Below are 72,089 nucleotides of genomic sequence, written 5' to 3'. Positions count from 1 at the left end.
AGGAGCATAAGAGAAAACACACCAGTATGGCCAGGAAGGTCCACTGACCCCAGTAATCTGTCTCTTGTGGTGAACATATGCAGATACCTAGGAAAGACTAAGTTTCTTTTGGATAAATTATCAGAACCAAGAGGAACGTTGTTTCAATTAAGACTGTAAAGCTTGACCGGAGCTGTTAAAGAAATTATCATTCAAATTTTCCCCCAGACACTAAATACTCTTCTAGTATCTACTGCTTTCATTCCCTGAGCCTTCGTATTTGTGAGAGGGTTGACTGGGTCTGTAGCTGAAGACGATCAAACACCTTATTCTACAGAAGACAATATTATACAGCCCTTGAATGTTCTCCTCTTATTGCTTAGCCAAACTTCTTAAAGGCTTCCTGATCACTTTAAAAACAATCTTGAGCACATTGTCATAGCACTGTTAGAATGAGAAGAGGTAAATAATATTAGACGGGAAAAAAAAGCATAGCAATACGTAATGGAGATATTAGTATTCAGGATCATATAAATGCAGTGGGAAATGAAATTAAGCAGTAAAATGCTTCAGGTTTTATTAATCAATGGCAAATGCTCAGAAAACATTATAAATAATGTGCAAAGATACTGAATGAAAACTAAGATGTGGCAAATCTAGTTGGCAGTGCTCAAAAGCAAAACTTTAAGGACAGAATAATCCTAAAGATCGTTAGAGCAAGGAAAAGGAAAAAAAAGCCTGCATAGTGATTTTTGAAAGATCACAAACGCATATGGGAGAATTAAAGCAGACTACTGAGCCAGAAATGGATAACGCAGAGTTAAAGTTGAAGTACAACAGAGGAGGCTGGAAGAAAAGCAAGACATAAACCAGAACCATGAAATAAAAAATAAATAAATAAAAAAGAATCTGACAACTGACTGAACAGGACAGACAACTGAAAGATACTGTAACACTAAGAGAATGGCACAGAAAGCCACTGATGCAGGACATGAAGCTGAACTCAGTGAAGCAGGACTGGAGAAAGCTGGAGTACTACAGAAAGGAGATAAACGGATCAGAAAAAATGGTTAAAAACCTAGAGGGATTAATGAAATTTTAGGGAAAAGGCTGAAGCAGTCTATAGCCGGCATCACATAGCAATTCAGTACTGAGAGTAAGCCTACAGGAAATGGAAGGGGAAGATAAAATGCATATATGGTTTAAATCAAGCATTAGATTACAGAGTTGAAGTTCTGAAGGTGGCAAGCATCCAAATTAGTAAAATAAACTATTAGTTAGAAACCACTTGACCAACTAGCAGGGAGAAACCCTTCCTGTAAGACCAAAAAGTTAGCTTTAAATGAAAAAGATGATATATAAGCTTGCTCAGGATGTTGACTTCTTTACCAATAGACCTTTCATTAAAATGGCTTATTCCATACAATAAAAATCACACAAACTGCTTAAGCACTAATTCTCATCTTTTATTTTTTATTTTTAAAGATATCAAAATGGCATAACTGAACTATGGATGCAAATACATAGCAACTTGCACAAAATATGTAGTTGCTCATGTAAATAGTTGCACATGAAACTACTTTTATAGATTCACTCAATATGGAAACTATGTTGTGTGCAAGTATGCTTCTTAATTTAATAATTCAATCTTAAATATTAGCTTTCATCTGCTTAACATGACTTGATTAACCACTTAATATGTGATCTATTTTCATAAAAATTTTCATAATGACATTAATAAAATGTTGCAGGAAGTTATACAGAGACAGAGTTTATACTAGAAAATTTACCTCAATTTCACTGAGTCTGAAGAATTAGCCACATTAACATTATGAAAAATATAATAACCAGAAATCAGAATATTAGCTTCTGCTCATAAAATCAGCATAAAAAGCAGATGTGCAGTTTATTATTCATTGATGACAGAATGAAAAATTAATAGCTGGCAAAATATTATTTTATGTTATTTTGACGCGGACAGTCATAGAAAGAATTACCTATGAGTGAACTAAGGAAAATACGATAAGAAGGAACTTGAGTGAAGGTGTTGCAGAATTCAGTTGTTTCTTGATATTTCAATAAGATGGCCTAATTGTATATCAGTGAATAATGAGGACACTTAGTTCACACTGCACCAACATGCATTTTCATTTCAGTCAAGAAAAGAGGTGTGAGAAGCAGTAGCATTTCTCCCAAATGAAAATGAGTGGATATCACTTAAATTTCTAAATAGGTTCCAGGTCCTATTTATTTAGCCACATCATGTTGGTTTAAATATTAAGAGTGGAAGAGCATGATATAATTTAAAAAGAAATACTTATTTTTAGTTTTTCTTTCTTTGAAAATATTACTGATTATGACTCTTATCCTCTTTCCATTATGTGGAATAATTAGTATCCAGAGTATTTGTCATTCTTTTGGCAGAATGAGAAATTTTTACTTGTGTTTTTTTGTGTTTTTGTGTTTTTACTTGTGTTTAACACTTTCCTTGAATAGCATCTTGATATTCATTTATTTGAAGTCTACTGAAGCAACGATGAGCATAATGAGTTCATTTACTTTAAGTGCGAATATCCTACTACAATATGTAATTCTTAAGAATTGTATTATAATTCAGCATAAAATGGTATTCCATTAAGATTGGAAGGAGGAGCTTCAGTTCTTGGAAAATAAAAGTCCTTCTAGTTGAGTTCTCAAGACTTAAAAAAGAATCTGATAAAGGGAAAATAGAAAATATATGAGAAATGGTAAGTGTGTAAACCAAAACAAGGCTTGAATTCTGTTTAAACTGCATGTCTTTTCCTATTCCCAGAGCTTGATGCAGTGGGAATATTTGCTTCAGTGACTCTGAGAGTTCTGCCAGTAGGATTTTAATTCTTTGTAGGACTACAAAAACTGGACATATCTCAAGATGAAAAGTTGGACACATCCTCCAGGTTAAAACACTACTAAGACAACAACCTATTCTCATTTAAAAAGGCATTATAGAAGTGAAAAATGTATCTTTCAATAAGTAGCGTGTAGGCATGAGGAAGTCTTACTTATGCCTAGATGATATCTGATAAACTGGGAGGAATTCAGGCTGAAGAGCAGAGCAGCATGAAGATGAAAGCAAAATGGAGTTCATCTTAGAAAAAAGCTTTAAACTTATGAAAGATTTCCTTCTGCACACACAATTTGATGCTGATAATACATAAATAATGAGCATTATGTGGGAAGATGAAATAAAAAAACAAAGGGGAGAATTTCATTGTAGCTAAGTGCCCCAAATAAAAATTCATTCTAAAAAGTGTATAGAATTGATAAACAAAACGCTAAAAGATAGATTAGAAAAAGGCAACCAGTGGTGAGTCAAGCATAGGACATGACTGAATGACATTCCAGAGCACCCTGAACAGGTCAGGAAGCTCATTAGCGTACATCTTTCATGAACATGAATGTACACCTTTTGGAGTTGTTGTGAACGTCTATTATTTAAGATATACTTAAGATATACTTAAGATATACTTTCAATTATACTTTTTGCAGCCTTTACATCTTTTATGGAATTTCTCTTCTGAGGCTTTCTAACATCTCCTCTTTCTAGGCTTGAAAGGGATGAACATGAATGTTTTGAATTGCTCTGCAGGACTAATAAATATAAGCACGATGCATTAGTTAACTTCTACATCCTGACAATGAATCTACCAGAGCACATTTATTTTTACCTACCAAATGAAAGTATTTAGTTAATAAGACTGAATCACACACAATCAGGAATCAAATCTTATCTGTTAGGATACCCTCTGGGAAGTAGTGTTTCATCACTGTCTTCAGTAATTTTCCTTATCCAGCCATACTAACCTTTGGACTACACAGCTGAACGCTCTGCCTCCAGCCGCTATTCTTTTGTTTAACTCTGAAATTGTCTTTGCTAATGTTGTTGTTTGCTATACTCTACCAAAAATGGAAGGTTCAATAAATCCTCAAATACTAACAAAAAATCAACTAACACCTAGTGAAAATTTCCCTTTCAGCTTCTATGGAGTTTATTTTTTTCCATGGGTTTCTACATTAATTTCTCTTGTATTGCTATTGGCTTTCATTTTGGAAGTGTGCACTCTTTGTAGAAAAGTGTTGATGACATCTACATTTCCCTGTACCCAGTCAGTTGAATAGCTGATATTAAGGTCAAAATTGAACCTCATATTTATGCCTCAAGAACTTAGACCCTTTAGAACAGCCACCCAGAATACTGTACTTTGGTGCTTTGATAACATATATTTGTGATGCAGCACAAACTTGATAAAACACAATTACACAAAAGAGCCATTAAACTGATTAACTCTGATCAGCAGTGTAGATCATAGAGACGTTTCTTTTTTCCTTTTTTCTTTTTTGGAGGATTGAGAGAAAGTTTATTAAGGAAAATTCAGAATGTGATGTCCCTGCATGACTTCACAGTTTGAGTCAGAGTTAGAATTCACGAAATGACTACAGTAATTTTTTGCCTGTACTAAACATTTCATAGTTTGGAGGCTTCTGCTACAAACATTTCCCAAGAGCCTAGTGAGTTTTTCTTAGCAGTGATTAGCAGGTTCAGTTAACATTTTAGGAACTGGATAATGTTTTAGGCTTTTTCTGCCTCTGCCCGTTGCATGGATCCTGAACATTACATCATTTGTTCAAAGAACTAGCCTGTGGAAAAGCAGCAGTAGAAACAATTATGTTTACCTGTGAAATAGTTTCAGTCTATGTAAGTATGAGTAACACACAGAAGAATAATCCTCCCTAAATTAAAATAAATATGATATATTATCCTAAACATTAGAATTCAATAAACTTAAATGTTAGAGTTCATAAGGAGAGATATCTAATCTGTTTTTTTTTTTTTTTTCCTGTGGCTATTGCAAGAGCAAATACCTCTCTACTATTACCTGACATAGAAGCAGAGGAGGAACCAAAGTTGCATCACCTTATCCTGTTTCTTCTGACTGAAAGGATAGTTGTGTACACCCAGGCTACTCTAACATTTCACATCTAATGAAAGTGCTTGTTATAACGAAGGTATAACGATCTATTACTTATTCATTTATGAAAACTTTTGAAAACTCAATGCTATTTTCATTTTAAAATGTTCAAAAATCATAAAGCCATTAGTTTTATTTGAAAATGTACCTGAATAGTTATAGAAAACTGAATGATAGAAAGACTTATAAGATACCTAATAATTCTGATAACATTTCCTGAGTGTTAGTGAAAGAAAGCATTAGAGTATTTTTAAATTTACGTGTATTTCAGGAACGTGGGAAGTAAAAACCAACAAAAATGATATATTCATTACAAAAGATTAAAAAATAACCCTTCATTCTCCTCTTCCTGTAACCTAACGTATTAATTTAACATTAAATTGTTTTTGAAATAAGTGATTTTTCTCCATACACAAGGTCAGATCTGATGCTCTGTAATAACTTATTGAATGGAGCTATTTGTGAAACTGTGCATTTTGGAGCACACATAGGATAGCAAAATCTGACCCCTGGTATCTGTGTTCTGCCTAAAGCTCACAGATGTTTGTTGCCTTCCCTTTTATTTTTCAGCATTAGATTCACTAACTTCACAGGAACCTTTCCTCTATCAAATACTCTGCTGTTATATAGCTGTGGCTATACTTTTTAAAATCTTTTTGTATTCCTTCATGAACGCTCCCTTGGACCCAATTAGTACTCACTCCCTCACTCCCTCTCAAATACACTTTGAGAAGTCTTTATTATTCAAGCTGCCACCCTATTGACTAGCAATGACATGTGCTGCCTTAATCTTTTCCCTGTAAGCCTGCTATTTATTTTATTTCTCTTCCTAGTTCTTCATCTACAGCTTTTCAACACTTTCTTCTTACTGCGGCGCTTTTAAAACACTCTCAGTCTTGAATTGCAGTCATACAAAGGCAATTATACTTTCAGAATTTCTTCAGTAACTGAATATGCACTGCTATTATATTACAGTATTTCAAGGTTTCTAATGTTTTAAAGACATTATAGTTGGAAGAAAATCTTACTAGTACATATAGGGCAGCTATAGTAATGTGACAGATACCACTGAAGAAGTCTGTTTTCCTTTATTTATTTTAACAAATATATTTCCTTATAGTCCGGTCTAAGGAGAAGGCAGCAAAGGTATACTGTGATGAACTCTTTCTGCTTACCTGTATTAAAAACATCAAAGTTGATCTGGATATAATATAGCATTCAGTTTGGGTATATAGAACAGCCTGATGTGCACAGAGTTTAGGCAGCTTCCTGGTTTTGACTAGAGTGCAGTCTTTACTTCTGCGAATACAGAAGGAAGGACAATAGGCTGGTGTTTTTCTCTTGGAATTTGTTTTAAGAAAACACATGGCCTTGCATGTTGTCTGGTCAATTCAAAAGATGAAAATTGTTTTTCAAAGAGTTTGTTTATGAGCCCCTAGAACAAATCCTAACCTTCTTTCTAATGTATTATATGGCAATGACAGCAGCAAAAATAATCCCCTGACCTCTTAAAAAAGTTGACCACTGATCTTTTTGACTTTCAAGTCGATCTTTGTGAAGAACTCAAAGGATTCTCTTGCTGCAGTTCTTTTTACAAAGGCTACAATAGCATAGTCATCATTTTGTTTTACAAAAAGTATGCAAAATAAATAAATCCTACTAACTTAAAAGATGAGAAAAATGAGTCATCATTTCTGTACACTTTTTAAGGAAGAATTTTTACCAAACTAAATGTAATTACTGTCTTGAAGAGCCTCAGGTAAAGTAAGGAGCTGTACCACAGAGAGAGAACAGAGGTAAACATTTACCATAACTACTGCGCGATTCATTTTCCGGATATTTCTTAACACTATTCCCACTGAATTGCTCAGCTTTGTGACACAGCAAATGGTGAGAGATTAGCAATGCTCACAGGTATTTGGGAAAAGAGAATCTCTGTACAAGCAGTCATAATTTATATTTGATTATTTTTGCTGTACTCTGATTCTTCTAATATAAATGACTTTACTACATGCAGAGAAATCACCTTCACTTCTGGAAAATGATACAATCTCTTTATCCACCAACATTTCTTCCAGAAGTGCCGGTTATTTATTGTACGTATTGTCACAAAAAGAATGAGGAAAAATATACCTAACTAAATATATTTCTCCTGTGTTTTAGGACCTTGAACAGTTCTGATCTTACTGTAGAGCTTTAATTAAAAGGCCTACGTCTTCTTAACGTTAACTTAAGATTACTGTATCTTTCTCTGTTAAAAGCCTTACTTAGAACTAGATAGGCTTGTACCACTTTATGGAGAAAATATTTTAGAATAGTATAGAGCAGTTTGGCTCAGATGAACTGTATCTGATAACTAATTTTTTTCCCTTAATATTTGAGAGTTGAAAATATTCGTCTTTCACAGCTTCGTAGAAAAGGTATACTGAGGGCAACTTGCAGCCTGAAAAAATCACAATGTGTAACTGTATGGATTTTACTATGGGGCTATATAATGGATCTAATTACAGATGCTAAGTTATCTCATATACATGCACATAGCATTCATCAGAAGTGAAAACTGAGGTATTGAACATCAAATAGGACTTAAAATCAGATTGAAATCTTGGAACTTCCTAAAAGCCAAAGATATACGCAAAACATAGTAGATTGGGCTGACTTTAAATATATGGCTAAAGTTTATATTGCAGATTGGTACAGGATAACCTATTAAAGCATCAGACTCCCATCTCAAGGCAGAAATTATTTTAATAAAACATCTAGAATTACAGTGATTGAAAGGTTACAGGAGGTAAATAGGACAGAGATTTTACAAAAAGATGAGTGAAAATGAAATACATGTGTACCTACTCTCTTACTCATTGAAATTTGGGATTCATGTGAAACAGTGCTTCAGAATTCCTCTAGGTTCTCGACTTGCTCAAGTCAGCATTACTTCATTCATCTTTTAATTTTAAAGGACTTTGGGATTCAAAGCTCTAACTTTCCTTCGTGGCAATTTTCAATACTCAAAGAGGGTAGTGATTATGAAAATAGGTTATTTACAATGTTAATTCTTTGACTTATGGTTTATATTTTACAATAATACTTTGTAACAGATCTAGCTAAACTTTTGTCTTGTCTAACTTCGTGGGCATCTAGATTTAAACCCCACTTTGCCTAAATATTTTTATCTTGTTGCAATAATAACCTGCAAATATACAGTATTAAAAAATGTGAAACTTTTAATGGAATTGAGATGAACAACAGAACGTCAGAAAGCTTTATACCAACAGTCAAGCTGAGCACAATATTCCTTGTGCAAAAATAAGTACTAGTTCATTTATTACTATTTACTATATTAAAGCAGTGGTATTAAAATACATTATTTGTTATTAACTATTCACAACTGTAAATGTAATGATAGCATCTAAATGATCATTTGTTTGTTAAGTTGTAATTAAATTTAGACTTCAAAAAGCACATAAACTACAGATAATCAATCATATTTTTTTAGTAGAACAGCTCCAGTAGCGAAGGGAATAGCAAACCTAGTAATCTTAGAAAATGGCAGACATACACAAACCAAGGAGCTACTGTTTTTGGTAGAGACTTGAAGAGGAGAGTGAGCCCTTTGTATTTAGAGCCATAAGGAATTCATATGAGTTCTTTTTTTTTTTTTTCCCCCAACTTAAAGAGAGGTCCTAGCCTCCTTTACAGTGATTTTTAAGAGATTTAAATAAACTAGTAACCACTTCGTTAATCACTATGGTTTAATTATGATTATCATGTATATTTTTGCTTTTTTCTCAGAATATCAGGGGAAGTACACAAGTACATATTGCTCAGGTACGCATGGACCTGACCTGAGAGTTTATTCTTTGTGAAAAGGTTGTTTTAAATTTCAGTGTCTTTTTAATGACTTTTGTGAATAAGTATATTCAAAGAAACATTTTAGTGACACAGCCTGTACTATTGTATAAAAGCAGTGTTTTTGCAGACGTACAGAAAAAAAGTGATATTAATTTTGATGGAAGATTTTTTGCAATGTATCTGTAGGAGGACCTGCACTTCAACATTTATTTTCTTTATTTAACAGTCTAATAGCAGCAGCTGTTATTAGACTTAAGTTAAATACGTAAAGGGATTCTACAGCTGAACGATTTGTGGTTGAATGTTTTTGAGATACTTAGGTTTCCTTTTAAAGATTTAAGAAATCTATTCTTTCTAAATCCTTCATATTGTCCCTGATGCCTCATTGCTTTGAAATGTCACATCACTTCTCATCATCTGTATGCATGAACATGTGCAAGAAATGACAAGTGTTCTTAGCAATTTAAGAAGACCTATATTTTCTTTCCCAAATACTCATCTTCAACAAGGTGAAGTAAACATTTTGACATATAAAGAAATATTTTTAAAAACCTCTCATCTTGATAAAACTTCAGGTAACTATTTTGGATTCTGCAGTATAAAGCAGATGGTAGCAGTAAGCACAGTATTAGAAAATTAATGGCATATAGGGAAGAATAAAGAAACATACAGGCCCTGTGCTGTCATGGTCTTGGGCCCCGATTCTGCAAATACATGTGTTTCCTTTCACATATGAGTCTTCTTGCTGAATCCAAGGAGAAGGCTCAAATGCTTAAAATTAAACATAGGCAGAACTGCTTTCAGAGTCAGGATCTTAGACTACAAACTTTGTCACTAAGAACTCCTGTGAAATGTAAAACGAAGGTCTTGTACATCGAGTGGAAAGTTTTCCGGATTTTACTGGAATAGCCAGCATAGCTGCTCCTCAAATGGCTGTGCACAGACCATGTAGGCCTCAACTAGATAACTGATACTTCAATAGATATCGTCTTCTTCATCTTGCAGTATGAGTTACCACAGCTCTCCATTTCTTGGGTACCTTCTCAAGCATTTTCTAAACTTCCTAAAGTTTCAGCTTACTGCTTATCTGTCTTTTTTACCCAAGTATATTCATCTTGCTTGTGTATCTAAATTCCATCAGTTTCATTAATAATTTATGATAATCTGATTTTAAAAAAATCTTTTATCTGGACATTATCTAGATTCTAAGTTGTATAATAGAAGATTCATTTCTAATAAGCAAAGTTAATATGCAAATCATAATTAATGTCAAGGGTAAATAGTGAATAAAAACTTAATTTCAGTCCTATGCCCCAATCCTGTAAAGGCATAAATACCTATCATTGCTAGCATAGGGTTTTTACAAACCTTGGTGGTATTATTCCTGCAGGATTAGGCCTCATGATACACAAATACAAAATAAATTTTGTAGATATTATCCAAAGTGTTTATATGAACCAAGAACAGACTGAACATCTCATAGTGCTCCTGCTAACCTCCCTGTCAATGTATGCTTTGAGTTGAATAATTCTACATAGCTCAGCAGTAAAATATGCATTTCTAATTACAGATCCATCGTTAAAATAACTACATTGTAAAAATGAATAAGAGATTTATTTTCATATGTAAATGAATTTTGGTAATTAGTAATTATTTCACTTATGATCTCAATCTCTAAAACTGGTAATAGAAGAAAACGGAATTTGAAAAATGATGAAAATTAACATCCTCATTGTACAATATGAGGTTAAAATAGAAACTTACCTTCTGTAATTCATTTGTGTGTGTACTCTGCAGAACATAAGAATAAATTCTTACAAGAGTTGAGCTACCTTGTAAACTTGATGAAAACACCCATATCTTAGCATTTTACTTCCTTATTTATTTTAATTAGAATTCCCTTAAAGAAATTCTAGGTAAAATGGGAACTTTTTCATTATTGATATAAACAAAGCATTCTAAGCAGTCCTTTCCTATGTATTGATACAATGAAGCATAACAAACTTTAACACTAATATTATAAACCTTTTCTGATACTATTTTGTGAATGTATATCAAAAATAATTTTTTTTAAATACTTACGTCTTTCATGAGGAAAGCCTCCAATTCCCCCAACCAGGACAGAGCTCTTCCATGCTTCTATCACTGCCTGTCACTTTCTAAATGAAGACATAGCAACATAAAATACAGAAAAGGCAAATGATCACAGCTTAGCAACTAGTACCACAAATACCACATAACAAGACTATTAATATTTTTAAAGTTCATCTTAGACAGAAAATTCCTTCTTCTGTCATCTCTGCTAGTCCTCTCACTGAATATTTGACTGCTGCAAGTAACTGCATATGTAATTTGTGAGATATGGTTTGTAAAATCATGTACTATTTTAATTATGCGATACTGGATGTTCTTGTCAGTGGACTTTGCCATAACTCCTTTCTGAGAGTTCAACGAAATGAACTTCTTTCTTCTATGTAGCTATTAACTTCTATGTTTACCTATGAACTTCTTACCCTTCTTACCTATGTTTATATTTGCACTAACATTTTACAAGCAGCTTTTCATCTGGGCATTTACTTCCCTTACACTTGGATGGCAGGTCTGTAATAACGATGCCAGACTGCAAGAAGGACGAAATACAGAGCTTAGACATGCTAGTTATTCGGAGGTCATCTTAAGTCAACTTGTCTCTGTTAGATCACTATTAGGGAAATTAGGAAAATAAGACTTTTTTGTCATTCAACTGATACTTGCGATCTAACGGAGAAGGCTTTATTGACCTACTGTGACTGCAGTCACAGAAAGAGCCCTTCTGTGCAGTGTATTATCAAGGTGGATGCAACACTTTATCTCTCATCATGAGTAATCTACTCTTCCAGTGCCATAATCCTGGGAATGGTTTAACACTTGAGAGAAAAAACGTATTTTCATCCAGCTGGATACATATGCATAGTTCAGGAAGAGGGGACCAGAGACAGGTCAGATAATCTTATAGTCAGGTAAATGCTGAAGTTTGCTTTAGCTAAGGATTGATGACACTACTTAATGCTTATGGAGCTGCAGAAACTCCCCTTCAGTGAAGCAAACACTAATTAAGTCCATTAGCTCCAATGTGAAGCAATGCTTCTTTAGAATACATCATGTTCCTGTGATTAAGGTACTTGCCTGAGAGGTAGGAGAAATGAGCTCAAATTCACTTGCTTCCTGCTTCAGGGCAAAGAATTGAACTTTGATCCCCTAACCCACAGGTGACACTTACGCACTAGGGTCTCATGTTTTCTGCAGTAGAGATCCCTTTTGTTGGAGCTATTCCAGTTTTTATAAAATACTTTAATAGTTCTATACAAATAAAATGGCTCCATTCTTTGATAGTTTAGGGCATTTTCTAAATAATTTAATCAGTTTCTAGATTGCTCCAGTTTAGCTACTAGGCCTTATTCTGGATCAATCCCCTTCCATCATCTGTTATAGTTCCTGATCAGTTCACCAGCTGTCAGTCCTGGAGGGTCCTATTGGGATGTTTATACAACCTGCAGGGTATGTAAGCATCTATGATCCAGATATCAAAGGACTTCAGGATATAAGACACCTATTTTCCAGTCCCTGCTCCACTGAAGATGGAGAACTCTTCCTCAGTGTAGAAATGAGGGAAACTACATTTTTTTCCACTCCAGAGGTAGGCCGTTTAGGACATTTTTAGAGAAGCAGGGTCAGATCCAGTGAGTTGTGCAGGATAATGGCTACCTTAGTACAACTGAATGTCCTCAATGCTATGTCTTCAGAGAGAAGGAGTAAAGAAAGCTACACCTACCCTCTTTTTTGTCTTCTACTTTCTTTTTAATACCTGACTTGAAATCTTTTGCCCCCCGTGCAATATTATATATCAAACATAACTGATTTTGATAGTTTCTCATGTCATCAAGGAAAATAAAAGCAAAGCACAGTTGAAACTGAACAATTTTTTTTCTGCATTGTTTTTTCAGGTCCATGCTAGTGCTGAAAGCCAACTGACCATTCAGCATTTGTGACTATATGCTGGTCCTAACTGAAGTGGAAACTAAACAACTGTTGGGAAGAAATTAAAACTGGCAATTTCCCCTTCAGTGTTAAGGAAAGATTGTCTTTGGCTCAATCTCTGTACTTCAGATATAACCCATTAGACAGAGAGCATTTGCTTTCCTTTGCTAATAAGTATAGTTCTCATAAAAGCTGGGCATCGTTCAGAACTTTTCACAGTTAGCTCATACTGCTAATCTAACTGACTAGAAAAAATGTTATGACTACACTTCCCCTAAACAACTATCTGAAAAAATATAATCTTAGTTCAATGTATGCATCTTTTTTCTCACAGTGCTCTATGATATATACAGATTCTTTCTTAATTGATTTTAAGCCAACATACTGAAATACATTTTTAAGGTCATTTTTGCTAACATTAAGAACAAGCTGATGAATCAAATTTAATATCACTCTTATCCTGTGTTTGCCATCTGTTTTTGTATTCTTTGTTTGCTTAATTGGTTTCTTGATATGAGATCTCTGTTCAGGCTTCTAGAAAGTGAAAAATTCAGATCTCTGAATATATTAAAAGAAAAATTGCTATGGAGCCTTTCAGGAATTGAATTGCCTTTTTGTTGACATGGACACCTACTGTGTTAGGCTTTCCAATTACTTTTAATTTATTGTTAGCACAAAAAGGAAATGATTAAAATGGCCACCTATTCAAGATCTATTTTTTTTTGCTTCCTACCTCACCATCTTTCTGCTGCTTTAAAACAAATGTAGCTAGCAATCCTTTAAAAAAGAAATGGGTAGCATATGAATCAAAATCTGCTTAAGAGCTCTTCCTCATACTTCTCAGCAGTTTTCAGTTTACGCTATGAACAATTTTAGTAGAAATGTTTTGGAGATATTTCTGAAGTAGTAGTAATGCAATTATATTGGAAGATGCTTTGCAACTTCACTATATTAAACCTAGAATGATGGGGGTTTTTTAATGCTGTGAATGTGAAGAGATATGTTGTCACTTAAATCCGGATGAACTTTAGAAAAGAACTGCATTTGCAGCACAGCTACGTCAAAGCATGTTATTTACTGCACTTTCCTAGTTGCAGTATATGCCCTTTAAAGCAGCTTTTTTGTTTTTTCCTCAGATAGGCCTAGATTTCAGTCAATTTTTGCTTGTCATTCTTTTCTGCCCAACACTTAGTCTGAAAGGAAGGAATATGAGGTATATATTTCTTTCATCACCACTGCAGCTAAATGTGGAGTTAGAGAGCTTTAACACAATCAAGCAAAGCAATTCTGCCTAACTCACCTTGGAAGAGCGTTGCAGAGAGTCAGGATAAAGCTGTCAGGCTATGCCAAACCTCCCGTCCCTAATTTAGGATGCTTTTCTCTTCAACAGTGTAAATAAAAGCATTTCACACGTTGACAAGTTAGAAAACACGTGAGAGCGTATGGCCTTTGTGCTGATGGGGAGCACAAAGCTTACAGAAAAGGGTATAAGATTAGTTACAAGGTGTTGAGCGTGTGAATTCTTGTAATCTGGAAGTATTTCCCCAAATATCTGTCTTTTTAACAGCAGTTCCTCCCAAAGGATTTTATTTTTTCATTCATTCCAGTGTTCTAAGACAAATTTTTTAAGATGAATATTATGTGATAAGTTGCTGTTAATTTTATACAAAGGGGAAAATAGTTTGAGAACATGTATGGATTTGTTCCTTAGCCAGCCACAACTGAAAACAAATGAATATATAATGTATACTAGTAGACTCAGGAGCTGATCGGATGTCTCTTTCACATGTAAAAGTGGATATATTTTTTACCTTTATGTTTTTGTTTTGTTGTTACAAGTAATACTGACAAGGGCCGTTGTTATGCAAGAAGCACATTAATAATAACTTTCTTTTTACTGTCAAAGTTATAAAAGTATACGCTGGACTTATGAAAATCACTTTGCACTCCAATTTAACTAGGCTTCTGGGATATTGCTTCCACCATTTCCTAGATATTTTGCCAGAAACAAAGTTTCCAATATAATATAGATGAGGAGCATAGTATTTCAAAAGATAACAAACCAAGAATCTGGAAATATTTCTAAACAGCAATGTATTAGTTAAATTCTGCACTCCTAAAATGACAGATAAACTACCTGGTATATGAAATCAATGTTTTCAGGTGAAGCAATAGGAATTGCAATGAGAGAGCATTGCCAGGTCCTACAGAGAGTGGAGGTGCTTTGCATAGCATATATGTTGACTTTGGGCAGCCACATCCCAATCGGATTTCAAAGATCACTCCCTGCTTGTGCCACAGTCATTTAACTTGAGCTCTCCAAAAGTAACAAGGTTTTTCCCTGTTCAACCTAAAAGCTCTCTTAGCTTGAGACCCACCAGGATTTAGAAACAAGGCATATCAGCACACACATCCTGGAACTGGCCTTATTTTCCTACACATGCTGGAAAGACATCTAACATGCAGTGACAGGACTGAGACTGTAAGCAAAAAACATTTTAACCGTTTCATTTTAAAATGTGAGAATAGGGGAAGGAGTTGTTCATTACCTAAAATAGAGAGCTCATTTAAGAAACGAGAAACCACATCTTCCATTTCCTGATGGAGACAAACCCTTTTTGAGTTTCTATTGCTGGTTCTGACCTGACATACGGAAAAGAGGGAAATAAGCATCTGTGACCTCTGAAGATCTCAACTAGTTCCCAGTATCCTGGCTTAGGTGTCTACGCATATTGTAGATTACTCATTTGATGACATTAGCAAGGATGCAGGACCAGATCAAGTACTCTTGCCTTTTGAAATGATGCCTAGCTACAAGGAGCCACTGCCCTGAAGTGTTGCTTTTCATTCTGGTCCATGGGCTTCTGCAGTCTTCAGAGGCTTATTCTGTCAGCAGGAACAAGGGTGTTGGCATCCCAGACGCTCCCTAGCACTACCTCGGTGTACTCCTCAGGACAGTAGACTCTGGGCTTGAATCACAGTCAGACCTGTAAACTGGACAAAATTTGCAGTGCTGGTATTACATTCATATCTTTCTGTATGCTTATTTGCTATTGATGGGACTTATCACAAGCATATCCAAATTAAATATGGAGAGTAAAATATCTAGGGTACTCTACAGAATCTTCTAATCTCCTTCTTTCCTTGGCTGTCATAAACTCTATTTGTATGTAGGGTAATCCTGGAGGGGAGTAGGGAGAAGGACAGAGTGTGTTAACAATTGTTAAAATGTCTAGTTATATTGAGAAAGCTTTGCTAAAGACAAGGTACTTCACTCTCATCTTTAAATTAGTCTCATTTCCTCAAAAACTCATTCCACAGTCAAACTTCTTGTCTGAGTTTATTTTTACTCAAGAGTCATTACCAAGCCTAGACCATTTCAACAACTTGCTAAAAAAAAAAAAAAAAAAACAAAAAACCACCTACCTGGACTTTATTAAAACCTGCATTGTATTTGTCTGATAGAAAATTATCAAAATTATCCTTTTTTCATTGAAAACATTTTGGATTTTGAACGGTGGTGATCCCTTAATAGTAGAAAGAACTAAGATCCTGCAAGAGTGTTTCAAGATTTTTTTTAAATGGTATAATAATTGTATGGTGCAGTCTGTTATGAGGAGATAAAAATGCAAAGCAAAGGGAAAACAAGTGAGTCTTTAATTTGACTTGAGAGATTGAAAAAGTGGTGACAACCCTGTCAAATCTGTGAAGGGAATTCTTTACTGAAAGTGATAACTAGCTGAATTAATAGCCATCCAATAGCGCCTGTTTAGAGAATAGCAAAGGGGGAAAAAAAAAAAAAAGATTAACAAGAGATGATTCATCACGAATAATTTAGCTGCACATGAGAGAAACTATACAGATTCACAGTTCAGTCTTATGGGGGTCAAAATTTTGACTGATATTAAGGGAATGTCTGTCTGAGTAAGAATGAGACAAGAATCTGGATTTTTTCTTCCTTCTAAAGACCATCTCCAGCTCTTTTAGACCCTCTGTGGTCTATCTATATATGTGGTTTTCCTTTAGGCTCAGACTACTATTTTATTTTCTCACGGTTCAATTTAGCCTGAAACAACATAGAATTCACTACCGTTTCTTCAGCTGATCTGTGAATACTATTGAGAAAAATATTCACTCCCCCATTATTCAGTGATAGAATACAGTTTTTCTATTTATTCCCCTGAAAAGTGACTTGGAACAGTACGCTGATTGTCTCACCTAACCATACTGGAAGATGGAGTGATCAGCTGGTCGCTGATTCACCTTCCTTTAGTACTGCATTATGTTGGCAGAGTAACAGAATTAGGAACAGCAAGCATCATTATCTAGCTCTGTATTTTAAAATGTATACTTAGAACCTGGCACCGCTTGTGGATTAACTTCCCGCAAAAGTTGTTGAAAGAAAATAAAGCCTTAGGGAATTACAGAAGTTTAAACCATGCCTAAAATGAAAAAGTAAATTAAATCAAAGTTTGGCAAACTCTTTCTACTCTAATTAACTTAGATGGCCATAACTTTAAAACTATTCATGTAAGAGAATAATTTAACCCTGAAGAGCTAAAATAGGGGCTCTCTAGGCTCTAATATTCTGTCTCTCTAGGTTATAAAATGAAATATAATGTATTCGATTTAAAAATAGGCATACACTAAAGGCAATGAACATTTGCAGTCCTGGGTGCAAAATGTAGAGACAAAAGTGGCATAAAATATTTTCCAAATGAGGCTTAATTTTAATGTAAACTGTACCAGTGAGTCACAGGGGAAAATAGTTTACTAAGTGTAGCGAGAATTTGCAAGGGAAAAAGGTACTTGTGGAAGTATATGCAATACTGATCTCGCAATTTATTTCAAGACTTAAATTAATGAAGGTCTGCCAGTGTGGGTTTTCTTATTTGTAAGCATATGCAACTCAGGCTGATGCATATAATCTTCCTTTTGTTATGAGATTCACTGTGGCACAGAATGATCAGGGAACTTCGATTCTAAACTAGTGTGAGGGAAATACTAAGAGGTTTTTCTTTTCCTTTTTTTTTTGCATTCTTTTATTTACCAGTGAAAAATATAGGTCACAGCTCTTCATAGATCATTCGGTAATAAGTGAAATAACTTTTTGTTCTTTTACATCAGTTCAATGAAGGAGAGGAAGACATTTTCTCTGTATGTTTTAGTATGTTTTGGCAGTAAAATAATGGCATACATTTTCATTCATCCTCTGCAACACCAATTTTGAAGGCCTTAGCAAGAGATAGGAAGCGATATCAAGGAAGAGGAGCACCTATGCCTGAGGAGTTCAGAAGCTAGAGAAGAGGAAAAAGTACCGGAAACACAAGAAGTGTTACGGAGCTTTTATAGGAAAATTCATTTTTGCTCCTTCTTGTAGGAAGGCGTAGTTGGTGCATATTTAGCACGTGTTTAAGGATACAGAGATGTTATTATTTGGTTGTCTGGTTAAATTACTCACGGTTCCACAAGCACACTGGTGTTAATTTTTCTGTTTCTGTTTTAATTGTTTTGTTAGAGAGCTTGTTTTGTGGCAGTGCATCAAATATTTGGTTGACGAAAGGATAAGGCAGTTATTCTTCTCATCTTAAAAATTGGAACCTTCTCCTGATATTATTGCAGATGTAGGGAAAAAAATTATAGATAGACAGAGCAGATACCTTACACATCTGTCCCCCCAAATCCAGTTTTTCTTTCCTCAGTGCCTCAGTGTTTCCTCCCTACACACACACATACATATAAACATTTCTACAGGACCTCCTTTTGTTCTAGACTCACACATGTCCAATAGTTTCCTTCCTTGATAACTCTTCCCTTCCTTTGCATCTGGACAGCTCCCTGAGCATCAGCAGGCTACAACTCCAACTTTTTGACTTTTTCCTTCTTCTGAATGCTGCTCAGGACTTCCTCCCTCCTCCTTTGCAACTGGCCATTTATCTGTCCCCTCACTCCCAATTCATCTGACATATATGCTCAAGGTTAGGCCTTATTTTTTTTCAATTTCATCTGTTCAGTCACACTAGCTCTTCTCACCTCATCTGTACTTCTAATTCTTTATCACTGACAGGAACGGCCAAAATGGAACTTCATTGCAAACAGGCAAGAACCACAGAGAAACAGCTCCCCCAAATGGCGCCACAAACCTGAAAATACACACTCCAACTCAAACATACATACTTACCTCTCTGTCTACAAATGTTACTGCTAAAAATATTACCGCATTTTTCAAGGTCTAACACCTAACCTGCTTATGGATTTAGATTAACAATAACATTGTAATGAAATGAAAAGCTCATACCGTATACTCTTTCGAAGTAAAGGAAACAGCCACAGACGCTTGGTTGACTGCTTGCTCAGACTTGTTCCTATAGGGATGGGGGAAGAGCACTAAAGATAAAAGCTGTATCTTAGATTACACACACACAAAACCCTTAAGATTTCTGGGCCAAAAATCTACCCTAGAGGAAAAAATCTTGTAGTTCTGCTAATCTCAGTATTATTCTGCATGTAGTCAGGAGTGCAGTTTTCAGCAAAGAGATCTTAACAGTACATATGCAAACCCAGAATATCTAATACTGTTCCATGGAGGCAGTGTGTGAGAGGGAGTAACATACTTTGGAGCTCCTCTATGTCCTCCCTAGAAAACTCTTTATTTTAATCAGAGAGTAATTCAATTGCTTCTTTCTTTAAAGGGTTAAAAAGGATTCAGTCATAGCAGCAGTCAGCTCTTTCTCTTCCAAAATGCTTCCTGGAGGGAAAGGTTTAGTGCTGAGTGAGAAAATTTTACATGAGAAAAACGAATGTGTGTGCGCTTTCACTTTATATCACACTCTGTGATATGTTTTGCTAACTGTATGGCTTATGTGTTAAAAAGATTAAGAGCTATGGTTCTAAAGGCTTAACAAATCTCTTTTTCAAGGCTAAAGGTTGCATGTTTCATAATTCCTTGCTGCGTTACTATTTCATGCTTTCTTAGATGAAAGTAAAGCTGTTAGGCCAATAAATGTGAAAAGCCTGTTTGGACAGATATTCTGTTTCTTGCTTTGTTCTTTTTTTCATTATCTGCAGAGGAAAATTGCTAATAGCCCTGAACCTTTCAACCTCTGAAGGATGAAACTGTATGGTTCATGTAACTCTTCAGCACCTGAGTCATTCTTCTTTTCTTTACTACTAAGGGCAGTCATTACAGCTCCTCCCCATCTCTTTCTCCGTCTTTTCCTACATCTTTGTTAAACTGTCAAGGATGTTTGAAAGCAATATAGTTCTCCTTTCTTCCAACTTCAAAGTTTACTAGTAGATTAATAACAGACTTCTTATTGATCTCTTCTGCACTAACACAATTCCTGCTTCTTTGTAAATGCAACAACATAGGAGAATACAGTAGAGTGACAGACAGTTAACCAATATATACTTCTTTTAACCTTGTAATCAGGATTAGGGAACAGAGGTTATCTCTTTAAGTCAGATATTTTAAGCAGGAGGCTAACATTTTCAAAAATTCTCCAGTCAAGCGTTGAAATTCTTTTTGTAAAGCACTAAAATAAATAGCTAATTTCTCAGAGTAGGAGTACGTACAACTCCTGTTTGCTTTAATGTTTTTTGCCCTTCTAGAGGCCTGACACAAAGTAATGAATTTTCACAGGTTTGAGGTAAGACACAAAGTAAGGCTGTCTGATTGGGTGCCTGACTTTACACACAGAGCTGAGACAGAGACTTGGCATAAAGATGACACTACCATGCCTAACTTTTAGAGACTCAAGACTGAGAGAATAATTAAAAAGTCAATGCAGATCCACAGGTTCTCTGTAGAACATACAAGACAAATTAGGCACATGAGCACAGAATTCAAAACGTCAATTAGATAAGCCAGCCAACAACCATCCCCAAAGACCGGACATCTGAAATGTTGAAATGAAATGCACAGATCTGAAGCTCTGCAATAGGCATCTCAGTGCATTTAATATTCAGAACCTGAAAATGCCGTCTGGAATCAGGTATTGAAGTCATCCCTCTCTAGGTATGGAGAACTGGCACATTTCAGTCTTTGAAAAAGAGGCTGGAGGAGGACAACGTTTATCTTATTACAGTTGTTAAAACAGTCTGTTAATAGTGGTCTTGTATTCCAGCCCTGAGCTTATCCTGAGCAGATCAGACCTTCGCCTTAAGCATGATAATGACTGCAGTACGCTATCAGGAACGAAGGCGTTTAGACCTCCCTGGACTCCATTAAACCTTTTCAACTGGGAATGACAGGATGATTTCATTTTGTGATAAGCACCAAGGAAAAGGACAAAAAACTCTTCTCTCAAGAAAGGAAATTCATTGCTGGACTTCAGATCCGGGGTCCTCCTCTTTTCTCTATTTTTGTTTCTGCAGCCGTTTGGCACATCCTTCCCTATTTTTGTCTCTCTGGCCCAATTAATTTTGGACTACTTTCAACACAAGGGCATAATTTAAACAAAATGGATAGAGCATTGTGTCCTCCTCCCCAGGCGTCTCAGTGCCAATGAACGAGGTAGGGCACTTTTCTGGGAATCGTTCGTGAGCGTTCTCAAGTTTAGAAGCATTATAAGCAAAATCCTATCACTTTCTAAATGTTCCAAACATTAGATTGTCATATAAAAGATAACGTTTCTCCCTGATGTGTATTTCTTACCTGTATTTACTCTCTTTGGCTGACAAAATTTTCTCTTGACTGTCAGATCAAAAGTCTTTTCTACTATTTCTGTTAAAAGATCACTAACAGGTTGAGCTGAGATCTTATTAGATGGAAAATCATCTTTAAAGGAATTCCTTTCCGACTTACCGTCACTGCTAAGTAATGTGGTTCTCTTCCTGAACAGTCTTACTCAAGCAACATTAAAGGCTCACATATACTACTCTCTTGTATATGTTTGTGTAAAGCATGACTATCAATATTTTGGATCATACTTTTGCCATTTTTGAACCTTACTCTATCAATTAGAAAGGGCTATTGTCTTACCATTTTGTTAATAGATGATTAAGTATGGGAACAACAGCTGAGACATTCTCTTTATTATCTGGACAGGAGATGGCTTTATCTATCCAAGCTCAAGGGATATCAGCCATTAGTCGACAAACCTCTACCATCCATCTTGCAAACTACTGGCCTGATCAACCATTAATTCTTTAAAGTCTTGGGAGAAGGGAGTAGTAGGTTTGAATATAAATGTAGTCTAGAAGAAATTATCTACAAAGGAAGAAATCTTAACATGAAATGTAAATGGCTAGAAAAACCTGACTAGTTCCCAGAACTGGACCCCAGTTCTGTAATTCCACAATTATGCTGCCTAGTAATGTAGATGTATTTCCAGAATCAGAGCCTGGATTTATAAACCACTGCTAAGTACCTGAAAAGCTCTAAAAAGGGAGAAGGTAATATTATAAACCTGTTTGCAGGTAAGTCCAAAGTCATATGAGACAGACATGAGAACAAAATCATAGCCACAGGAGAAAGCTTGAATTCTTACCCTGACAGTGTATGGAAATACTATGTTATGAAGCGTGGTATCAACTTCACAATTAAGCGTATAAGGTAAAGGCTGAGGTAGAATACACAACTCATTTGAAAGCTGAGGAATTATTTTTCAAATATTGACTGTATCCCTCAAAAAGCATTAATTTGGAAAGGTACTCTATAATGAATCGATTTATTTTCCTATATGTAGCCATAAAGGTTACCCTAAAACAAAATGAGTACTTGTTATTAATCATTTTTAATGGTTATCTCATTCCCTGTCAATAATAACAAGATATGTACCTGTATGTGTTCAAGCTTACATTTTCCTCCAGCAAATGTATTTTCTTTGTACATATCAGATACAGATATTCTGAAACAAGGACAATGTAACGTTTGTGCATCATGAAACAAAAGCTACAGTAGTAAAGACTTTAAACTTTAAGTTCTTAAGTCTCTCTACAAAAGAATTTGGACATCTACACCATGAGTATCCACCCTAACACGTATGCAAGTTTAAATTAAGTCTTCAAAGATCCCACTCTGCATTTTGCTGCCCTACCTTAAAATCAATGAGTTCAAATTTTGTTTAGTAAAATTTCCAAAGTGGCTCAAGGTTGTTTTTCTATTTAAATCTTTGCTGTGCAAAGCACATATTTTGATGCTATGTAAACAGGTACCTAAGCTACATCCACACCTACATGTACCATAAAGAAGCAGGGCAATTAGTCCAAGTAAAAGCTCCATTATTGTAGTTATTTTAGGAAAATCCACATGGTGTTACACTGCTGTGTGGTAGCAAAACACATAGGTATTTAAGTCCTATTAGCAACTCCTCAGTCTGATACAGTAGGTATTTTCAGACTATGAATCAGATTTCACAAGAAACACATACTGGTGTATCTTTAGTACAGTACCTTGGGGTTAATTCCATATGCAGGATAGAAAAGACCAGGATTCAGATTCTTTTTTGAATAGAGGGAATCTCATTTTGAACTTCCTTCAGGTTTTGCATTTCCCCTTTGGAGTAAAATACTCCTACTGACCCTAATGGGAAGAGAGAGACAAACTTAAGATCTGAAATCTCTCTCTTAAGTAGGCTGAAACATTGTCTGCAGGTGCTGGTCGTTTTTCCAGTGACAGAGCCCTGGGAGATTAGGTTTGTAATGCCAACACCCCCACTCAGCAGCCGAAGTTATCTGGAGCAAATCGTGACCATCATGCTTTGGGGTACTTTCCACAGGGCTGCTTTATTCTGTATCTGCTTCCAAATGGTTATGCATAGTAACATGTATTATGCACAAATAATTTGGGATGCTTAGCCATTAAAAGCTCAGACTTTAGTAAAAAAAAGACTCGGAACGAGATTCCTGCTTTAAAGTACTGTAAACAGCTTTTGACACATTTTTGGGGGGAGATTTCGAATTTCATCTCTTAAGAGAAGAAGAGACTATAGAAGAGACTATTACTACACTGTGTATGACCTAAAGCAAGATCTTGCCAATGGATGGATGAACATAAAATAATTTTATTTGCATACCTATGGAAAACGCTAATAGATTACCATTTTATCACAGATTTTTCCATATTCAGAGTGCATTTATTTGACATATGTGAACAGTGCAGCTTTTCTCTCTTTCTCCTCTGATTAGTTGTCATAAGTTGTTCTTTTAAATAGCAAGGACTTCTGGCTAGCTGTGAAAGACCTAGAATACTTAATAAACTTACACTTTTCTGGAACGTCTTTGTAAATGCCTCAGAAAACAGCAGTCCCAGGTATTCTCAATGAAATTATTCTTAATTATGATGGCATGACAACTATAGTTATGACATTTCATGGCATGATCATTATTCAGTCAGACTAAAAAGGGGGTACTCAAGGCCATAGGAGATCAGAAAGGTAGAAAGCACTGAGATGAACGTGCATGAATTACACTGATTCATGAAGGCTAAGTTGCCCTTGGGCAGTTCTACCTCATGCAGCCAGCACTTATGCAGCTAATTAACTTTATGAAGGTAATTATTTTCACAAGGATGAACTGTTCTTGAACAATTCCTCTAATATTGGATAGGCAATGCTTTCCTTCAGGCCTTGATGTGAAGTTCCGCTTTTGCAGCTATTCATTTCTTGAATATATGTGCATGTATTCATACGTGTATATAAATACATATATATGTACATATGTGTATATGTATGTAAGATGAATTAAGTAAGGATCTTCTCATTTGCTCTTGAGGTGTCTTAAAGAATAAATTATAAAATGAAAAATATTTCATAAACTAGAAAAAGAATTTGGCAATAATAATATATCCACTATAATAATTGTTAGAATTGATCAAAACTTGTAGATTTATATTTCCCAATTTTCCTCCATTTTCTATTTTTAAATACAAAAAAAGAAAGTCACAATGAATCTTGATTTAAAAAAAAAAGATTTTTTTATTGTAATTTGATTTTTATCTGTCTTGTTTTCCTTGACTCCATTTCAGAAGATAGATGGAAAAAGGGATCAAGAAATTTTAAAACAGAGTAAAAGAAACAGTGGAAGGGACAAAAGGAGATAAAAGGGAAAATTGTAAGAATAAAAAAAAAAAGGGAACAAATTAAAGGGTTTTTCACTTATCTTTCATTTCTTAATGCGTAACTTAGACTACCCAAAGAAAAATTGTATAAATACTATAACGTAATGAAATATTTTCTTTAAATGACAACTCACATGCCAAGTCAGACCCCAGGTCAGTCTACCCTAATATCTGTCCCTGAGAAGTCAACAGCAGGTATTTAGAGAGTAGAAGAAGGTATTTAGTGAGGAATAGAAGAAAAAGGACCAGAAGAGGGTGCATCCTTTTTATCTTCCAACATGTGGCAATAACTCAATGCCCTAACTGATAGACTGAAGTACCGTATTCCAGTTTGCTCTTTTCTTCCTTCTTTGGTCATCTTACCTTTCTCTTCTCTCTCCCCTTGTTCTTCCCCATGAGTTGCAGTTATTTCTCACATGGTGGAGAAATTTCAACAAGGGGAATGGCAAGTGCTCTGGAGTAGGGGATAGCTTGCTGCCGAGGACACGCTTACAGCAGATGCGTAGAGGCGCAGAGCAGGTACGAGTACTTCCCTACTCTTCACAGTACTTCAGGCAGAGTAGGGAACAGGAGTCAGCCCTCCTGATCTCCCCCTCTCTCTCCCAACACAGAGAGATAGAGCCACTAGGTGATTACATAAAAGGGAAATTCTCCTATACAAAAGCAAAGGAATCTTTGGGATGCATTGTAACATAGCTGCTATGAGGACACTTACCAGATGAATTCTTGGAGGGCAAGCATTAAAAAGAATAACTATTCTCGGGTCGATTGCTGTTTGGAATCAGCAATGTGCTGAGTTGTTCCTTATTCTCAAGCCTGCATCACTGTTCTATGAGCGTGAATATTACTTAGCAAAGCTAAAGTTGGCAAGTTCTACTGTCCGTTATCATTAAGTATTGCCTTAAGTAAAGTGACAACTGAGCGGGAGCTTCCCAGTTTGTATCTTTAAACCTAGGCTATCAAATTCTGACTGTATTTCCCTTTAAATATCTAAGTCATCTACTGGTGCGAACATAAATATCTCCAGGGGATAGTTTGGGGGATATCAAGGAAGCCAGGCAAAGTCTTGGCCAGATTCCAGACCAATCAGATACTAGAGATCTAAAGTTATGGTATCTGGTGAAGGCAATGAAAATCAGAAATAAATTATCCACCTGCATAAATGCGTACAATAAAAGTTTCCTATCTCTTTACACCGAGGCAGGAAACCGAAGAGTTTGAAAAAGACTCTTCATAGCGATCTCTTCTAGACATACAAAACAATTACTCCATCAGTAACAGCCACCACACCAGTTTTGAAGAGCTGAGTTTGTTGACGTCATCTCACAGCATTCAGCCTGTTATACCTCTTGGATTAAAACTTTCATTTATCTTTTCTAATTAGAAATTAATTTCTAGAAGCTCCTTGAAATCTTCTCCCCTCTTTTCATTGATTATTAATTAATTTGTGAAATTCCAGGCAAGTGAGGAGTGTCTTTCTGCATAATATCATTAGTCTTGGAAATAAGATCGGATCAAGCCTCAGTAACTTTTATTGTAGAATGCCTGAACTTCCTGGACAGCATTGTGTAGTGGTTTGTAAATTTATCCATGATCCTATAGGTTAGAAGAGATCAGATCTGGGGCTTATTGTTGTATAAAATACAACTTGAATAATTTGAGTCACCTCTATGTAAGTAATGACATGCAAAAATTCATTATAAATGTATAAAGCTTTATAATTCAGCAAAAACTCACAAGCCCATAATCATTCTGAGTAAGAGATATAGTGTTTTTGAACTGCAGTGTGATGTACAAACATTCACATTCTTGTGAATGTTAGTAAAGATTATTCTAGCAATAAAGAAGGATAGTACTTTTCTTTGCCCTCTCTGCAGAGTGCTGGTCCAGTAAGAACTGGAAGTGCCACAAGAATCATGACTAAAGAAAAGGTGAAAAGAGAAAACCACACAGCTATTTCAGTGAGGCTGTCACTTTTGAGTTAAGGTACTCTTGAACATCAATGCATACTTATAAACCTTTCTCTAAGCTTGAGTATACTGATTTTCATACCTACTGATTTTGAACCTGCAGGAACCAAAATGACTCCAGAGTGTCCTAACTTTAAACATCAACAGCAAAATGAATAGGGAAAACTGGCTACCAAGTAATAGTGGTTCAGTGAACCACTGTTCTGTACTTAAAGAACGTAAATTGAAGATCCAGTCTGAAGCTTCACTCTACATCAACAAACCTCTTTGTTAATCCACTACAGAATAGTTTGGGTATTCTTGAACAGCAGAGTCAGGAAAATCCCTCGTGGCAATACAGTACTTAAAGCCAAACCTTGAAAAATCTGACTGTGCAGCACACAACACAGGTGGATTTGCTTTAATACTTCTGTTTCAGTACATACAGCCTTCTTTAATAAAGACCTTTATGAAAAATAATTAAGCAGCACAAGACAAACTATTGGCCACTGTTGACAAAGAAGTGCAATGAAAAGGAGCCAGTTAATCAGGAAAGAAAAGCAACTTTAAATTTGCATATATTTTTTAGTTGAAATAATGAGGAGATGTCCGCATTAGGATACTTTTATTCCTGTTTTGCTCCCCCCTGTCTCCTTCAGGTACATAGTACCAAATGAAAAATAGCAAGAGAAAATTCTTGTCTTAAATTTCAGATAATCTAATTCACATCTGGTTTTCAGTATTCTGAATAAAGCACTTTTTGTCTATTTTTTAAAAGCCTACCTATGGCTCCCCAACCCTATTTAAAATTTGTTGATGTGAACGTTTTTAGTGAACTGATCTAGTTTACAGATGAGACTGAATATGTTCTTGTGAGCCCCATACTAGTTTGTTTTTAATCTTGTGAATGCTAGAAAATGTTTTGAAGACACAAATGGCTATTAATTGAGAGAACGAAAAAGGGAGAATCACTGTAAAACAGTTATTATACACTCCATTAATAATAGATAGCCATTTCTAATTTATTTTCAATTGAAATGTTAAAAAAAAGCTTATCTGATGCTTGCTCCTGGTCTAACATTTTTCTACCTGTTGAAAGATTCAGCCACCATGGCGTTGATGTGTCTTTGGAAAGCATACACAAAGTTTAATTAGGAAAAAATAAAAAATAAAAAAGGAGAAAAGGGGGAATAGGGGAAAGAAAAGAAGAAGAAAAAAGTTACTTATTAAGCAGAGGCAGTTTTAAAGTCCATCTCTTTTAGTAGTTTGACCAGAGAACATAAATTCTAGCATTTCCAGTTGCAGAATGACACTTTGGAGAGTCTTGAGCAACATACACAAGATAAAGGTATCTTCACTTTTTTTGTAACTGACTCGAGGCATCACTAGTCAAAACTGCTGAAGGGGCAAAGGAGCCATATAGCTCCCTTTTCCTGTATATTGCCTTTAGAACAGCATATCTCAGACGCTTTCTGTGATAGAAACCTCCCTAACTTGATGGGATAGAGGCAAGAAATCTCCTTTCCAAAAGGTCAGCAGTGTCACCAGGGTCCTTTCTGCAAATTTATATGCCTATGTCCAGTGATGATACCTTATTGTTTGATTATATTTCCTCCCAATATGTTTAATTAACAAGGAATTCATTCTGGCAGTAGTCCTTTGTATGTTAAAAGCACAAATGCTCCATGCGGGTAAACAAGCTGAAGTGTCTTGTGTGTAGGTAGATCCTTATATCAGAAGTCAAACTTTTGTGCCTTTTGACTGGACATCACTTTATTTTTCTGTCAGAGAACCAACTCTGCTGCTAAATTTCCCAGTCCTCTCCGATTGATGGAAAAAATCACAATGATGGACAAAATAATGGCATCTGATACACTGTAAAGGAATCCCTAATTATATATATAACAGGCTCAGGGAGCCTGTTGTACTAACAACATTTTCCTGTCTACTTTTTCTTGGTAAAATTTCAGACAGTTTGCAAAGTACTTTTTCTTGTGGGACTTCCTCTACAGAAAGCTAGTGTGATAGTATCCCCAGCAGTGATCCCCTGTAGAAGTAAGGCTCTATGGAAGGTGATAGATCAGTCCAAGTTCTCACACTATTACTTCTCTGCATAATTCTAGAGGATTTCAAAGTGGCTCAGGTCTTCCAGCCATGGATGTTGCAGGACATGGAGACAACGTTCAGAATTCCCTCAGGGAATCATTCTTATACACAGCAAGACACAGAAGCTTTCATTGAACTGGGATGGATTTCAGCTGACCAAATCCAGGAACCCAAATATCCTTAATAAGGATCCTAATATCCCTAACAAGAATTTGAATATCCCTCTGCCTAGTGAAGTGCTATTTTCTCTTTTCACTCTCAGCTTAGAGATTGGGCTGCTCACATAGGCTGCAATAAATCCTGCAGTGAAGGGGATTCCCTAATAGAGATCTGATAGAGTCTCAGGTGCCCCAGTGGGCCAGACCACCCTGACTGGCCTTACATGAGACCCTCATACCCCCTGCCTACCCCCAGGGCCCCATTTCAGCTCAGCACCAGCCCTGGACCCTGGCACAGTGATGCTGTAGGCTGGTCTCCAGCCTTGTGATCTAGGTATCTCGTCTCCTGGATGGACCCCAGGACATATGTCCTAGCTGGTCTTCGGCGCCCTGGATCCACATTGCAGCCTTGACTCCAGCACCATCTCTGGACTCCCTGGACGGACCTGGGTTCACCTGGTTCATCGCTTGCCATTTGGGCACCCCGCTACCAGCCCCCAGCTTTGCCCACCATGACCAGACCCTGTGGGACTGCACCCGGTGGTGAGGCATAGCAGGCACCTGGATCCCCCTCAGCTCCCGCCTCATCTGCCTGTTGGGAGTAGCCAGCCCTTGCTGTGCCCTGCTGAATCACACCTCTCTGTTATTCTCTGCAGCCTGCCCTGAATACCCCACACTGGGCTTTTTGGGGTGTTTTTACATTCACAACCCAATATTCTGAAGCTGTACCATCATACAAAAAAATCCTCAAGTTTAATCAGGACAGAGAACATACTAGAGAGAAGAGATCTCTGAGCTCCAGCCTCTGGTCTGGAGATTGTTTTTTGTATTTTATATGTAACGGTCATGAATGAAATGGATTAATAATCTTGTATGTATAGCCTGAAATCAATAGCTTCCTCCATTTCAAGGGAAATGTTTAATAAACATGTTCTCACTTGTTTACTTTCCTTGTCCTCTTCTTCTCTTTCCCAGTTAATCTTGAATTCTTTCCTATACAGATTTAGCAAGATGAGAGATAAGCACTCTCTGTTACTCCAAATAAACTATCTTGGTGATTATTGCATTTGTCAGGGAGGTGAGAGTTTGTATTCTCTGAGACAGAAACTGGTTTTGACCCTAGGTCTCTCTTGTTCTGGGGAAATGAGTTAGCCATTGAGGTATTTTATAAAAGGAAGAGAGTAGATACGGCATCATCAGTGTCAGTGCTTGAAAAGAAGGCCGTGCTGCTTTGTTTCTGCGAAACAATTAGTACCAGAACTAAGAAAGCCTGATTTTCTACAGATTTATCTTTTGCGGCTGATTGACTCTGCAGTCTATGAAAATACAATCTCTGATTGAAGCTTTTTCTTTGATTGGGACATGTATATTAGGGCATAGTAACAAATAAGGAGGAGGGTTCATGCTGAAATCTTTTCCCTCAGCCATAACTCTAGTCACGATCTCAGTCATAATCTCTAGTCTTCTGACATTGAGCATCTCAAAAAAAAAAAAAAAACCAACAAGAAAAGTTAGGCGAGGGGGAACAGTGATGGGTGGCAAGGTAAAGGTTAAATCTGCATTAATAAATAAAATGGGTCAGGGACTATTCTTTGGTCCTGAGGACAAAGGGCATGTGCATGTCACATGGTCATATATTTAACTCTCCTTCCTACCAATAATGGGATGAGCTTATCTGTTCTTTCTTGTGAAAGTAGTTCTTGGCCTCCGACATCACTCGAGTTGTACCTGGGCATTGCCTGGAAGATAGTTGTGTTCAACTAAGATTGTGCCAGAAGCATGATAACAAGCATAGTCATTGACCAGTGTTGAGTCCTTGTTCTTTTTTAGACATAGCTATCAAGAATAAAATATACACAGACACCTTAAGCTGTAGGAAATAATATTTTCCAAAAAAATCAGCAGTATCATTTTCTGAGAGACATTTAACAAGCTCATAGGTCAGAGAATCTCCCAATATTTCTGAATAAAGCATGTTGTACCTAGCAGAAGCAGGAATTAAGATATCACCCCCATCCTCTATGTTTTTCTGTTAACAGCTCTGGACAGCTCTTACACTCAAATCATACTACAGGTAAAAAGGAAACGCATCTTACTTGTGGACTCAAAAATTTATTTTTGGCCTTATTGAAGTCTTAACAGTCTAATGAAAATACAACCACCAGTTATTGTTATTAGTCCAGTTACAGTGTTATTATCACTAGTCTAAAATATTTATAAATTCACATTAATAATAGTTAAAATTATTGTACAAAAACTTTCTGTTATCTACCTCTTTGTGCTTGCCTTTCTATTGCCCTTCTGGGTCCTCAGATCTGTGAAGTAAGTGAGAAGAGGGGGGCAAGGATGAGCCATCAGCGTCCTGAGCTCTTCACCACAGAGCGCAGCATTGATGGTGAGGATTTCTTCTTCCTGCTCAGCCATGGATCTGCTTGGAGTTATTTTTATGGCTTCTTAAACAGCCTGTTTGACCTCACTTCATTTCCATTTTGTCCTGCACCATAACAATTTAATTTTGTTAGACAATTTTTTGTTTGTTATACCACTACAGAATAGTGTTAAGCTATAGCACAGTAAGTCACTGCAAAGTCCGTTTTAAGCTGCAGGAAATAGCCCTCCTGACCCTTTCCTTACTCTTCCCAAATTTTCAGTCACAGCTGAAATTGATCCATGACTGCTCCTTACAATTACTGGTAAGCCCCGAGGCCTGAGTTGTTAAGTTTCTATGAAGCCAGTAGCCTCCTGCTAGTGACATTGTATTTACCAGCACATTGGCCCTTCAGCTAGCAGGCTGCTATTTTTTTAAATTTCTTTTTTAGGTGCCTTTACCACCTGAGACAGCACAAACGAGCTTAACGCAAAATTTTGGATTCCAGCAGCAACTCAGGGCCTGAGTGTTGGGCACACAGCGCTCATGTTCCTATTTGTGTCTGACCATTGAACTTTAAGACTCTTAAGGTCTTTAAAAATTTACTCAAAGCTCTAGATAGGTATATTAAGGGATGCTATAAGGGCCACTGCTTCTAGCAGGCTCTGGGACCCAGGGATCTCTCCTGCTTGACAGCTGGAGGCCAGCCCATGTGCCTGGTGACTCGGGGGTCTCTCCTCCCCAGGCCGGCGGGGGCGGCTGCTGCTCTCCTGTTTGCGGGTTCAGCCAGTAGCGAGGTTGAGCATGTACCCTAGACACGCACACGCACAGAGGACACTGACATGGCCAGCTACACAGGCTGCCACAGGCAAGGTGCTACCTTCAACAGCGCTCCCATGTAACACTACCAAAACTCACATAAACAGAAGCATAGAATATCCTTCCTCTTTTCTGGCTAGTAAAACCTGAAGTTCGCTAGTGACAGCACACGTCCTTACTCTCTAGTTCACAAGCACATACACACGCTCACATATCCCTCAGATATCAGCATGGCCCCTCTGTCCATCTGAAATCCCTGCCCAGATCCTGAGCTCTTTTGCCTGTTACACAGGCCTCCTACTCACTGGCTATTCCAGTCTGTATTTTGCTTATGAATTATGCACACACACACACACACACACCAGACTGAGGAAAATACAATCGCTCCAGTCCCCTCCCAGGAGCTGTTGACCAGGCACATAGGCACTACAATCTGTGATCCCAGTCCAGCCACTGATGCTGAGACCCTCACTCCATTCACCCCAGCCTCTCCCCCGCGTATCTGACCTGCAGGACATTGGGAGGCATATGGGCCCTATGACCTCTGGTCCCTGCCCAGGGGCTGACCCTAGGACTCTCTCTCTCCCCACTTGCTGGCACCACAGGCATGGAAGCCAGCATGGCCCGAGGTCTGGCTCCAGTTGCTGCCTCAAATTCACTTTCTCATGTCTCTCCAGTTGCTGGCACCTAGTCCTTACCACACTTACACATGGGATAGAGAGAGAAAATACATGGAAAGATAATTAAGAAAGGATTTAATAAGAAGTTAGGATAGACTGCAGTGATCAGGTGCAGGGCTCCATCAGGCAAGCATACTGATGGGCCACTGCTACCATGCAAACATCCCTTTTTATAGCCCTTCCTCCCTATTTCCCTCTTTATTTCCCTCCAATCCCCTTTCCCAAATATTCCTCAGTAAGTTTTACCTAGTTCCATCATAAGGCCATCATAAACAATCTAAAATCTTCATGTCTGCCTTCTTATTGGTTACAAAGTCCCGGTTGGCTCTCTCCAAAGCCATGCTTGTAGTTTCTTAATGGCCCACCATTTTGTGCCTGGAGACTTTTGGTCTTTGTCATTGTCACTGTTATCCCCTGTCTATCAGGTTCGTGTCTGTGTGTTTTTTGTTTCTTGCTTCTACCTTTACTTATCCCTTTTGAACTGAAAAGGTCATTGGTTAGATAATCTTAATGAAGTAGATGCTCTCACATTCCACATGCCCTTACAAAGTATGTAATATATACAGGAAAGAAGATACAGCTGATTTCACACCCAATGTTTTTTCCCTGTTTTGTTTCATAAGGCACAGTACTTCTTGACAGCATTACTGAGAAAACATCAGTACACTTAGCCAGCTATGGCTGTTGGATTTCATTGAAATAAATGGTCCTAATTCTTCACTGAATTGCAGAGATGTGACTCACACTGTCTTTGCTGGAACTTCTCTCTAACAAACGACAAGTGAATCACAGGAGTAGTTGTGACATGGAAACATCTCTATTTTTTCACTGTTCCATGGGATAATAAATAAGTAAATAAATAATTATAATTTATAAATATTCTTGATCAATATTTACACGGTCCATTTTGACTGCGTTGCCAAAATTGCCCGTGACATTGCACCAAGTATTGTCTGTATATGGATTATATACATTGATCCAAAAGTTACAAAGTATTTTAGCTGTAGCAAAGCGTGAGACAAAATGGCAGAGTTAACACTATAATAATCTCATATGTCAACATACATCAGTGACCTATTTATAAATCAACAGTTTCCACCATGTGGCTTCAAAGGACTGGCTCATATGTTACTACTTCATTTGCAGCTGCTAAATTGGATTTCCAAAAAATTAAAACTCAATTAAGTAAGTGCTCTCTCAATATTATTTTTCAATCTTTATAATGTATGCTTACTTCCCAGAGACAGTAAGTGATCATAAATGGGGAAGAAGTGGTCTATGTGTTTGGAATACATTTTCTATAATATAAACTCTTTATTAAGATGTGATACATACTAAATAGTCTGAAAAGCCCTACTTTACACCCAACAAATTTTGTCATTCAGCTTTTTTCAAGGTTAGCCGAACGTCTGAGATTAGTATACCATTCTGTATTAAAACTCTTTAATGATTTCCGTGGTTATACCATTAATATTATGGCTACTGGCCCAAATCAATGTTGATAATAATAACTAAAACCAGCCTGATCTTGGGCTCTAAGCCCTTGCATCAAAACTACACTAAAACTCTTTGATATTCAAAACTGGATGGGGTGTACAAATACTTCTACAATTCTTCTGGCCATTTATAGTACAATATGATAGAACTTTTCTAAAAGAGTGGAGGCTAGTGCTGAAAAAGAGGGAAGTCAGACAGCCCAAAAGAAAAGAGATGATTGAGTGCTGGAAAAAAAAATGCTAGCTGAAGAGTTAAAAGCGTGCTGGTGAAATTTCTATTTCAATACAACAACAATTCCAGAAAGAACACACTCTTCTAATTATTTTAGAGTTATAATAAACAACAGTTTATCTACATTTGTATATATAATATTTGTTCAAGTAATTAAAGCTATGTGAATGGCTACCATCCCTTCATAAACAGGTAATTCAGTCTGCCCTCTGGATTGGAAATCTTAGTACACCTATTAAAAAAAAAAAAGACTGAAAATGCATCATTTCTCACTTCCAAAAAAACTTTTTAGAAGACATATTTTTATGGAATCACAAATGTCCTTTTTATCTGAACTGTTCGTAGTAAATGTGATTGTTTTCACGAAACGTACCAACTGAGAAAAACAAGGATAACTCAAAAATAAGGTCATTTTCTCAGGTCTCTTCATTCTAGTACAGATTAAAAGGAAAAAAAGTGTGATAGCATGTGAAAATATTGCAGAATAGTAGCAACAGAAGGTGTCTTAGTGGTTGCATTTGCACAGGTGGCTTTAAAATATGCTCTGTGTCAACTATCTAATACCAGAATCTGCTTTCATTGAAGCTGATGGTAAAATTCCCATTGACTTTAGTAGGGGTAAGAACAAAGTTCTTACTATGTCTTCAGAGTAATTAATCTGTTCTTCAGTACTCATGTAACATATGAAGCCTATAGTTATAAAATGTCACTTAATTAGTATTTATAAAAAGCCCTTGTAAAAGCAGATCTCAATCAAATTTCTGATCATTTGAAAAATATTAACAGTTCTTGTTTTTCTTTGAGCATTTATCTCATAAACTGCTATTGGCTATATACCACACTAATTTCAGACATATATTTGTTATTATTTATATTATGAATATATATTTTAAGTTGAATAATTCAATAAATTATATTTGGAGTTTTTAAGGGTATTAAGAGAAGAAACATTTTCAGATATCATTAAAGAAGTAGAATAAATTAGAAAATGTAAATTTACAAATTCAGATTGCGTAAATATTTTCTGAGCTCATCTGTAACTCTTAGTTTGTCCAAACAAGTAAACAAAACATTGTTAGTAACAAGTACTAAAACTGTAGTAAATCTGCACTTACACTTGTGCTATTTTTCTGTGTCTTAATCCCATGGTACTTGGCATCATGCCATTACTTTATTGTGAATATTGTTAATTACTTTTCTACCTTTTCATTAAAAATTTAGATAACTAATTTTGTGCACTTTGTGTGCTCTGCTTTATCAGGTATTATTGTTGAAAACAAAGCAATTATCTTTCTATGAAGCATTTTTATGAAGAAGTGCACACTTTTTAAAATAATTTATGTTTACATAGTTCTGAGTATTAAACACTGGCAAGAACTATGGAACTTAAGTGATAAGTGAGTCACGAGTATGAAAATCACTTTTGTTCTTTTCATAGTGGTGGTGTAGCCGAGTATCAGGGCTGTGCCTGTATGCACAACTGGTGCATTTAAGTCATTAATTCCTTGGGTTGTCCAGGAACTCCTCAGCTAGTCATCTGCTTGGATGAGTTAATGGGCTGGTGTGAGACAATGGACCATCTTGAAACTAGATGATTAACTGATTGAACCTTCACAATGAAGTATTTGACTAAATGTTACAGAAGCCCTCTAGGTGGTAATTTCAGAGTCTAGAAACTCCTGCTGTGTCTAGTTCAATGTCTTGATTTACTTTCTGGGTGGAGTGTCCCAAGGACTCACCTAGGATAATCTTGCTACAGATGTGATCAAACTTTGCATAGGTAAGACACCTGGAAATAGTCAATAGAAACTATTGCTGAGGAAATGGTCACACAGGACAGTCCTTTTCTATGTAGATATTTAATACATATCTTGTATGTAGTTAAGGTGTAGCTAATGAACCATGCACGTGCTGTGGTGGTCGTATAGGACATCAGGAGATTTGATTCTCTATGCAAGCTTTACCTATTCCAAGATTCCCATATATTAAGGTACTTTTTGTTTTCCTTTTTAGTGAACACACTGTCTGAGCATCTGTGCAACACCACCACCAGTGAGACAGTCACCTCGTAACAGGTATCTAGTGATATTTAAAATGCTTGAAAGTATTCTCTCTGGCCTTCAGCTGCTGCTCCAGAAAACATCAGTGCCATGTTATGCCTGCCAGTCCCATGTCCACGTCTCAGTTTATCAGTTGTCCTAAATGACACTACATGATTATGGTTAGGCAACGTAACAGAGCTCTTAATGATTACTTTACAGAGTTGAATTACTCTCTTGGCTCCACTGACTGCATTGTCTACAAGCAGACACCAAAATTTAAGTATATTGTGTCCCATTCCTCACATCCAGTCCGTTAGATTGTTCTGTTATTTTCCAGTGACTCTTTCTTTGATATTCAGTGACTATAGTAGGAGCTTATACATCTATATTAAGACACCTAAATGTAGATTTCTTAAACTTGAACTGATTCTCATTCCTGATATCCAGTAGTGACTGAATCAAAATCTAAAAGGAAGAAGTATTTGATAGGTGATATATGTTCAATGTAATAGGAAAAAAGGATATTGAGATTTAGTTATTGAAAACTGAAGAAAAATGTCTACTAAAACTAGTTTCACATTTCTAGCACTAAGGACAACTAATTATTAGAAGAGCTTATTTAGGGAAGTCTTTAAATGAGAATTAAATATCTTTCTTGATGATTAAAAAACCTTATTTTAAATCTTTTATTCTTTAATATTTTTGCTTAGAACACGGTTTGTTGCTGTGGCTTTTCCTCCTTCATGTTTCCTGCCAAGTTTAGGTTAATTAAGAGTGAAGCTTTTTGTTGTTGCTATTTTGATGAAGAGGCTGAAAGCCTTTTGCTTCTCAAACTAAGTAGAAGAGAAAATAGTCTTGTCAATCTGGATAATGGTTCTACATATTGATCAAACATATTCCTTATTAGATTTTTGAGACACAAGATTGCAGTTTAATATCTATCTAATGATTATCTCATGCCTATCTGAGCAATGTTAATTACACTGTGATTAGCATTGTATTGAGATCTGTGTCAGTTTCTTTCTCTTCTTGAGATGTTTTTGATGAGCTATCTTTCTGTCTGAAGTGCTGGTACAAATTGCTGCTACAGATTTATCATATCTTTAAAATCTTGTGCTTCATGATTAAATGACGGAATTTTTACACAGCAATAAGAATGTGAACAAGAATAGTCTACCTCCATTTGACATTTCTAAAGGATTTTTACTTATTTTGGACTGATCTAATCTTTCACATTTATCATTTCAGGGGTTTAAATAGTGCCTGTATGTTGTATCTAAACAGTTCCTAGGTGTACTCAAAACTTTTCTTGCTGTGTTTTGCAGAACATTGCATTCCCCACAGTGGAATCAGTGAGAAGAGGGTCATGGAAAATGCATGTTGGAGTGCTGTATTTCCTTATAAGGCTTCCTTCCAGTAAGACTTGGAAAAATTCTCAGGTATTCAAAACAGGACATTGGTAGACTTCCCATGCTGATGCAGCCAAATTAAAAATGCTCTTTACAGTCATCAAATTTGAAATGCTGCTAAGACTTCAAGCTTGTCAAGCTTTAGCCTAAAAAAAACATCCTAGATGCTTTCAGCTGGTCATCCAGAATTACCTGGACAAGATATGGTTGGAATTGCACCCATTTGCACCTAGAATCTATTCAGACCAATAGGTATTTTCTTCATCAGTGTAAAAGTGTGAGACTATTAGGTGCACCACAGATCAAGCTAATCTAGTTGGAAATGGAGGAAGAAATCAGGATGGATCATCTATTCTTTCTGTGGATGTATTACTATATAGAAAAGAAGCAAGATCCGTGGGATGTGAAAGGAAAAAAAAGAGAGCATATACTCAACAGAAGCATGGAAAGTCCTAGGTTCTAGTCTGTGCTTCAGGATTGCTTATATGTTTCATAAACGGTCACCAGACGAAAAGCAGAAGGATGACTACAGATAGGGACTTGAACCCAACATGTTATCTCACTTGAAATGCATAATGATGTATTTCAGATGTGGTATTACAGAATCAGGATCTTGCTTACACGGTTTCTTTCTGCCACATTAGGTTTGTATTCTTTTTGCACAGAGGAACAATGTAGCCTTGAATCTTCAGTGATGGAGGGATGTATTCAACTTCTAAGTACAATTACTGCTGGACTATTGTGTGACACTTTGGATGGTTTGACAATTCTGCTTAGAAAAAACTGAGCTGTGAGAATTTTTTCAGAAAAAAATCACCTCATCTTCCTTCCCTCATGAGAGTTGTAACTTTCACATTATATATTGCAAGAAAAATGTTATTCCGTGCTTCTAATTAAAAAATGCAAGCTCTGGAAAGCTGTGTAGTTTTAACAGACTTCTGTACCCATTATTTTCTGCTGGATGAAAAAGTGTTGTAGGATGGTCTCTGCTCTGTATGCTTTTCTTAAATGAATTTTATTGCACTCTTGCACTGTATACAGATCCTAGTTCTTTAATTCTGGGACTTGATACACACATGATAGACATAATGCTATCTGATTTGTAGGCATCTAAGTCCTGCAAGAAATATAATCTAAAAGGTCTTCAGAGTTTGAGATGATTGATTAAGAACTGCAGGTAAAGTCAGCTTACGTTATTATACATTTTTATATGAACTTTTCTCTGCATCAGAATACCTTTACAAAGTTAACACTATCTGCCGAAAAAATACACATTTATGTTATGCTGTCATTATAACATGTTTTTTCCAATTTTTTCATCTCTCTAGATGTTATTTTGAACCAGCCAGAATCTAGATAATGACTTCATTCTGGTCTATCAATTTTTACAGCTGTCTTTCAAGACCTGTAATTTGATCCAGCAATAAGAAACTGTTCCAAATAGTCCTTTTTTTTTATTAGTTGAAAAAACAATTTGGCATCAGGTTGAAAAGTTAGGATCCTGCATGTACTCATTCCATCATTCAGTGAATTGACCTTATCACACTTGCAGTTTGAAATGAATGGATGGATATCAGATACACACTGATTAGTACGTGTGGTTTCATAATCCTTCTAATGCCCATTTTCCTTATTTTTTAAAGTATAACTTACATTTGAATGTACTTGCATAAACTGCAGCCATATCACAGATTCCACTATCAAGTGAATCATATTTGACAATTATACAAGAAAAATGAGGCTATATCAGTATATAAGCACCATTTTGATTCACTAAAACATAATACAATAATAAAGTAACACTGCAGAAGAAGAGGTCAATAGAGATCACCTACAAAATTTCCGTCTCTTTCTAGCTGTTTTATGAAGTCTTTAAATTTCTCCATATCTATTCTAAGACATTTTTGAGAGCTTTTTTAAAGTATGCATTGACATTTTTGTCACACAATATATAGGGAGCATTTTTTTATTGTATCTAAAGAGAAGAGGCTTGGGGAAGGAAGAGGAGGAGTATTTTTCTTTTCATTTTTTGATACAGAATAGCCATAGACTATCTATCTTCTTCAAATATTCAGTGATCTATTCCGTTTCTCATTTCCCATTTTCTCCTGATGCGTATATTAAGATTGCATTGCAATCCTGCATTTTCACTACTGCATATGATAGTTTTTTGACACTAGACTTAAAATCAAGAGGCTTTCTGAGATCTCTTCTTGGGTCAGCCATTGTGCCACTTTATGTCCTTGGGCAATTGCCTTTGCCATCAGAGTGGCATATTACCTCCCGTTCCACGTCTCTATGTTGCCAGGTAGGTAGAGATAAACTTTATAGCTACTCAGTGCGAATAAAGAAGAACTAATGAGAACTGCCCAGAGCTGTGGCGAGTCAGGGAAGAGCAAAAGAGAGGTCTGAATGCATGGATCAGGAAAAACATGACCGTAGCCCACGAGGAATCAAGTGAGTCTGGTCAGGGTGTGAAGGTGTGGCTGTCCCCAAGAACTTAGCCAGCAACCAAGAAGATGTAAAAGGACAGAGGCCAGAAGCAGCCATGGGATTTTTTTTTTGCTATGCATGTCAAGTTAAAGCTGTGGGATGCTGCCTTCCTGGGGAAGCCTAACTGTCCAGGGAGCTTTTTGCCTGGCCAGCTGTTCATCCAGGAACAGTCTAGATATTAGAGTGCATGGTAACATGTGTGTTTTCCCTGTGAATTCTAGGCATTTCTGCCCTCTAATTTGATTGGCAACATTGAATTAATAATAAATTGAAGGTGGCGTGTATCTAATAAGTTACTCCTTTGGGCAAAGGAAGCTTATTGCAACAGGTGTGGTCTCCTACTATGTATGCACGCAATATCATGCACATCATGCTGCAAGCCTCTAATCTCTAAAGTTTTGCAATTAATGAGCAAGATAAAAGCAAGAGATGAATCCAGACAAAAATCATGTATCCATTTCCTAAGTCTGAATTTAATAGGTCTTAATCTGATCTCATAAGCAATAGCATAAATCACAGGGTAGAGTTGGGAGACTTGAATCTGATCACATATGTTTATAAATTAAACTTCAATCTAAAATTCTTGATGCTATTTGCCAGCGCTAAAATCCTAATTTCAATCGCCACGTAAAGTTCTGACTTGAAAAAGCCTGTAAAATAGGAATTTCATTGTTGCCTTGCTAAATCTACTATTAATTCACCCTTAATTGACTCAAATATCCCTTCACTTCCAATCGTTATTGATTTTTGTCGTCATTTATTTAAATAAAATCTTTCTGGCTTTAATGAATTGAATTTCTCATAATGAATATGATATCAGAATAACAAGAGCTGAAGTCTTTTTCTTTATGAATTCATTTACTGGATGTAAAATATCATTTTTGATGATTTTTTCATTCAAGAAATTTGAACTTATTCATAAATGTTATATGCTTACACCTATTCCCATTGAAGTCAGTGAGAAAATTTTCAGAGATTTCAGTGAAAAAAAAAAAGGCTGTTTCTCTTCATTGGTTTCTGCAGATTTGTGTGTTCTCCCCCAATTCTGAAAATGCATACTTTTTAAGAAATATGACATCTTTATAATGTTATAATGCTGTGGAAACATCCAGTTTTATCACAGAATAAACTTAAATTTATCTTCATTTAGAATTTACCAGATATATTTTCTCCTATATTTCCTAATGTATTGTTCATTTCATAATTTTTTTTTTGCTTATTTTCCATATGTGCAAATAAGATTTGTTTTAACTCTAGTGGATTCCCAAAATGTCTGGCCAAGATCATGTGCTACTGTGATCAGGCCACTTGCACTATGGCTTGAGCAGCTCAAGCGTAGCTCTGATGTTATGTCATATGACTGGCAGTACGTTGGCAGTTTCAATAGCAAGGATGGCTAACATGGAGGATGATCAACCACCCAAGGACCTGGAGTCATGCCTAGCCTCTTCCTCTTCCAGTTTGGTGTGATTGGAGGTTGAGGATGCCATCCTCTCCCAGATGTGAAAAAACCCAGAACTTCCCTTCTCCATCAGCTCTTAAGGTGGAGACGTCTTATGATACCCGAGCATTTTCCTACAAGCTTGTAGTGTTTTAAAGAATGGTTAGTTCCTGCTTTACTGAGACTCCTTCTGTGCTAACACTACCAAATAAAAATAACAGCAACAAAGAATTTTGGTCTAAAATATTAACAATACCCCAAAACAATTAAATGAAACAGGGAAAAGTAGGGAAAAAACGGCTAAAAAACAGAGAATGAGAACATTTAGATGTAAATATAACAGTGCCTGTTAACTACTTACCTACTCACCCAGCCGTTGATCAATGCTGCTGAAATTATAGATTAGAAAAAGACACTTCTCAACATAATGAGTGATGGGATTGAAAAAATGTTTACTATACAACCCTCTATTACTCTCAGGGCTGTATGTACTTATGTAAAGACCACTCAAGAGAATTTTTCCTAAAAGAATTTAGGTTCACAGTAGCAAGAGTCATGGGGTAAGGAGAGGGGAAAAATAAAAGTTTCATGGCTTTAGACTAACACTTTGGAATTTGAAATGAGAGGAAAGGCCAGACCAGGAGCAGTTACTCATTTTATGTTGCCCAATTATTGGCTAACGGCAGAGGTAATGCTTTCCCCCCAGTTCTGTACACAAATGAGAAGTTATGCAACTCTCTATGTGGACTAATTTGAGTAGGATGCCTTTACACTATGACAAGGTTCATTTTTTCAGCCTTGGATAGTCTCTCTCAGGGCAGGCTGCTTTTGACTAACAACAATAGAGGATCTCTCTTGCCAGGGCATTCAATTTCTCCTCAAATTAATTTAAATCTTCTCTTGTAATTTAAAATTTTTATTTGTCATTGTCCATGTAACATCAATTACTTCTCACTTTGCCCTCAATTTGGCTGCAAGAACCAGTTTCTTGGTACTATTTAAAATCTTGTTAGGAGTTTTAGGAAGGGACACAGGAGCAATCTAATGGTAATTATTTTTGTCATTGTCAGCTTGAGTAATCATGTAGCTTTTGTACTGGAGCCTGATAATAATGCTATATCCTACAGGAATATGAGTTATATAAACTAAAAACATAAAATTTGAATTGGCTGGGAGTCTCTAAATGAATATAGGATCTGAATTCATGTACGTAGAGGTTCTACTTTATAGGCAGGAGAGTTCATATTCATATCTTAGTTTTGTTTCTCCTGAACATCAGAACTTCATCTATTTTCTCTTTTCTTTTCCTTAGATTGAATCTTCTTAATCATCTTCTTTCTCAGAAGTTCTAATGTCATAAATACTTCACAGTTCCATAACTATTCAGCAAATATTCTGATACTGTAACACTCACTCTTATCCTGTCTTCAAACTGCATATTCATGTTGAACATATTCTCTGTGAATTTGCCACTCCCTTGGTCAGTTATTTTCCTTGAGTACGGATATGACCTTATATCCTCACATAACGAATTATGAGTTTAGTAATACAGCTATAATGTATCTTCAGGATAAAGTTTGCCTTCATTAAGGAGTCTCAGACAGACACATAGAATCGAATATAACCCACTAGTACCTATTGTAGACCCACTTGTACTGACATCCATACTAACCAAAAGTTCAGTTAATTCTTTCTTCACTATAGGGAATAATTTTAAATAAAAATAATGCTGTTGGAACTAATGCATTCCTTGCCTGCAGGGGACTAGAAGTCTGTCAGCAGATTGATTTTTTTCTGTAAACCACTGGCAATTCTCTATGTTGCAGGACAAGGTCCCCATGGTAAACAAGTTTACTGATTCTTAATAAACAATTTTCAGCCTCGGGGGCCCCTAGTTCAACTAATAAATTTATTAATTAGCAGTATATTTCTTCCCTTGTTTAAAAAGATGTATTTAGATGGGAAGGAGTGGAGAGTGATAAAACAGTAACTTAAATCCTGTGTATATCAAGTCCAGATGGATTTCCCACTGCTCAAAATCTGTCACAAGAATTTCAGTTTAGCCAAAAGAAGAACAGAAGAGGCTCAGCTTAAGAATTCAGGATCTATCATCTGAGCTGAAGACCTGAAGGCTCATGCCCTTGTGGTATAGTTACTTTGGAAGGAGTGGTCTTTGGTATCAAGATAAAGCCTGAATTACATTTCCTGTCTCAGTTTTTTTGGGATCTCTTCTTTCAGTAAGCTTGAACCGGATGACTACAAAAGAATATAGTGTTATTTTCTCACTTTTCTACTGTTACTTTCCTACTCAGATAAAGTGGATGTACAAAGAAAGGGGAGGGCTTATGTTCAGTGTTAAGGTCTAGCCACCTTGCTCTAGTTTGGCATAAATCTTATGTGATTTGCATTTTCTGCACACACATACTTTACCTTTACATGGCAGTGCTGCTAACTCAGCAGTGTCCTTCTCTCCAGTCAGTACTGAGATGATTGTAATTGTGGCATAGGCACATTTATAATTGTCTAGAAAGACACGGAAACAGCTACTGTAGTTTTGATTTGAGTACATGAGTACTAGAGGACTGTCAAGAGTGCTTTCCCTAGATTCTCCCTTTCAGAACTTTGAAGTAGATTTTTCCCCATGAGAAGATGGACAGTGGTCAGAAATGACTTATTAAAAATCGTTGTGCAAATATCAGTCTGTTTAGATAAAAGTTAATTCTGCACGTGGTCATTCATGCACCACCTCAGCCATAGTTACAAGTAAAAGAGACACCATTAACATTCAGAAAACAAGTGATGTGGGCTAGGACTGTAGTTAAACTATTTAGGAGACCAAAACAGAGATAACTGGATAAGCAGGTCAAAGGCAAAGACGTCTCTGACAACATATTAGGTATATTTTTTGAGGGCAAAGATCCATGGTAGTTATTAATGTAGCCCTATAGCCTACCATCACTAGTAACAGTCCAGGGCTTGTTACCAGCTTTGCAAGGCCTCAGGACTAACATTTTTCAGGCTCTGTCTGAAATGGTGTTGGCCTACCTGGAGCTTTGCTTTACCTTGTTTAGATGTTAACAGCCACTTTTTACTGACTATGTGATTATTGCCACATCAGTTTTACTTATAATTGTGTGGTACAAACACTTTTTTTATATTTTTATAGAATGTCTGTTCTGTGTGGAATGAAAATTTCTGCATAGAATGAAATAATTGTGACTCTAGAATAATGATAAAGTGTAGAAGTATATCAGCATGTTATGATAGCAGATGCCTTGAAAATGGGGACACAGAATGTATAGTGTTGGGGAATAAAATCATGAGAAGCTAGGTGAGAGGCACAGATGCACTGGAAACCCCAGGACGTAAACAACTCACAAATGGCCAGTTGAAGAAATGCAGACTGGGGACCTGGGCAAAACTGGTTTTAGGGATAACAAAGAGAATAAAAAACAGGTATCCAACATACATAAGACAGACCTGATATTGCAAATTTAGAACCAACCTGGAGCTGTAGACCAATTAATGAAAGATCAAGTTTAAGTATGACAGAAAATGTGTAGAAGTAGTTCCTAAAAAGAAGAGGAAGAAAACGTCGACACCATCAGTGAAGGGCTTGGGAAACTGGCTGTACTTGTAATCCCTTGTCTCCACTCCCAGTTTGAAACAAGAGCCTTAGGACCCAGTTTATATAACAGAAGAGAAGGGGTAAGGGAAAAGGAAAGATACTAGGAAAAATGTGTATAACAATTGTACTCGTGTCATAAGTGAGTTATTCTGTAATAATATTCTTTCATTTTCTTCTTTTGTAATCTTGGCTAATAATTCTTTGATTAGACTATTAGAATTTCAATTACACTGAGCATATATTCCTGGCTTTATGTATGAGGTGTGCTTCCTTTTTGCCCAAAACAAGACTCTCAGAGTGTAATCTTAATCAACAGTCTGAGTCAATGTTAGTACCTGGGATGAATGTTTAACAGTAAAATTGGGAGGTAAAAACTCTTTATAAATTAGTGAGATCTAAGTTAGATTATTGAAAATTGCCAATATCACCAGTTTAACAGCAAGACATCTTTTTAGAGTATTCCAGGTTATGTTGTGTATCAGCATAAGCCCCTTTGTCAAGGAGAAATGGACAGTAACTCCAGGTTTTAAACTTTTTAATAGGAATTTCCCTGTAAGACATCACAGTGTGTTGTTTTCATAATACCCATACAATATATTATCTATTTTGTTCAATTAATTCAGTAAGACTAAATATTTAATTACTCTATGTTCTGCAATTGTACTCTCTAGCAGTAACTGGTAGCTCATTATCCTTAACGCTAACCCTAGCTTACTGTCTCTTCTCTCTTTTTTCTCACAGGCAAACAATAAAGCAGGTAAATTGATGCAACATCACGAGTAAAATATGCATTATTAACCTGACCAAAGTGTGTGAACGTTTAAACATACTATAAGAAATTGAGAGAAGAAATAAGTTATCAAAGAGAATCATTGTAGAAATACAGACATGCTTGGAAGAAAACAAGCTTTTCATGGGTCAGTCTTAAAACACAGAAGCATTATAGCCTAGCATGAGTTAGTGGTTCTTCAAGATTCTTTCAGAAAGAAGAAAAGGGAATAGAATGGTGCAGAAAAAGAATAATCTGTGATTGTGTCTGAAATGCTTTGCATCGATATTTGCTTAGTCAGAGAAGTAGAATATATCAGTATCTATTTCTCTGTTGTTGCTTTGTCCAGAATGACATATTTTAGAAGACAAATATTCCTGAGACCCGCAAGGATTAAGACGTGCTCAGCATTAGCCTGCCATAGGCCAGTGATAATGCTGCTACCCACTAACAGAAGACATTTCTGAAAGACTTACATTGTTAACTCTCAAAACAATCTGCAGAAGTAAATGGAGACGCACAACCTATCTCTTCAGATACCCTGAAGAATATGTGCTACTGTGCTCATTGCTGAAAAGCATTCAATTTTCTCAGCCTTTAATGTTAATATTTTATTGTATATCTTGATTAACAGTTTCCCATATTTAGATTTCTTGCTGTTGTCTCCTCACAGTTTATTCCATATGGAATAAACACAGTTTGAAATCATGTGAAGTATTACAAATATGTCTGAACAAGACACCAAAGTATTGAGAGGTTTTTTCTTCTGTGGGTAGTGGTTAACCTATACTCTACAGAGAGCCTAAAGTCCATTTCTTGGTTTTATGTCTTGGTTGTAATGTCTGTGTACTGTTCATTAATCTATTTACACTACCACGAACTAGGCTATGCTTGGGTCATTTTGCAAAAGCTAAGATCCCTTCATAAGCTTTTTAATCAGTATATATATCCTCATTGTAATACAGACCTATAAGAATACAAACAAGTTAACTGACTTAAACAAGCTGCTTGTAGTTTTCCTGCCAGCCATAATAAGCTATACTGACTCCTCAGCCCTTAAGGTAAGAAACAAGTGAAGAATGCTGTGACTAATGGAATTTAATAGATTTAGAGCTGACCTCACTCTTTATCTTCTGTATCTTCTCTTCGTCTTATGAGTCCTTGTGTCAGAGATGCTGCTTCTTGTTACATCTGTCACAGTGGGCTCCTTGGCCCCTTCATAGTGGCTGTCACTGAAAGGACATGCTATCGAAAGTGTTGAGGAAGTTTTCATCTCTCTGTTGCACAGCTCAGTGATTTAGTAGGTTCAGCAATGTGACACGCTGAATCAGCTCTGGCACTGATGTTAGGAGTCTCTGACTACTTGGTGATTATGTATGGATTGGTTGAAAAGGTTATGCTACATAAGAGGAGAATGAGGGTAGTCAAGTACACTAGAACTCACTTAAAGTGAAATGATGTGAAAATCCCAAACTGCTTTAGTGCATTTCAATGGGCTTTTTCTTCACACGGCATACCGTGACGCTTCTAGAGAAGTTTCCTTTTATTCCGCCTTGGAATACAACAAATATTGTGTCTAAATAGGTGTTAAATAATGGGGATTATTGCCTTTTCCTGATCTCTAAATGAAGCAAAACTAAAGAAGAAACACGTGTCAGCCATTGCTACAGGAAGAGTCAAGCATCTGCTTTTCCTGCACTTCCTCTCAGCTGGGAGTAAAAACTATTTAGGTCAATCATTTTGCAGATGCTTTACCTTGTACTGCAAGTTATGCAGTACAAGCACTTGCAAACAAAAAAGTTTGATTTTTGCAACCATGGGACCCTCTTTAAGGATAGAGGCCTACTGGGCAGAGGTGGGATCTACTCTACCGTGTGAGGCAAAAGCATCTTTGTCAAAAGTCTGGCCAAACTTATTAGCAGATCTTTAAACTAGCAATGATGGGAGAGGGAGATGACAGCCCAGAACCAAGCAAGAAAGTGGTGGACGTGCTTGGCAAGTAAAGGGTACAGGGTGGTGTGAACAGGAGAGATCTCATAATCAACAAAATAGGATAGAAGGTAGCCTGCCTCAACTATATGCACACAAATAAGAAGGTGCAGAGAACATCATAAGGGGAAGCTCTCACAGCTCTCCTGGGAAATCAACATAAGGGGGTGCCTTTCTGAAGTGCCTATACACTAACACATACAGCATGGGGAACAAGAATAGGAATTAGAGGTCTGTACACTATTGCAGGGCTACAGTCTCACTGGGAGATGTGTTAGGACAACCCACATAAATGGAGTTCTGCAGTGGGTGGATACAGCCTCTTTAGGAAGGACGAGACAGGAAGGTGAGGAGGGGGAGTTGCCCTTTATGTGAGAGCAGCAGAAGCACATGAAGCTCTGCCTAGGGACAGATGATGAGCCAGCTGAGACCTTATGGGTTAGGATTAGAGGGCAGACGGATGTAGGTGGCATTGTTGTGGCTTTCTGTTACAGACCACCTATTCAGGAAGAAGACGAGACCTTCTGCAGACAACTGGAAGAAGTCTCACCCTCCTCTGGTCCTCATAGGAGATTTTATAAACCCCAATATGCACTGGAGGGACAACACAGCAGGGTGAAAGCGATGCAGGAGATGTCTGGAGTTAATTGATGATAAATTCCTAACATAGATATGAAGAAGCTGAGGACAGTAGATGCTCTGTTGGACCTGATACAATCAAGGAAGAACTGGTCAGGGAAGTGAAGGTCTGGGCAGCCTTGCCTGCAACAACCATACAATGGAGGCGTTTAGGATGCTGAGAGACAGGAGCAAAGCATCAAGCAGAATGACAACTTTGGACTTCAGGAGAGGAGACTTTGGCCTCTTCAGGGACCTGCTTGGATGAATCCCATGGGAGATGGTCCTCAAGAGAAGAAAGATCGAGGAGATCCTGTTGATTTTCAAGGATGACTCCCTCCAAGTTGAAGAATGGTCTGTCCCATCATTCAGGATGTCAAATAAAGGTGGTAGAGACCTACATGAATAAACAAGAAGCTCCTGACAAAACTCAGACATAAAAAGGAAGTTCACAAGAGTTGGAAGCAGAGGCAGGCGACTCAAGAGGAATATTGAGACACTGTCCAAGTATGCTGGGATAGGGTTAATAAAGCCAAAACACACCAGGAGCTGAATCTGGTGGAGGACATGAAGCGGAAAAAGAAGAGCTTTTACAGATACAACTGCAGCAAGAGGAAGACTATGGAAAATGTGGCCCTGCTGCTGAATGGGGTGGGGGCCTGGTGAAAAGGGATATGGAAAAACCAGGAGTACTCATTATCTCCTTTGTTGCCGTCTTTAGTGCTAATACTTGTCTTCAGAAATCCTGGGCAGCTGAGGCCAGTGGCTGACCTGCTAGGCTCAACGAATTGTGATCAATGGCACAAAGTCCAGCGGGAAGCCAGTCATTATTCCTCCATTGGTCAATACTAGATCTAACAGTATTCAGTATCTTCATTGATAACCAGGATGTTGGAGCAGATTCACCATCAGCAAGGTGGCCGATGGTATAAAACTGGAAGGAGTGAATGGTACACCAGATGGTTACACTGCTATTAAGAGGGACCTTGACAGGCTGGAGAAATGGGCAAACAGGAATCTCATGAAGTTCAACAAAGGGAAGTGCCAAGTCCTGCGCCTGGGGAGGAATAAGCCCATGCAGCAGCACAGGCTAGGGACCAACACGCTGTAAAGGAAGACCTGGGGTTTCTGGTGGACGGCAAGTTGACCATGAGCCAGCAATGTGTCCTTGTGGCACTGAAGGCCAACAACCCAAGAGGTTGCAACCCAGGGGCTGTTTTAGGCCCAGCAAATTGGAGAAGGTGATCTTTCCCACTCTAGCATGGGTGCTCCAGATTACATGTGGAGTGCTGTATCCAGCTCTAGACTCCTCAGTATGAGAAAAGACATAATAGGAGTATAAATCTTACGAGGAGAGGCTGAGAGAGCTGGGATCAGTTAGCCTGGAAAATAAAAGATATAGGGTGGGAGTGGAAGGGAATATCATCACTGCACATAAATACTTGATCGGAATAAAGAATATGAGGCTAGACTTCTCTCCATGATATCCAGTGAAAGGATGAGAGGCAATAGCAGCAAACCGAAATAAAGGAAAATACACTTAAACACAAGAAAAAAAAAATTTTTTTCATCTTGAGTGTAATCAAACACTGGAACAGGCTGCCCAGTAGGACTGTGGAGTCTCTCTCATTGGAGATATTCAAAATCCAGATGCGCACAGCCCTGAGCAACCTGCTCTAGCCGACCCTTCTTTGAGCAGGGGGCATGATAAACTCCAGAGGTCCCTGCTAACCCCAGTGATTCTGTGATTATGTGATTCTGTGGAAATGGAGGGACATAATTTCAACATTGTGTTTCTTCAGATTTTTCTCAGTCACAGAAAGTAGCTCTTCCAGATTAAATATTTCTGTGATGAAATTGGTCTTATTTTCTGGGCTTAATGGTGGATGAGTTTGCATTCCATTAAACTGAATTTAAGCAACAGTAATAAAGCTTCATCAAACATCCTATTTCACCAGATAAAAGCAATGGAGTCTTTCAAAAGCGCCATTAATTACTGAATGTATATACTTTGCAACAAAACTGCTTTTTAAAATGTCAATGACAGTGTAGAATAGAGGAACACTTTGAGAATGCCTTTAATTAAATAGCACACACAAAAATTGAGACAGGTTACAGTTTGCCAGCTAAGTTTTTTGCCTACATCCATCTCTGAAAATATACCTCTATAAAGCACAAGTATCAGGTAAATTAAGTCTTTCTCCAGTCCAGATCCCCAAACAATGAAGTCAACTCTTCTCAAATAGGGTATCTGCAGAAACAGTGTTTTCACTTACATAGTTACTCCTAAGCAGGCAGCTGCAAAGATTTTTGGTCAGACAGTACAGTTCCACTTTGCACTGGCCTGCCAGGTAACAGGAGTAAAAATGTGCAGCACAAGGAGCATATCTGGAGGGTCAGTGGCTACCTTCTCCCATTCCCTCCTCATAGGGGGATCATGTTGCTGCAGAAACCACTCTGTAATCTACTTCAGGAAATTTCTCCATCTGACTCATGTCAGTTTGCCATCAAATAGGTACACACACTGTTTCTGATCTTGGGGATTAGATTGGGAGGGTAAAGCTATGTTTTTTGTTCTTTATTTTTTGGTGAATGAACCATAAAAACTCAAAACATCATGCTAGTAACACACAAACTTCTCGTCATCCTGTTGGTAATGGATGTTATCCAAGTGTATTCACTTACTTTTCTTATGCTTTGGGATTATCTGACAGAGATAGATATCACAAGCAAGGGATAGTGTTTGGAAATGTCCTTTGGATCTTAAGATAAAGCAGAAGATAATATAAAATAATTAGGATAAAATAGGAGAGTACATCCTTACAAACTAATATAATATCATACTAATATACTTTTGATATGCTATTATGTTTTACTTTGAACAAACATATTTTTACTTTGCTCATGAGATCTATGTAATAATTACAAATTTCACCACTAGAAGGCTGAAAACTCCAAATCAAGGGTGATTTCTGTAACAGTAACATTCATGATTCTGCACATTTACTGATCAAGCCATTGTGCAGTGTCTCTGTGCCACGTAGAACAAAAGGTAGTTAAAACTTTGTAGCAAAGGTAACAACAAAATACTGGAAAGTACGTGATCTGCAGCGAGAATATATGCACTATTTATGAGTTTTACTCATGTTGCTCTCTGGAGATGCATATGATCACTAGCAAACTGAATGTTGCAACTTTTTTTAATTGCTTGTTGCCAATGCATAGAGATTCTATTTCAGATCTTGAATGTTATGTTGTCCAGCCTTCTTTTGTCTCCTGAATTATATTCATAAGCACAAGAAAGGTACAGAGTCAAACTAAGTTTACAAGTTTCAGTAACTATATTATTCTACCTCTTGGACTACATATTAAAAATTTATTCATGTTCCAGGGTTTTTCTACACAAAAGTTAGAGAATCCTGTCTATTATTTTACAGCTTCAGCCTAGATGCCTCTCGGTGCAATTAAGGCGAACTAGTGTATCTTTTCTTCGTTTAGTCTTTAAGAATCTTTTCTATGTACCTCAAAATTGTAGAGATCACGTTCCATATCCCAGCCGGTATCTTCTGACATATACAAATTTAAATTGAATAATAAGTAGAAAAATGCCCTAAAATAACCAATCTTTTTATTCTGAGATCTAAACAAGGGGGGCTTTCTGGAGGCTGTGTTTTTGGTTAGGGTATGGAGACAGAAGGTGTTCATTGTATCTGTCTGAAACATTAAAAAACAGAAAATGAGAGACAAAAGAAAGCAATAACTAAAATATGAAGTCTTCAGATATGGATTGAATTTGCCAGATATCTGGAAATCAGGACTATTCTTCATGCTGCGCCTATCTCTCCTTTGGCAATTCAAAGCTCAGGGCTACTAAATCTGCACGGAAACAGGTTGGTCTTGCCATTGAAGAAGGGTTGCTAACTTCTGAGTTATGAAAATAAAAAATCTAGAGGTAAAATCATGTCTCAAGTAAAGTCAATCATAACTCTGAAATCTTTACTTTGGAAAAGGTATTTACAACATAGCATCCAGAGCTTTTTATGCTATTCCCTTCCTATTTAAGTAACATTGCAGTGAATTCTATGCAGGCATCTAAGCTGCTCTTAAGCAGGGTAATTTACATAAAATTTAAGATGAAACTGACAAGTTAACTGCGTAACTTCTAAATCTTTAGGTTTACACCAACCCGTTCTTAGATAACCCTCAAAAATAATGGGAGACTTTAAATAGGTGTTAGGGTCAAAATTGTCTACTTGTTTTTAGAGGGTTTTGTTCAAATTCTTATATAATTACATTCTTAGTGCATGTTAGGTCAGGTAAGCAAATGAGAAAAATGACTTTAATAAGTTTTGCATAACAAATAAGATAAGGCTTATAATATAGGTCCATTTGTAAAAATTGTATGCCAAACACTACTTGACTTGTTTAAAAGATGGTTGAATAATGCAAGATATGTTCATCCAAGAAATAGCTTGATAAATATTGTGTTGAAAGGATCAGTATTAATGTGCATCTGTTTCACCAAAACCGGCAAGTATCTACAGCGTAAAGGGAGGCGAAAAAACCCTACAGTAATTCTCAGGATCATAGCCTAAAATTCTGTGAAAGTCTAAGAAGTGGAAGATTTCTATTCATAGGTACAGTAGCTTTAAACAGTAGGCCTTTCATGATTCCGGCATTTCACTCTCAAAGACAACACATTTATGCTAAACACAAGTCTGCCATTGCAAGGTCTTTGGCAATCCCCTTCACTCTACCTTTTTTAATGTAAGCACAATACCAAGAAAAATGAAGTATCTTCCACAGTCAGCTTATGCAAAACCTCCCATTTCACTGATAAAGATATTGAAGTAATCTAAATTGTTTTCATTAAAATTCAGTCTATTACTCCACATCGAAAGGCAAACTTTATGCACTGCTTGTTTCCTAGAATTTTGGCAAATATGAGACCACACTTTCATTGAGTAATTCTCCAGAAACTGGTGTGGCAAGTCTTACATAATTAATCACACTTAAAATCATATGTATAAATCTGGCTTTTCGTATTTGAATACTTTCTGTCTGATTCTTGAGGTAAAACCAAATAAGATCTCTTGGCTCTGCTCACTGTACATGTGAATACTGCTGCAGTTATGTTCATAGTACCCTGACTAGAAAAAATATAGAAAAAACATGGGTTTTTTTGATTTTGGGATGAACTAAGACAGAGTACAAGAAACGGTTCTCAATTTACTGTCATAGACTCCAGGTTGCACCAAGCATGATTGTTACAGGAACTATAAATAACATAGTGATGAGCAAATTGTGTTTGAACACAAATAAGAGAAAAGTAAGATATATTATTTGTGAATGACTGTGTGCTCCACTAGATGATTTGACCAGCTCCCTTTAAAACTAATCTACTAGTGAGGATGTTACTTGCAGATTCAAGTCCTGAGAAACAGCATAAAAGTGAAGTGGCTATCTTTTCAATAATTATAACGATGAAAGAGAAAAAGCAGTTTCAGTAAAATGTTCATATGTTCCACCATGTGCTCAGGAGCGTTTGTTATTGAAGAGAAATTACCATTTGATTGTCATTGGAGAAAGTGAAAGGAGAATATATATTAGTAGTAGTAACTACCTGAGAAATGAGTTATAAATCCAGACATGTAGGCCTACCTTTTCAAGTTAATGTTTTCTCCTAGCTAAAATAGCATGAATGTTTATTGTCCATTGTTTAACTTTATTGGTTTCTAAAGTGCAGAGGATAAGGGAAAAGAAAGCCTTTAATGAGATACATTGGAAGAGCAATGTTTTAAGTGTTTGCAACATTTTTCTTTTGGAGATATTTTACTTCAGTAAAACATCCAGGGGAAGCAAAAGGAAATTCATTCACTACAAAGAATAGTGCATTTGATTTTACAATAAATATTGTGCATTCCCTGTAGAACGTGGCTCATTGTGCTTAGATAGACGGGTCAGCATGCCAGAATGTGGCATTTCTCAAAAATATATCTCAAAGGCAAGCCATTAAACATCAACAGATATTTTATCTATGCTTTACATAGACATTGAGTCAGAATCTATACTACTTCATATGCAAACTTCTTAATATTTATATTTTCCCTTTCTGTAAGTTCTTGAATTTTACCTAAAATGAATTTATGCTGATTAAAAATAATCAAGCAGTGTTACATAACTTCTCTGTGAGAAGTGAACTAATTACTGTATGACTATCTTTCTAAGTCAAATTAGTAAAATATTTTCATTTACATCAGAAGTTAAATATAGTTTTATAAAGACAGCTGTCAATGCACATGCAATTATGGAATTCTCTTATTCTGTTGTAGGAACAGGTTAACCTTTTTTTTTTTCCCCAGATAGCTGTCATGAGGCATCAACAAAACAGTTTGTAGTAGAGTACTAACAGTAAAGATAGTCATACAGTACTTATTTTTTTTGCACTCTTATCTTTGGTGTGACCTGTCCTTTAATGTAAGCAAAATGACTGTATAATGATTCAGTACTCATGATGAGTTAGCAGAAAGAAACATGAGATATGTTCAGACATCAGCCTGCCTGATGGCCTTCTTGAAAAGAAAAGAAAAGAAAAAAGAAAAGAAAAGAAAAGAAGCTTGAGACTGACCTCCACATGCTAAACCTCTCTGCAGGCAGACCTTAATAGATATTTATCTTTGACACACTCCAGTGCAGGCTTTCCCTGAGGGCAGAAAGAAACATTTAGCAGTTTGGGATGTTTCTTCCTGAGTAATTAACAGTCCCCTTGGCAATCTGGTTTAGTTATCTGCCTCAGATACCTAAACCAGATGGTGACCTGCCTCCTTAGAGGTATCAGAGCTGATGACTGCCTTCTAGGCAGACATGAGCAGGTTCATAATATAGCTATCTGAGAAATAGCCCCTTGTCAGTGACTTGCCTGTGATGCAGTTCTCAACTGTACCTCACGCAGCGGTCGTCACCTCTTGAAAGACAGGCCCGACCCACTTCTGTTAATAATGTGCATTATTAAGTCCTATGACTGAATAATCAAAGTACTACTTCTCTTCCACAAAAGGACAGGCAAATCCATAATGTATCTGCAATCTGACACCTTAAGTATTCTGAGAGTGTAAAAATACTAAAATTGCAGTTAAACTGAGTTTAAAGGTGTCAAGGCTGATTACTTACTGTCCTACACAGATTTCCAGTAGTATACACAATTGATTTTTGGTGAAGCTGGATGATTTTCATGCAGATGAAAACTTGCATGTATCAGATCTACTAGTAATATTATACTAATTTGACTTAAATTTCCACTCAGAGATGAAGGCAAACTATTAATGCAATGATATATTTATTTCACAGTTTTTAACTGAAAAGAAAGAAAGCAGATATGGAACGGTAACCATAGGTTTTTTTTCAATATTTTGTCATTTGTGCATGATAAAAAGTCACTTATAAAGAGACATCTTCAGGAAATAAAGCTGTCAGCATTTACTTGCTAATCAGTGAAACAAGCTATAAATTACAAAAGGAGAGAGGTAATCCTAGAAAGAAGAACATATTCTGATCGGACTCATATTCTGCCTTGCAAGAGAATGTGCTGTAAAGCACTACTTATGCCCTTCAATCTTAAGCAGAAAATGAAAATATGATCTGATTGCATATTTGGATTAAATTGTGAAGTGTCATAATGTCTCATGGTTTGTTGTTTGGAACTTACCCATCCATCCACCCCCAAAACACTAAAAAATCTAGCTCATCTGCCAAAATATATATATTTTTCCCCTGTATGCTGTATATATAATATATTAATTAGAAGTTAGATTCTGGCAATGAAGGAAGTAGCACTGGGTTTATCGTGTGTTTGTAATAATTCCAAATAACACAGTGGTAACAACACTTACTTAGAAAGGGGAAACTGTTTTTAAATTGTTCCTTCTGGACTTTTAAGTTGCAGAGACTTGGCATTTATTTCCAATACAGCATCTTAAACACCAGTCTACTGGGTCTAATGGGCTCCCATGGCCTCCTCATTTAAAAAAAAAAAAACACCTGTTGTTCCCAGTGTATTCCAGAGCTGTTCTTTGTGGTTTTTTTTTCTTTTAATTTAAATCTTCATCTGAAATAGAATACTTTACCTAGAATTCTCCTAGTCTTCTCTACTATGAACTGTCGATAGCGAGCGTACGCAATTGGGAATGCATATATTTTCATGAGACAACTTTCAGGGTGTATAGTAGTCTCTCTTCTGCCTGCACTTTTGATCCTGACTGCAGTGCATATATCGGACAGACACAGAGTCAAAATAACAAATTAGAAGTGCCTCTAAGAAAAATTAAAAGCCCAGGTTTGTCTTCTATTATATTATTTCCTCCTTTGTAGAAGCTCCAGTATACGTATTTTAAGTGCAAAACTGGCATATAACTGCATATCACCCAGCTGCAATGACCATTTATACACAAGAACCTACAGTATAAAACTTAATGCAAGGAATAATATCAATCAGAAAAATACAGATTGCCTAAATTACACCAGCTTAGCTTGACTGCTGTATGCAAATGCTTTATGATACACACCTAAATTGTAGAATGGCAAATGATAACTTTAACAGAACTCCTCCTACACTCACTGCACAGAATATATGCTCCCTAATGAGCAAATAGTCAATATTTGCTTTCTCCTCTTTGTTTATTTTGAGCTTTCGTAGATCATTTGCTATGCATTGTCCAAACCCTGCTGATTGCAGAATTATGCTTTTGATTCAGAAAAGCCCCTTCATGGATTCTTTGCATGCAGTTACTTCATCAACATTATTTTGCCTCTGTAACAAACAATCCTATGAAAAGAAGGGAAATCATCTCTGTGTGATAGGAAACAGAGACAAAGAGGACTCACTCAAAAGTTTTCAGAGAAAGGTTGATATTATGCCTTTTCAAGGTACTTAAAAGGCATGTATTCAAATTGCAGGTCATACTAATTTCAGCTGAAGCTTTGAGCATAACAAAATCTTAGTGTTTCAAGATGAATACCCCAAAATGTAAAATATATAATTGTGACCATTTATAGGAAGTTTGACGTAAGTGGTTTTTGACAGGCCTAATCACGGGAGCATCTTTCAGTTCCTACAGTCCCATGCATTGCTATATACATTTCAAACCTATTACATTTCTACTACATTCATGGAACAAATGGGTCAGGTATGTTATGGAAGTGTGTTTACATAGACGTCTAAAACAGCGTTAGCACAAAGCACACTGGGACAAGACAAAAAATTGCACAACTATCTTACCTGGGCATTATCTAAATTCTAAGGACACGTCTTTGCTATGTAAAGAATGTATATAAATACGATATATGTGTTTATGCATCCAGCGCATCCACTTTCCTACTATTTAAAAAAAAAAACAAACTGGAAAAAAAAAAGAATGCGAAAAAAAAGAATACAGCATGATATTTTCACTTCTATATCAGGACTGAAATCTTTAACTCTTAGACTTCTGGTACTTGAGTTAATCGGCATAATTTGATAGCAATAGTAGGTTATTAGCATGAGTGTGGACCAGCACTAGAAAGAGACAGGAATGTTTTCCCCATTTGTTTCTTTAACAATTTGATTTGTACTGAAGAGAGGCTGGTATAAATCCACTTTACTTCTAAATCAAAGACTAAGTATTTAGATTTTGTAGAAAAGCATATCACATCTTCCCTAAACTTTCCTCATTCACATTTTGAGGACAGAAAATTTGCAAGTAAATTCAATTGCTTGCAAATTAGAACAAATTAAAAACTTAAGGAAATAGAACCTCTATGTTGTCTGCCTGTTGTTTATTTCCTGAATAGTATTAGTTATGAAGTAATATAATCTGTCAACTTTTCCACAGAGTTCTGTTTGCTAACAGTTTGTACATAAGCAGCATTCCAAGAAAGTAGGTTATAACAAGTTAGCCATTGGCATTCACTATACTTAATTCATGTGAACTTGGATAATTCTGAAGTGGCTACCAGTGCTGTTAAAGAAAATTCACGCAGTCAACTGACTTTGAGGATTACCTTCCTCGTAGATTAACCTCCATGTAGTTTTCAAATAAAAATGTTCTGTTGCTTGTGTAACAGAAATTGGTCCTGTATGTTGAAATGTTTTATTAGCAAGCATCTAACACAATAGTAGGTGCCATCCAAAATTCTTGTGTCTACATGTTATTTTGGGAAGCATCCCCTGGGTACTGCTGTTTTGAAATGATACCAGTGCTGGGGTAATAAAGCAGGAGATGAGATAGCCAGGGCTGTAAGGGAAGGATACATGCCTTTACAGATCAGATAAGAATAGAGAAGAAAATATTAGAATGACTATGATGCTGTTATTCTGTGACACCATGACAAATCAGAGATTAGACCAAAGCAGTCTTGACGGTACATGTCTTTCTTAACATACAGGGGCTTTTCTTAAACTTCAGATCATGAATTTCCTGGGACTGATGATTGTTTTTTCCAGTTATTGCAACTTATGTGAAAATATTTCAACATTAAGGTATTAATTCTTGTTCTTAACCTTGACTCTGTCTTAAAATCACTTTGCCTGTTCTGTATTTTTTGTTTACAATATTATGTTCTGAAACCTAACTACCACAGTTGACACTTGAATAACTGAAGAGTAATGTCTATGTGAGACATTTCTCTCTGCTGGATCGAAGCACTATGAATATTTGAGTTGGCCATATAATCCATATTGGAGATTTTTCTCCATCTTATATGATAACAGCCTGATTTGGTGTAAAGAGCTCAGAAGCCTACTAGCGTTATCAGTATGAAAGGCTGAAAAGCCCAGGATAAGCAGCATGTCTGTAAGCACAGAGTTTTAAAATGGTAATTTGCTAGTACTTTCAGACTATGTGGGGATGATTTTCCTTTAGCTAGAAGGTCATATAATAGCTGGGGGCTTTTGTATGTATGACACTGCCCTCCACTGGAGGGAAAAAGAAAACCTTAGTTCTGCATTGTATGACCTAGAATCTCTCTGTAAGCATCAACACCTAGAACCAATTCTTTAGCTCAAACTGTAGAAACATTCAAAGAAAAAGGATCTGATTTTTATCTCTTCTGTTGCTATGCAATTATGAGCAGCTACAACGTGCACAAGTGTAGCTAAAGTTTTACTGAGAAATCTATTTTATGCATATAATGTGTTTTAGGCACAGTGAAACAAGCTCTGTGTGTGTGTGGTATGTATGTGTGTGTGTGTGTGCATGCACACACATATGTACATTTGAATGGGTTTGTAATCCATAAATATTAATTTCCCCTAAAAATACATTTTCTTTGGGGTAAACTGAAAACCTAAAACAGATTAATTTTTATAAATACGGATATCAGCCAGTGCTATGTATCATTGGCCCTGGATATGTTCTGCTTCATGAACAATTCAGAAATACAGTGAGATATAAAAAAGTAAAGCTGAGAGATTTTCATAGATAGCAAATTTTGATTCTGAGAGCTTTGTTTAGACAACTGTATACTACGTTGTTCAAGTATGTTACCAATTAACTTTTTAAGAATCTTCATTATATGAAAATTGCAAGAGTAAATATAATATACTTACCAAGAACTGCATAATTTGAAAATTACAAAAGAATACAGCAAATGTTTCCACTTAAATGACTTCTGTACTACAAATGCTGTGAAAAATTGGCCACACATAAACGAAGAAGCAAGTAATTATCTATTCAGACCTGGTGTGACTTTCATAATAGACTGCAATATTTTTTCTATATAAATATTTCTTTGAAAATGTCTCAAATTTTCTAGTAATTACGTTAAAAAGCACCGTTAGAGATCATAAACACCCTAGATATTTCTGAAATTGCAAATGGCTGGAAATCCATTGCAGATATGCAAATGTCTGTGTCCATTACTCCAAATACAGGTTCATGTAATCTTGTACTTCATATTTAAAATATTTTATATATACATCCTTTACTCATAGACACATAATTATAATAATAATAATCACTTGTTAAAAAGGGTTGAACTTTTTAATCACTTGCTAAAATGTGATGAATATATATATTTTAAAGAAAAATTTTCAGATCTTGTAAGCTTAAAATTAGACCAACCAGCTTTGTTTTTCTCGTGCCTTTATGTAAGTCATGCTCTCCTTCTGCTCATCCTGCTGCTCTGCTCTTGTGAGCCAGCGGGGCATTCCAACATGTGAACCATGCACATGGCAGACATCAATAGCAAGGACTGGACAGCAGCTATTTTGAAGGAGAAGAGACTGGCTTCTGACAGCTTCTGTGACCTATTAATGTTTTATTTAGCTTCTATTTCTGGGCAGTTGTTTCCAGGTGAAGCAAGAATAAGGTTTCAAAAAAATAAACACAGAGCAATTGTGAGTACTGAGGTGCAAAGCACAGCTCTACCTTCTGATTTTTGTCCTCTTATTCTGTATTTTATCTTGTAGTTTTACTGGAATAAAAGGAGCATATAGGACAATAGCTCTTGAGGAAGTTTAGACATTACCCACCTCTTTCAGAGTTTGTTTAAAGGGCATAGCTAGCTGTGCTGGGAATGGTTTCAAAGGAAGCAGTCATCTGGAAAAGGGCATAGGGTGAAGACTGTAGGACTCTGCCATTTTTTTATTCATTCTGGTTTTACTTACATGGAAATGAGAAAACAGAAGTTTCCTGAAGCATGAGTGATCTGAAACAATTTCAACCATAAGAAGGAGCAATTCAGCCATACAGAGATATGATTTTGATTTATTTGACCACTCCAATGCGAAGAGCATGCTTTAAAAACATAGATTTGTTCTCAGGTATCTTTCATACTGTTAAGAGATAAACTAATGCTATTGTGATTTCCAAAGAATCTCATTCATTCAGCAAGATTTTATCATTAGTGCTCTCCTAGCACTTAAAATTTCCACTCTTAAAATGTTTTCAATCTAACTACCATATTAGAATGTACTACACTGTCACTCTGCAGTAAATCAAGCCAAGCTTTACAAAATTCACAACTCTTAAGGCACCCTCTTCTACAGCTGTTTAACAGGTAGGATAGATTTTCTATTGTGCACTTACAAATTAACATATTATTTATCTAGAGATGTGAACACCCTTCAGATTTGTCCTCACTGCACCATGAGATGTTGGCTAACCTCTCCCCTGTCATCTGCACTAAGGAGCATATAGGGCTAAGGGGTTCTTTAATACAGTTTTAGCAACGTGCTGAACTCAGATTGGCAGACATAGCTGAGAATTTTTCCCAAATATCAACATGTGTCTCCGACAAGTTGATTAGTAAACTGTGGGGATTGCCGGGAATGTCTATGTTTCAGACATCTATGGGCTCCTTTCACTTGCAATTTCATATGCAATTTAGTCTGTGTGCATTCTATAAAACACATAGGGCCCAATTCATTTCCATTCCTTTAAAAATAACTGTAATTTATTTAGGTGTCTGATCCTTCCCTTGGAATTGTAAACAATCATAAATACAGTTCTAACCTGAACAAACATCCACTTTGTTAGTTGGTGCAAGCCAGTGGTGAAATTCACAAGCAATATATATAGGTAATTGTAATCCAATGTAAAACAAATACTTCAGAACTACTTTCCCCAAATTTCAGCTGTGCATATATCTCTGAGCAGATTTAAATTAAAGCATTATACTACCTAAAAAAAAATCTATTTGGAAACTGACACAGTTAAATTAGTAGAAATCTTACAAGTAGATTTAAATGACATCATTTAAAATATATGCAGAATTAAATCAATTTCAGCAACTGTTAAATTTGTTATGGTTAAACTAAAAAATTGTCAAATTATTTTAGTCCATGGTTTAATGCCCTGGCAGCAGGGGCTTGTGTTGGTTTTATTTGATAAATATAAAAACTATTTAGAAAAGTTGAGAGATTCGTTGGATAATGAGCAAAACAGAGTTTGCTTTGCTTTAACCTCTTAAATGGGAGAGACACAGAATAGGTCCCTAATTTAACTGTACGTTTTCACAAAGCTGAAACTTTGCTCCTGACTGTGCATTTTGCTTTGCACTTTGTGGGGTCATATACACACGTGTAAAGTGAATCTCTCCAGTACTTTTAATCCTATTTTGGACAGGTGCAAACAGGTCAAAGCACTAGAGGAATAGGCTGCTGATGTGCTGGAAACCTGAAGATAAGAGAGAACCCGGTGACCTTGTTCTCTTTCTCACAGTAACAGAATGTTTGACCCAGGTATTTTGGATTCTCGTGAAATAAAGAGTTTGGGGGCTTCTTAAGCTTGCAATGAACAAACTTTAAGCAACAGGAAATTAATATAGACAAAATAACATCTGAAGAATTAGGGAAAAATTATGAAAACTGATTATATCTTGAATATGTACCATAAGAGACTGTGATCTACAATCTGCAATAAGTCACACTTTGTTCTATTGAAAACTACAGGTCAACCTTCTACTTGATGCGTAATTGAAGGTATTTCTCCTTTCAAAAGAAAGTCTTGTGGTGGTCTATACAAACTAGTGTAACATCTGCCAGGAAGAAGCCTATGCTTCAAGCAACTGAGGAGCAGGAGAAGTAAATTTACTGCAAATCGCCCAAGGGCTTAAATCGACTTATAACAGGAATGATAGCACTTGACCTTCCATTTTCTATTGAGGAAAGACAATGATTTTTTTAAATTGCCTAGGCTCTGCTGAGAAGTGTTACCAAATCACTATCGCAATGTGTTTTCCAGTCCTGGATGTTCCAGACATAAAGGAAACTCTAAGCAAGTAAAGCAGCTCCTCTCCCCCAGATACGTGGACTGGTTAACAACGGGAAATCTTCTGACTCATATTTCCTTGTGGATTGGTGCCCTTCACTTCACCATTAGGTATGCCATCTGCCAGAGATTTGTTTCAATTTTCACGAAAAGTAAAGTCTATTCCTTTGGTAATCTGCCAAACATTTATCAGTGGCGTATCTTAAGTCAAAAGTCAGCATCTGAAACAACTCTCTCTAATCAACTCCCATACCTACAGGAGTGAAAGACAAAGTGAAGGCACCAAAAACCAAATATATTTATGCTTTAACCTGGACAGATCTCAGATTCACATAAATAGAATTGAGTGGCTAATCCCACACATTTTATGGTGAACATTACTATGAGAAATAGGTCAAATTTCAGCCTGAGTCCTTTACATTAGGAACGCCCTCCTTTTCTCCAGGTGGTCGCACACTCATATGAAGTGTAATTCTTCACTCCTGGAAACTATTTTTAATTCTGTCTTAGCGTGTATCAGAAGATAATTACCATAAAGCTGAGGAAGTTTGGCAAACGGGAAAGGGGTCAATTTTCTCCCAGTTTAAGAATAACTGTCAATGAACACATCTTTTACTTCTTGTTTGCTAGCAAATGGCTTTAGCTTGTGGCAGATCTATTTCTACGTACTCTGTCAGGCAGGTGAGGTAGTTGCTCCTAAGAGGGCTGGTCAGAATAGAAGCCTAATGTGAGTTCTCTGAAATGCCTTCTGAAGGTTCATACCACCATTGCTTGACTACAACATAATCTCTACAGGAGTAATTTCCTGGACTAGTAGAAGCAAGTGGTTAGGGAGTATGAGTGCCTTTGTGTACCTGCATGTGTAGGTGCTCCCTTACCTGCAAATCTATCTAAGCTACTTTTAGCCTCTGCACATTTACTGACTTCTTTTTAGAGTAACCCTAAATCCAGGGTTACTTAGAGTAACTGAAAGACCTGGGCTGCCTTCTTTAGCAATTCGCAGGAAGTATTGCGACTGAAGTTGTTTTTCTACAAGCAAAGGTAAAGGAAGAGATGATAGATTAGGAGGAGAGGACAAGTTAGTTCCAGCTGACGAATTTCTTATAAGATTTTTACTCTTATTGAATAAAATATCATTTTACCTCTTAAATAAACTGGGTAGGGTACAGACATGCAGATTAACTTGTGATGTGCATTGTCTAAGACAGCTCATTAAAGCAAGACCTATCTTAATTTGTTACGGTAGTTGTATCGCCAGTGGACTACCATATGGAAAAAAATAAATTAGCATAAATCAGCATAAAGCATAATTCCTATTGTAGGTCAAGATAACGGGGGAAAATTGGTGTTGAATGGATATGACTGAGAATCTGAAATTTCACTCTTATGTTGTGAAATTGTCATGGGGATAGGGAGGTTTGTAAGGCTTTCAGAGGAGGATCCTCACTATGCAGGGTCATGTATCTACCTCTCTTGTGTATACGGTAAATAAGGGATACAGGTATGGAGAAGACTAGTTCAAAACTAAAATTTAGATATGAATTAGGCATCTATTTCAGATAGGCTGTATGTTTTAATTTGATTCAGGTCTCATTAACGTTACACAATGCCTGTCTGAGCTACCAGAGAGTTTCATGAGAATCACCTTTGGTTGTCACATTTTCATTCTGCTTTCAACAAAAGGTTGGACCAGGTCACCTGCTGAGGTCCTTCCGACCTGAACTATTCTATGTTTTTATGGCCGTAGGCCAGTTCTCTAACCAGACTAATGGAACTCTGAAACAGTTTAGTGGCAAAGAAATACAAAATAAAATGTTTACTCTGTTATGATGTGAATGACTGGCACTGGTGATCAGAGTTGTAAGGAAGAGAAAACTATTTTCTTGTGACAATGCCCTTCATCTTTCTTTATTCTCTGTGAGTAAACTGTAAGTGCTATATCTAGTTTAGCTTCTGGAAAGTGCAAACCTGGAGATGTAAGGACAAACACATAACTTCCTTTAAGTGCATTTTCTTTCTTATGATAATGCTTGCTTTGTTTAAGATGACTGCTCTAGGAATGTTTTCATCCTGACATCTGCAAAAAACAAAAAGAGCCTTTAAATCTATAGTGGAAAGAGAATTGTTCTGAGAACTTCATTCTCCTTTGGTCTTTCCATAGCTTGAAAGATTTTTTTTGCCTTAATGGGTTATTGCCATGAGGCTGAGGCAGGAAGGAAAAAGTGAAAGATTAGACCTAAGGCAAGAACTGCACCTTCTTCCTATGTTTCGGAATTGTCTTTCATATTTCAGTCTAGTGGTATTTAAAAATCTGGGTGACCAAAGTTTAAAAAAAAAAGTCAGAATAGAATTCTTTACAAAAATATAATAAATAAAGTAAAGAAAGAAATCCAGCAGTTTGTCATTCCTCTTGTAACTCAGACCCCCTTCACCCCCCGCAGCCACAAGTCTTGAAGGCAAAAAGCTCTTTTTAAAAGAGATCAGAGCATGCAGTGTTTAGTATTAATCATTTAAACATTTTAAGTCTATACTTTTTATTTCAGTAGCTTGCATCAAAAGATACTGCTGTCTGTCCTGTCCAGAGGCTACACTCTTTTTGTACTTATTTAACGCATTTAATCTACACTGAGATTAATATTATGCATACATATCCTTGGGGCCTTTCATTGACTTCCTCCCTGAGTAACTTTCTAAGCTAGAAGATTATTTTCTCTGGAAAGCTTTGATTTTTGATACTGCAGAAACTTGTCACAGCAGCTAATTGGTGTATTATTTGAACATAGTGAACTCTACAGGCTTGACTTCTCTTTAAGATATAAATTGGAAGGAGCAGGAAACAATTAATCAAGGCTGTATGCTAAACTATTGATTTTTCACTTCATACTGTACAGTGATTGTCTGTATTATTGCACTGGAACTAATAATGGAATTTTATAGAAATCCTACTCAGGCCTTACATGAAGATATTTTTCAATCATCGTAAAAGGACACTGGCAGAATAGTACTGAAGATTTTACACAGTAGTTGACTTCCATGACCAAAAAAAAAAAAAAAAAACCCACCTACAGCATACCCTTTACATAAAACAAGCCATGAGGCCTTATGACATCAGTGAGCAAAACTTTAATGTTTTTGTCTGAACTGTAGTATGATGCCAAAAACATACCCCTGCTCTTTCATTAGATGGTGTGTCTAAGGAGGGAATGAGACTACAGACAATATATGGTGGAAGCTGTTAAATCATTTTCTACACTATTTCAATTTCATTCCTAAAAATATAACTTTATATTTCAACTTTTTATTATTACAACATAATCTAAAAGAGCCTTCAGCTTTTCACGTATCTCTAACAGCAAGACTTCTAGATCAAGAGCTAAATCAACAAAATGCCTTAGATATTTTAATGTTTAGTTTCACAATGAGTAATCTTTAGATGTTTTAGGAAATCATTAGAAAAATATCTTAATATCCCTTTATTAAAAGTAATTATAATGGAAGTTGCATAAGGTAGCAGTCAGCACAGGGCAGGCTTGGCTAGGCCATAAATGCCACAGACAAAGGCAAGGATGCTGCTGAAACCTACGGGAAGAAATCTCTACCTGATTGAAATATATAACGTAGAATCCTTTCTTGGAGATAGAGATCTGAGTTATTCCTTAAAAAAAACAAAATGAAGGAAGAATTACTCCTTCTGAAGCACGGCCAAAGGTACTGATGCTGCCTTTTTCTTTTGCAATAGCTCAGTTCTTATAAGGCTCACCAAAAACTGAGAGAGTCAGATTTCTGATTCACACCTTCCATATTCCAAGATCTTGGGGAAAAAAACAGCATGGTCAATGCGTTTTGCACAGAACTCCATTTGTAGTTGTTTTTTGGGTTTGCACTGATCAGAGATCTGAAGCGGAGACATCTAGTCAGAGGGTCCTTTCTCTGTTGAGGCACAAGACCAGTTCTGACCTGTTCTTTCTCAACAAGAGGCATGCTGTGTTGAAACTTAAGGTAACTGGACATCTGGAATAAGGATCCTGTCAAAGTCAGGTCCCCCTTACTGGAAGCAATTGCTAGGTCATACTTTTACATGTGAAGAAGCCAACAGAATGTCATCATCCATCATTAAATAGTATTGAATTATTTGATGTTAAAATGAAATGATGCTTTAAAAAAAGTCCTCAGGTAAAATATTCAAAAGGCTATATAGAGAGAGATTTTAATGTCATATCATTATAAGATTAATTAATTTCAGTTTTCTATTGTTGTCTTGTTACTAAAGGATATATAGAAGTGTATGGATGTGAGATAATTTGGATTACTTTACCAGAACAGGTTATGTTAGGGTTATGCTGTAAGTCGTCTTTGCGAGTTCCATAAAATTCTCAGTCTCCCCTAGTTATTCCACAAAAAAATGAGATGAAATACCATTAAAATTCCAACAATGTGATTACTTGGCTGACATAAATCAGTATATTCAAGGAAATAGTGAGAACAGGTCCCTACAGATATACACCATCTAAAGATATTTGAATGCATGTCTTAACTGCTGTTGATAACACAGATCTCTCAGCGGCAGAAGACTGACCTGTATAGGAAATGTTATTTCTAGGCCACATGCTGAACATACATCATTTGAAATTATCTCTTTCCAAGCAATTTGCCAACCAAGAATTATTCAAATAAATTATTTGGATAATAATTTCAGATAGTGAATAAATTAGAGAAAAATCACAGTCTGCTCATAGAAAATTCATGCACAGAAGAAAGTAAAATTCATCAAATAAATTGCTAGCTATTAATTGCTCAGCTGAAGGCCTAAGTAATATTTAAGCTCTGTTACCAGTGTGCTAAACAGTGCAGTTGAAAACAATAACATTTGCATCAAATAAATACCCTTACATTTTTCTCTCTTGAAGCTGGAAATAAGGTCCATTTCTTGAGTGCTTACAAACATATAAATTTAGAAAAGCTTAGAAATAATTAGTGAGTGCATTCAAACTCTATTCTACTTCAATATTCTGTTCCTTCAGGATATGATGTAATTTTTCATGATTTAACCTCATGAGGGCTGGGAGGGAGGCATCTTTTGCTCCATGTTCTTTTTCCTTAATTTCATTTCTGTCGTTTCTGCCCCATTGTGAACCATCTGTACTCAGCTGAAAATAACTGACAGAGTTTAAGATTTTATGTACTTGAATTAAATGTTTTCTTAATATGTCATTCTATAGGCTGCATAGGTCTAGTTTGCTAGTTTGATCTTTCTTTTTTTATTCTTAGAATGAATTTATTCTTTCTCTCGCATTTTTGTTTGTTTGTTTCTGAGCCAGATTAGAAGCAGTCTTCTAATAAAATATAACTTTGGGGTAAGACATCTTGTGAGTTAGGAGGCAAAAGCAGGAGGTCTCCTCTGTTACATGCTAAATGAATGGAGGTGTATGTGCTGGTAATGATCCTACAAAAAAAAGAAGAACAGTCAATGAATTTTTTAAGTAGATCAAACAAAATTTTTCTCATTTTAAAAAAGAATAAAACGTTTTGTTATGTGTTGTCATGATTCTACCAAAAATCAGTCTTGAAATGTAGAATCAACACAAAATAATTGAAGGTTTTCTTGAAACTGGCAATCCCTAAGTGGTGAAGTTCAAACAAAAGCTCAAGTGAATGTTTTCTGCCAGCTTGTGCTAGCTCTGTGCTGGACTGTCTCAGACCTATCTGTTCCATGTTCCTGCAACTGAAAGAGCTGGGAAGTATAATAAAGCTCTACTTAAGTGGTTCTTGACATTTGGCAGTCAGTTAGATGCAGTTAGATTTATGAATCTGGTTTGTGTGCTGGACCTGCCCAAGCTGAAATTAGGTCAAGGAACAACTGATGATAGTTCAAGAGCAAAGTGTGTGGGCATGAGAAGATAGCAAACACCCAGTGTCCTGAGTCCAGCAAGGGAAAAGTAAAAGAGAAGGAGATAAGAGCGATTCTGTGCATGAAGAGGGACCTAGGAAATGAAGCCAGTGAAGCAGGAAGGACTGCTTCCTCCAATTGAGTATGAAGAATAGGGAGGGAAAAGGTTATCTCCATCATGCACCTGCAGAATGGGTAGTTTCCTAGCTTATTTCCCCCGAGAATGAGGCTAACTTCCATTTTCATATAGTTAAAATGTTTAGCTATACGTTTCAAGGCTTTCAAATAGATCTTCTAAAGTCTTCCTTTGTGATGGGGAGAGTCCCTTATCATATCCTATGGGTTGAAGACTTGGGAGGCTGGGAAAATTGCTGAACTCTTCCTATACCTGACCAAAAAATAATCGCCAAACCCTTTTCGTTCATGGATCAAAAGAGAAAAAGAGTGTAGCTTAATCAAGAGACAGCTGGTAAGAGGGTATGATTTTGGATCAGAAGAAAAGGTACTGCATAAAGAAAGCTCATCTGAAAAATGAACCCATTATGAGAACGAGAGTTTTTCCTGTCTTTATATTTGAACATATTTTTGCTGAACATTATTAAAATAATAACTTGAAATGCTGCACAGTTTTAAAAAGTTCTCTTTTATTCCTTCCACTCAGGGTTATTTACTACACTGTTTTTTCTAATGAAGAGGAAATGCCAACAACTTTCTTATATCTTTCTGTTTAATCACAGACTGGAAGGATCACAAGCTTCTCTCAATTTACAGTATAATATGTTTTATCCATATAATCAAGTTTTTAGTCTTCTTGGTCATTGTTATTACGTAGGTCTCAAACTGTGTGTATGTTACAAAGACACACTGTATCTTTACTTTTTACCAAGTGACCTTGTGCTTGTATTATAAAGCTATTTCTCTTATTTAGGCAAAATTGTATCAAACTCTCAGCAAGTGTGTGAACTCAAATTCCCTGTGAGATCACCTGTATTGTTTTACTACTCTGTTGCTTTTGCAAGCCAGTAGTCTCTTTGCTCATGATAGCGAGGAAAGGAAGAGTAAAAAACTGTAGTAGCTTTTTAAATACTGTAACGGACATATCACGGTATCTCACAGATCCCCACCCATGCACAGTTTTCCTACTACTCCCACAGTGTCCTGTGTTCTTTCTTCTCTCTACAATACCTTAAGTTTCCCTCTTACACTGATTGGGTGTTTACCTGTTTTATGGCTTCACTGACTGGCCAGTACGTCATGTGTTTGACCAATGGATAAACTGGAATAGACAGCTACTGCATCCTTTTCCACCGTGGTGACAATAATATGAGTTCCTTTTTCTTCTGCTGCCTATTTCACAATGCTTCTAAGTATTCTGAGATCTATTCTTCTGTAAAATTTGCATGCAATTGGCCAAAGCATTCACTAATCATTGGCAAATGAATAGATTTTCACAGAGTACCAACACTTAAGTGACATTAAGTGTCATTTCTTCTATTTCTTCTACTTTAACATGTTATCTACCAACTGATGTTGAACCCCCCCACCCGCCAAAAAAAATCACAATACACCTCGTGAACCCTTTTTTATTAACAGTTACATATTGGTGTATTAAGCATTTTTTACAGGCATCTGAGAGCTATTCAGTGATAGCTAGATTCAGGTCATCACTCAATAATATGTGAAATGAGCACTCTCGTTTTCACAGAAACAAAGAATCATTCAAGTTGGGAGGGATCTCAGAAGGCCTGTAATCCAACATCCAACTCAAAATGGGTCGGAGGGCAGACCAGGCAACTCAAGAGTTTTATACAGCTGGGTCTTGAGAACCTCCAAGGGTGGAGAGAGACTGCACATCCTCTGTGAGCAACCTGTTTCATCACCTGACTGTCTTCATGGGAAAAGTTTTTCCTTATATCCAGTCAGAACTTCCCTTGTTTCAATTTATGACCATTGTTTCTTGCTTTTCCACCATACACTGCTATGAAGAGGCTGCCTTTATCTCCTCAATGACCCCTTCGTAGGTACTGGCAGTAGGTCTTCCCAAAGCTGTCTCTTCTCCCAGACGAATAAGTCCAGCTCCCTCAGCCTCTCCTTGCAGGGCAAATGCTCCACTCTGCAGTCATAATGGTGGCCCTCCGCTGAACCTACTCCACACACAACAATCCAGGTTCAATAATCCAACGTACATAATAATCCAGATCCTGTCCCAGAAGTGCCGAATAGAGGGTAATGATCACTTTTCTTGACTCGTTAGGTACCTGTTGATCACAATGTTACTACAGGAAAAAATCAAGATGCTTTAGTAATCTCAGGCATTAGGGAAGATAGGAGCAAAGGACACAG

The sequence above is a fragment of the Struthio camelus genome, chromosome 1, assembly GCF_040807025.1.
Source record: "Struthio camelus isolate bStrCam1 chromosome 1, bStrCam1.hap1, whole genome shotgun sequence".
NCBI classification, from domain to species: domain Eukaryota; kingdom Metazoa; phylum Chordata; class Aves; order Struthioniformes; family Struthionidae; genus Struthio; species Struthio camelus.
Note: the sequence above shows the minus strand (reverse complement) of the source record.